Source organism: Tetrao urogallus (genome assembly GCF_951394365.1).
Source record: "Tetrao urogallus genome assembly, chromosome: 4".
Taxonomy (NCBI): domain Eukaryota; kingdom Metazoa; phylum Chordata; class Aves; order Galliformes; family Phasianidae; genus Tetrao; species Tetrao urogallus.
Window position 1 is genome coordinate 34888297 of NC_136817.1, and position 68543 is coordinate 34956839.

Consider the following 68543-nt stretch of genomic DNA (forward strand, 5'->3'; position numbering starts at 1 on the left):
ATGTTTTAAAGTTCCTTAAATGTAACGAATCAGCAGCTTCTTGGAGAGAAAGTCAAATTCACCTGAAAATTAGGAAACTCTCTTGAAATGCTCAAATAAAGTGTAATTTTCCACTTGTTAAGAGTTCATACTGTCGTGAAACAATTGGAATATGGAAGATGTTGCCACTATTCAAGTGAAGTATTTTCAAAGTATCTATCAGTAAATAATAAATAAATATCCAACCTTCCCATATAAAAATACTGTACATTATGTATGCGCATGAATGATATATCCATATTCTTCTACATATATTTGAACTGCTGCATGGCATGGCCCCATGTTTCTACTGGATTCAAGTCAGCTTTTCAAGTGAAGAAGTGGCTCAAAAGTGACAGTGCACCACTGACAGAAAGAACACTTCTGCAAAGGCTATTAAAAAAAAGAGAATATTTTTAACAGTGTGATCACCTAACACCATACTTTTGTTTACATCCATATATTACATAAGTGATATAGATAGATAATGATAATTACAAAGGTCAAGAGACAACGCAATGCAATATAGGAGATAATCTGACTAAGAAACAGACATTCTTTTTGCTTTTTTTCTGAGCTTCCTCAACAGTGGGATGGGTATCCACGATGAGCACAGCACTGGGCATGGGCTATGACACTTCTGAGGCACCAATTTTGTGCCCAGCTCCATAGTAGTACAAACACACATCTTCTGCCTTGAAAATAGCCGATTTTTATCCAGTTCCAACTACAGGGCTGGCAGGTATACATCTCCCTAAGGCAAATGTCATGCCCATACCTGGCAATGCTACAGCTCACAGTGAGATATAATAAATTTCTCCTTGATATAAAACAGTAATTCTGGAATTACAATACTTTCGTAGGGGCAAAATTTTATTTTCTATGAAAATTATGCCTACTTCTTTGCAAATTTTATATTAGAACTTTGCTGTAAGTCAGTGCGATTTAAATAAGAGAAAGAAATAAACCTGAATATGCGGGAAGAACCTTCATTTAAAAACTGTAATAATGAGATGTAAGTGCTGTTGTTACATTATGAGGTAATCCCTTACATTTTCAACTGCAAATACACAGTCCACAAGCCTTTGATACGCCATCGTATCGAAGACGGGATTGTAAGGAAAGAACAGCTGGCCAGTACAGCTAGAGTGGCAGACCGTGCTTTTCCCTACACTCAGACCAAAAAAAAGGCATTACTAAGGTGAAAGGCTGCATCTTCAAGGAAGGGGAACTGCAGCAGCTGGTACAGAGGAAGATGAGAGGACAAACTGCAGCTTGAAGAGGGTATGTCCACAACCCCAATCCTTGCCACTTCTGGGTGAAACTTCCCATGCAGAAAAGGCTGTGGGTTCTTGTTCCCTCACACAGTTTATGCAAAACCCCCAGGTTCAAAACATCTGCTGTAAGAGGAGATGGCACACTTCAAATGAAGCGGATTATGAAATAGACATAAAAAGAGCTCTGATGGCAGATCAGAGAGAACCTCTGCTGGGATAAACTTCTTAAAGTGGAATAGATATAGGCAGAACAGGAGGTGTTCTCACCTGAACAGACCAGTTTGTACCACATCCAAACTTCTGGGAGACCAAAGGGTCTGAAAAACAAATTAATTTTGGTGCACAGTCAGTAGCAGACTGTTTTGGGTGCAACTACAGCAACTTTGTTTGCAACAATAAGAATCTGAGTTGTTTTCTTTTCCTCTTTCCTTAACTTCTGTACAGTAAAGGTGAGGAGTAGCTATTGAGTTACTTCTTCCTATATGCTGTTAGCCAGATTAGCATTGATTTCAAAACAAACCTGAGTGGAATGGAAAGCCACACCATTTTGGTATCACTAGCAAAGTTCTAAATTTATAGTTACACTTCAATAAAACCTTTTGCTGCGGTCTAGAAGAAAAAGAAAATTATCGTAACACCAGACTAGTAAAATTCATTAGTTAGAGCACAACCCCATTACCTGTGTGATGAGCAAAATTCATTTCAGCATTCAGGATTTACATTTTAAAGCTAACAGACAGCAGATCTAGTGCCATCCATAGGAACAGACTAACTATAATACTGAATTTGGTACAAAGATTTGATATCAGCAAACTTGGTCAGTTTCAAGTAGAGCTACCTTGTGGGGAAGAAAGAGCTAAGTCAGAGTGTGCTCATTTTCTGCACTATCCTTCAACATTTAAACCTGGGATCTACAGAAATCAACCACATTGGGTAAAAATCACTTAGCAGCACATCATCTATTGTAGAAATGGACAGAAGCAGAGCATCCACTGAATGGGCTACAATATAGAGAATGTGTAGAAAGTGCCCTGAATTTAAACTATTTATTAAAGAGTGGGGACATGAATAGAGAATATCACCGCAATTTCCACAGCTCGGCCCTGGACTAGAAGGTAGCAAATTGTTTCTGAAACTGAAGTGAGTTTCCAAAACTACCTGTGGACATTCAGTGGATCCTTCATCTCACGTTTATTATGTGAAGTACAATAGATTCTCACCAGATTAGAACAGACAAAGCAGAGATTTGCGTATGGCTTGTTAGGTAAATGCATTTTCTCCACTTGTAGAAAGACTCTTCCACCAACCTAAAGTCCTATGCAACAAAGAAAATGTCAGTACATTTGCTTAGTCTAATTATTACTTTCACTAGATAGCCAATTTTTTACTACAATTCAAATAAGATGAACACAATGGGTGGCTATTTATAAAGAAGAGTAATAAAGATCATCATTTGGGGCAATAAAAGAGAGAGAGATTCAGCAAACAGTTGCTTACAAGTGGAAAACTTAGTGAAACTACAGTGACCCCCTCCTTGACAGGATCAATGCCACAGTTGAGCTTTAGCCAGCCACATCATCATGTAAATTGCTTTCCTGATAAGCCAGCTCATAAATTCTGTTTGCAAAGCTCTGCTATTTACCAGAAGTCTGCCTATAGACAGAAAGATGGCATTTAATGGTACTTGGAAAGTAGAGAAAAATGAAAACTATGAAAAATTCATGGAAGCGATGGGTAAGCCTTACTTTTTGAAAGCCGGAATACAAACTTCAGCTGTTCATGAACTACCATCGGGCTGACCTGGCCTTTGCTGTCTGCTACTTTGCCCTTGCATGTTGCCCTGCATTTATTTTCAAAAGATTCTATAGAGGGGAATACAGGGTAAAAAAACACTGATTTGCATTGTGATAATCTTATGCATTTAGCTAATTCCAGTAGAGGCATTTCAGAAGAATCTCCACGTCCACATTTGTGGAAAAGGCTCAGAGAATTTGCGTGGTAAACTTTAAACAGAATTATATGTAAGGAATATTATTTTGATCAGACTGTTTGAAAAATTACACAAGAAGGAAATTGTTGGTCTCCAGTTTTGCAGAACATGTGATTTGAGTAATTTTAACATGTTAGTGCTTATTTTAAGCTTGTACAAACTGTGTGTAATATGGATATAAAATCATCCTAGTTGGATGGTGGTTTGTATTACATGTGTACTGCTGAACACTGCCTCAATGAAAGGTGGAGAAGAGTAACACTGAGTTAGAATTCTGGGCTAAGCTCCCTCAACTAAAGAAAAAGTCATGAAAAAAATGCAAAAATGATGTTCTAATTTGTTTTTCTCTGATTGATGTTAACTGATTTTTTTTTTAGGCGTTAACGTGATGAAAAGAAAGTTAGGAGCCCATGATAATCTGAAGATCACAATTCAGCAAAATGGAAATAAATTTCTTGTCAAAGAATCAAGCAACTTCCGTACCATCGACATTGAGTTCACTCTGGGAGTCAGCTTTGAATACAGTCTGGCTGATGGGACTGAACTTTCAGTAAGAGACTTTTGATATCATTATATATTCATTGAATAGCAATAACTTTACAAAGTACAGTTTCAAGATTAATGACCTGTCTTCCTAAGTTCCAGTTTAAATTTGGCTTTAAGGTCTGACAGTCCAGGAACTCTTGCACCATATATACAAAATCACAAATTAGCCTTAACTGTTAATGGTTCAGCATTGCGACAGGAAGCTCAGGGATCCATACAGTGCCCCAAAAAGCAGAGCATCCAGCAATTTTCACATGCTGAAATCCAGGCAATTGCAAACTTTACTTCTTACAATACCCAAGTACACCATCTAGAGCACAGTGTGGGTATCTGTAAAAAATGAACCATACCAACAGAGAAAGAGATCACCTGAGCCTGACAAAAGAGCAGTTAAATAAGCTTTTTTCTAATATTTAATTTTTTATAGCCTTTCCAATTGTGTCCTAAAAAACATTATTACACTGTTTTAATCTCATCTTAAAGCACTTCTGCAGCTGTTGAATCAAATCAGTGCCATGTTTATTGCAAAACATTTGTGGGTTGTTTTTTTTTTTCCATTGTAGGGTTCTTGGAACTTGGAAGGAAATAAACTCGTAGGAACATTTACTAGAAAAGATAATGGAAAAGTACTCACAACATACAGAGAAATTGTAGGCGGTGAACTCGTTCAGGTGAGTTGAGCAGTCGCTTAGACACAATGTGGGAATACAATAACTGAAAACATTCTCAGAGATATCCTGAAAGACCAGAATGTTTTTCTCAACCAAAATAACCTTGCTTATCTTCAGATAAAATTCTCAAATCTACTAAAAGTATTAAAAGCTAGAGCTTTGGAAATCAGAACATAAAACTGGCAACTTGTGATTTCCTACCTGGGTGAGCTGTATCTTATCAACAAGTCTAAAGTCTGTGAATACAAGCTGTATGTAGAAGCCATATACATACTCCCTGAAGGCCCTTTTTTGCCTTCTAAAGTCATGCTATAGGAGTTTTCCCAGGGATAACATTCTCAGCAGCTGACACAGAGCAAGAAGCTAAAGACAAAGAGAAACCTTCCATAGCTCTCTGACCAGCTGGTCACAAACTTCTTAAATAAATAGCCCTCCAATGGACAGGTGTGAGCTCTGAGCTATCAGAACATAACAGGCCAACTCTTTCTCACATTTCTAATAAAAGCAAGCACATATGTGACACCTGGGAATATTTCAACACTTTAGGAGTTTTTGTTTGTTTGTTTGGTTTGTTTTTGAAAGAACTGTCCAGTGGTGGTTCAAATGTTTCCATAGAGAATTTATGCCTACTAGACAACAGGCTGCTTTCCTTCTGTTCCTTTCCTCAGAGCCCTTCCAAAGGCTTTTAGGCCCCCACATGGCCACCTGCCATAATTAATTAAACCACCTCTGACCACAACACCTGTGAAATGAAATTTTATAATAGCAGTCACTGATTTTTCTTCTTAATTTCTGAACAGACCTATGTGTATGAAGGAGTTGAAGCCAAGAGAATCTTCAAAAAGGAGTAAATACTTTACCCAGAACAGCACTGGAATCAAAATCCTATTTAAAAAAAAAAGACAATTTTTCTACATATACTTTTTTTTTTTTTTAATCTCCTCACAGCACCTCCTATATTGTGATTATTCAGCCCTAATGAAAACACAAGTTTACATTTAGTATTTTACCTTGAATTAAAAAAAAAAAAAAAAATCCAGTTAAAATTTGAAACAAAGACTAAAAAGTTACTTGTAGGAAGTCTCACCTGAGTAACATACTGTGAAAGGCTGCCAAAACTATTTTCTATGATCAAAACTTCAATATTTTTGCACTGGTTCTTGAATAGCAACTTAACTTCCTTACCATGACATTTGTAGTGACAAATAGTTTCTTTGTGTATGGAGTATCGTGTAATAAGAATGGTAAAGCTTAAGAGCCCCCTGACAACAAGCAAGTCTCAAAAACTGTTATATGAAAATAGAAATATACAGTAAATAAAAAAATATGCTCTGATTATACAGCGCACTTTTTGTTTTAAATCGCATCTCTGATACCTTGCTGAAGTCAACAGGAGCAGTATCAAGCACTTACTGACAAGAGACAGATATCTCACATTGCAATTTTATAAGTTGGGTTTAAAAACTACGGCAATGCTTTGAAAGCATACAGGCTTGAGTTGTCCCCATTTATTGAGGGTCAAAGTCATTCTGTCAAGAAAAGTACTGGCAGCTCTGAGTGATTTTCTTTCAGGACATGAATGAAAATATTCAAGGAGTCTTAACTAGACAAAAAATGAGTTCAGATTAAGCTGACTTCACATGCAGTGCCTCTGATGGGTAACAAACAGGCACCACATTCTGCTCATGCTGTTTATTCTGCAGCTGCTAAATTCAACCCAGCCTCAACCCCCTGCAACAGTTCTATTTCCTAACGCCCTCTGAGGGCCAGCACTCTGCCCCGTGCTTACTTCTGTTTCTTAATGGGCACAGTTACACTTTGATTTTAACGGCTTTTTTTGCTTTTTTTTTTTTTTTTTTTTCCTAAGTACTTCGTTAAGTTTGCCCCACTCTCCTTGACTTTTCGCTGGGAACAAAAGTACTAAACAAAACCTTTCACCCTTCACTTACTTCTTTAGCCTTTCTGGCCTACGCTCAGGGCTCCCCCTGCTGGCACCACGCCCTCATGGCGCGAACAGGATTCCACTCGAGACGATGACGAAACTCATTTCCTTATAAATTGGGATTTCCCCCGCCTGCCAGATATTGATCGTAATAGATAGTCTGCTCACCGTTCTATACAGCGAAGCTGCCTGCAGCCCTTGCAATGTTGATGGAGCTGTCGGGTCTCAGCGCAGTGCAGCTCTGTGAGCTCCCCTCACAGCATAAGCCACCCACACGGCTTTCTGCGCTCTTAGGGAGCACGGCTAGCTATCGACGGTAAGCGCGTGTCTCAGAACAGCTTCCTGTTTTCCGGCCTATCTTCACAGCAGCATTTCCGAGCTCATCCTTTAGCTTTCTCCAGGAAGCCACAACAAGAATTTGTGTACGCTCCCACTCGAGTCCTGCCGTGGTTTAAGACGCAAGGCCAACGTGACGGGCGGGGGCTGATGTCTGTTTTCCACACACCTGACAGAGCGCGCCGAGTGCCGGCAGGGAGCCGCGACCAGCAGAGCCTACGGAGCAGTGCAGGAACGGCACCGGCTCCAAGCCGGCCTCCCAAGGCATGACTCCTCTCGGCAGCAGTGGAGGCGGGACTTCCCTCTTAGCCTATCTTTACCACACCAGCCCGGGGCCCCGCCAGCTCCTCAGCGGCAGGGCTACCCGGCGGATAGGGGGCAGAGGAGCCGTGGACAACTGCGGTATCCCGACCGCTGCGCGGCGCAGAGCTGTATAGCGCGGCCGCAGATAACGCCACAGCGAACAGCGCAGGCGGCTCCGAGCTCGCGCCGGGCAGCAGCAAACCGCCAGCAGCGGGGCGGACCGCGCGTCACGCGGCAAGGGCGGTGCCCGCGCGGGGGCGTGGCGGCGGTACGTGCGCTCCGCTCCCATTGGCTGCCCACCCGGAAGCGTAGCGAGCGTCTGCGCGCCGCGTACCGCGCCGAGCCTCTCGCGGCGGCCGCTCCGTGCCGAGGAGATGGAGGCGGCCGTGCGGCGGTGCCCGCAGCCCGAGGAGCAAAGCGTGGCGAATGGAGAGCGGCCGCCGGCCCTGTCGGGGCAGTCCTACTGGCTGGACCTGTGGCTCTTCGTCCTCTTCGACGTGGCGCTCTTCGTATTTATCTACCTGCTGCCCTGATGGGCCGGGCCCAGGTCAGTCGGGGCGAGGCCGGAGCGGGGCGGGTCCCCTCCTGGCGGCAACGGGGGGGCAACCGAGTGCCGTGTTGTCCCGCTCGCCGTGAAACGAACGTCTCGCAGTCGAGTCCGTCACCTCCCGCCTGAGCGCCCTCTCGCACAGGCTACTGCTGCCACGCGGGACAATCTGCTGCGACACGGAGGTTTCGGGTTAATGAGCCGTGAAGCAGAGGCCGAGATTCACGGACAAAGAGCGGTAAATGCAGATGTAATTCAGAACAACTAGCAGCTTGGCTTCTTTCGACAAAAGCGCTTCACTTTGTAGGTTGGGCAGTACACCGGATGCTTCTTTCATGCTAGCTGCATCTCCCAAAGGCTGTACAGCTCTGAAAGTAACCAGAGCTTTCTTTTTTCCTCAGAGCCACGTGGATCAGGAATCACTGGATGCACCTTCGGAACACAAGCAGGACCATTTGGAGGAGAAGCATTTGCACAGCACAGACAGCAATGGAGAACGAGACTTCCATTGATGGAAAGGCAGGAAGCTCCTGAGCTGGAGAGACAGGTGCATGCTGTATTGCTGTACAGCCCACGATATATTGCAAGTATGGTCTTTAGGATCGTGCCTGTATCTTGCCTTTCCATGTTCTAAATTGTGCCTTTCAGGACAGGAGACAGCTTGACTGTGCTTTTGTAATTTGCTTGAAGAGTATAAATGAAAATATGCACTGTTTGAATAAAATCCAGCAGAGACTGAAGTTGTTACTGACTTATTTGTTCAAAAGATGAAACTTAGCCCATTTGTCTTGCTTTTGAAAAATTTACCTCTCTCTGTACAGGAGCGCATGCAAGATTCTTGCTTCAGCAGTTACTGTGCCAGTGCACAGTAGCTGCTGCCCTCACCTGCTGATCTACATAATACAAGTTCTGATTTCCTTGCTACAAGCAGTGAAGGAAGAAGCTTACAAGAGCACTCTTAGGCAATTGCCAGGTTTCACATACCCACTCCCCTCAAAAATTTCTAAGACTCTGCCTATAATGAGGCTTTCAAAAACAGTGTTGCATCAGTGAACATCTTGAATGCTCAACTTGCTTGCTAGACCAATCAGGTTTTTAGGAAGACTGTGGCTGAAGGCAGTTCAGTATCTCTATTCTTTATTTTCACCTTATTAATAATTTGAGAGGTATAATTTGATTTTTCAGAAATATAAAATGTAACTGGATTTCTGAGTTCGGTTGATCCAGTATTTTCTGACACCACCTGACAGGAGCTTATTTTCATTTAATACAATATTCAGGACACAGAAGTAGGTATGCATGCTCTATTTTTTTTTTATTTTTTTTTTTCATTCTTAAGCAGTTCTTCATTGATGCTGATTTTCATTACATATTCAACTTGTGTATTCAGAAATAAGACTGATGCTTTAAGAACTCAGTTACCATCAACTGCTAGTGTTTATGACCTATGAAAATGTCAGTAGCTTAAAATCACAGGAAAAAAAAGTGAACAGGGCTTGGATTCTCACAAATAGGAAAATGGTTTCCTTTTTATTTTTCTACAGCTGAACTGAACTTATTATAGAGGTAAGTATACTTTTGTTTCCCCTCCTCCCCCCAGAGATTTCACTGTAAAATCGCAAAGGAACAAGCTATTAGAGAAACACTAAAGCTGCTTCATTTCTCCTTTGTAAGGAAGACTGTTGAGAATAAATCCTGACAATTTTGACAGAAGAGCCATTAGGTTAAGAGAACGTAATGTAGTGATTTAGTTTTTTCTTTCAATTGAGTCTGAAACAGAAGGTTTTACATATCTCAGAAAACTTAAAAGCTATCAAAGCACAGGCATGTGCTGCTTTGAGCTCAAGCTATTTCATAGCTTGAATAACGGCATCAGGACAACCTTCATTTGTAACTAGGTACAGCAAAACTGTACTATATTATATACTATATAGTACAGTATATTATATAGACTACACTAGAAAGCCAACTATAAACCAGTACTTCAGGTGATGAATTTTACTGTTTAAATATGGTCACAGAACCACCGTCTCTTTAAAGCTTTCAAGCATTACTATTAACTATCATTTTTTAAAAGTGTGGTTCTGGAAAGCCAGGGTGTGGTTTCATTGTTGCAGGTTTACTTCTCATTTTTGAGGAAAGCGCAGCATACAAAAAGAATACAGACAAAGATATTTTATATTTTTATCTGATAATCTGAACAAGCAGAACTTCGCAAGAAAATAATTCTACAGACTGAAAAATATATTAATTACAAGACTTATTAATGTATTTACTGTTAAAAATATGTCTAGGCTCTTATACAAATCTATAGCCAGGAGGGGATATTTATAAAAAAATAAATAGGCACCCTACGTAAGTCAAGACAAGTTATCACTTATTTGTTAGCAAATATTACATACATACATACATGGAGTGCAGAGTCAAATATAAAAACAAAGGTGTCTTAATTAACTGTTCTACTATTATAATTAAACACCTGGTAAACATGGGTCATGTAAAAAGTTGTCTGGTAAGATTGTTTCAAGCAAAGCAAGGAGACAGAAGTACATCTAAACTACTGCATCTACTTTAAAAATAAGTTTTACCAGTTTGGAAACCAAATTCATTGGCATCAGTAACAGGCATTCATATTGCTTATTGTACACAAGTATGAACATTGCTATGCATGTTTAAAAATAACTGTTATAACATCATTCACAGTTGTTGCTGTGCTATTTATACATAAAAATACTGTCATTTCAAATACAATTTCTGCAAACATTTTACAAATTATACATTATTTACAAATTCCATACTCCTCTGTTTGTTTCTTTTACACAAGTATTAGAAGACAGCTTAAATGTTATGTATAGCATATAACATTGTTGTAGGAACATTAGAAAAAAAATTAGTTTACAAGTCTTGAAATCTCTTTCAAAAATAAGACAACTAGGAATCTTCCAAGGTTTTTCACACTCAAGGCTTTTTCTCTGGTTTGTTTACAAAAAGATACTGAAGTTTACCACCAACCATTCCTAAACATGCATAATTGTTTGCTACAAACTCCAGAATTCATTTCTCAAGTGCTATAAATTCTCATCAATAAGGTAAAAAGGTTCATCTAAGATACCTGGTTTGTTGCATATGTTGTGTTCCAGTTTCTACAAGTTACAAGTAGTTTAAAACACTGACCATGAAGAATAACCAAATGTGTAACTTTGTTCATTGTTAGAGTTCAACCAAATGTCAATATTTGGTTGAAGCACTAAAGCTCACACATAAGGTGTATGAACATAAAAAAGCCTTTCTGACTAGCAGTGCAAGCATAAGCAAGAGTGCTTTCCATGAATATTTAACCTGCTTGCAATATTTTCCTAACTAAAAGGCATTTATGTTTAGATATAGTCAGCAGCACCCCATTTTTAAGATAAAACTAACAGAAATAATTTAAAAAATTCAGCCTTTCCAGATTATACATTACTTAGAATAGACTGAAACAGAACTCTAAGCCTACGCTTCTGACTCAGCAACACAGAGTGGTTTATTTCAAACACTCAGGGCTGCCATGAGGGTAAAATCCTGCTCACCCACCTCCCACCCGTGCACAAATTTAACATGTAACCAAATAAAAGATAAGTTAAACTTCTCTTCTGCTTTTTTACTGAATTAAGTTGGATTAGCGAAAGACACAGTAAATGCCAAACCTGCCCAAACAGCAGGGCAGAGTGCTAGAACAGAGGAAGAAGCTTTTTCTTCATGCTACTCCAGTCTGAACAGCTGCAGGATCAGTCACACTTAATTGCTATGACAGTACTTCACTATTTGTAGAATTGTTTCAAAGAGGTAAAGTTTGTCAGTAAAATCATGTATAATCCCCACTAAATGTTGCCAAAACATCAAGCTGAAAAGGTAAGTTCAATAAATAACAACAACCTCCATAGGGACACTTATCTAGCATGCTGTCTAGCATCTCATCTTGAAAGAGTCCAATAATAGGTTTTCAAGATGTGGCTGAACAGAGCACTAGATTATCTCAAAGCTCCCTTTTCTCAAAAAAATAAAAAATTGGACATGATTATCTTCTGAGATCCATTCCAACCTGGGCTTGGACTGTTCTTTGATTCCATGATTCTGAAACCTTGTAAAAACATGCATTTGAAAGTTGTACAGTAACTCTGTATTTTAAAATTAGCATCGCTACTGCTCTGTCTGTAGTTTATGTAACTGAATTTCAGTAAGGATACAGCTTACAGGATAAACAAATCTGATAAGCAAGTTTAAGAATTTGTACAGAGCAGGTATATTAAAAGAATAGCATTACTACAGTTTATTTACTTGTCACTATTGCTGCACGGTATTGAGCAGGGGAGGCAGGAACAAAGCAGGACAGCCCAGGGAGCCCTGCTCTTTGCTGCCTTGCAGCACTGGCAGCTTTAGGGCTTTGCTGGGCTCCTTGTGCTCTGTTGGTGCCTCAGGAAAAGAAGATATAAGCTGGTTAGCAGCAGGAAGCAGGATAGTTCCCCAGGTTAGGAGGACAAGAAGGACAAAGAGGCAGACGATGGCTCCAATGAGAAAAGCAACGTGGGCAGAGTTTGGGCCAAGAGCACATCGTGGCCAGTACTGTACATGGCTGACAAGTGCTAAGTAGTGGAACAGCTGGTGTACAATCATCTTTGGACCTGCCAAGGATGCTTCTTGCCACAGCTTCACACTCTGGCTTCAGCAAGACATTAGGGTGACCTGTGTCTGAAGGACAGAGTGCCCATGAAGAAAATGTGTCTGCCCACAGCTCTGAGGCCTCCCCCAAGGTACGTCTTCAACCACAGAGGATATACCATCAAGGAAGTCCTGCCTCCATCTGGAGTGCACCTTCACAAGGAAGCGTCTGCTAAGGGATGTGCTGTGTTTTCTCCACCACACTCAGCAAGCTGAGAGTGAAGCAGGAGCCCAGACACTTAGACACCTTCTGCAAGGGCTCCTACCTGCATGTGGAGAAAACCACCCACTAGTTCCAGAACCAAGTAACAGCAGCTTGGAGGCCTGTTGCACAATTGCTGCCAGACAGTGCCGCCCTCTCACAGCTCCTTCAAGACTGAGCTCACCACTACCTCCATTGAAATGATGTTTAGGGTACAGCTCCACAACATGGACCTGTTCCTGAGCATTAAGCAGGCTGATGCCAGCTTCAGCAGCAGCACAGCATAAGCCAGCAGTCTATGCTGGGGCAGCAATTCAGTCTGTTTGGCACACAGCCAGGTGTGTCCAGCACCACAGCTTCCACCTCCAACTATCTGCAGTCTTGCACTTGTCTGCTCATGGGCACAAGTTTCCCGCCCCTTCCCTCCCCAAGCCCTGAAGACAGTTCACAGAATCACAGAAACACCAAGGTCAGATAAGACCTTCAAGATCATCCAGTCCAACCATCCACCTGTCACCAATAGTTCTCACTAAATCACATCCCTCAACACAAAATTCAAACGTTCCTTGAACACCTCTAGGGTTGGTGACTTAGCCCCACCCCCCTCCCAACCCCCAGGCAGCCCATTCCACTGCCTGACCACTCTATCAGAAAAGTAGTATTTCCTAACATCCAGCCTAAATCTCCCCTGGCACAGCTTGAAGCCATAGTTCACAGTTGTGATTTGCCACCTGACAACCACAGCTCCCATCAAGCCTGACTCATAAGGGATTGACAATGCGGCACAATGATCTACTGCAGCACCTTTGCTGCTTCCTAAAGAAATGCCTCAACTGCTTCCTTAGGCCACCACAGGGTGCCTGAGGATATGGGTCTTATCCTGGCCTTCTGAACAGCTGGTCTGCTCAACATCTTCCAGCAAGCAACCCACAACCAGGTGTTGCTTAAATTCAAGGAGCCGTGAGATGACCTTACAAGAAGGCTGACCCCAAAAGAGGTCTCCACTGACACAGAAAGTGGTCTTCTCACACAAAACTGCACTGATGGGACTTGTAGCAGATCATCATCTGCCACCAGCTGCAAGAAGGAAGAAGAGGGCAGGCAGGATGCAGGGACAGAAAGGAGAGGGAAGGCCCTGTGCTGCAACTTTCTGCAAAGAGAAGCAATATCTTCATTGGGACAGCCCCCGCAGCACAGAAGACAGTGATGTAGCCATAAATTTTCACCCTGCCTTCCCATCCCATAAACTGGCACATTCTGCACAGGACCTGACATTACCCCTCTCAGCTGTGGTTATGCAGGGACCCAGCAAGAGACACCACTAATGTGCCTTGATGTGCTTGCTAAAGGCAGGGTGGAGAACCTGCCTGTCTCAGGATGGAGCGTTCTAGACAAGCAGCAAACACTACTCAACAGACAGTGGGTATTGCTCCTGCACATTTTCTCTGCTGACAAACCTCATTTTTGGGAACATGACTCCATACGACTTAAGATGACACTGAGTGGAGGCTTGCAACAAAGCACTGTTAACATGCAGGCAGCGATCTCTCACAAGCATGGAGAGACTTCATCACTTCTGCAAGCCCCTGTATACAGATGTCAATGAACTGATTCTATGAACAAATGCTCCATCCGTGAGTGTCTATGCAGAACTCCATGGAAGAACATGGGCACAGGATGCTGAGTGCACAACTAACGCGCAACCAGGGAGCACGGGCAGAAAGCACAGAATCCACAGATCTCAGACTGACTGAGATGGAAAGGGCACTCTGGAAGCAATACGGGGGGGCTTATAAGACAGAATGGAACAGACTGTTTAGCGTGGTCTGTGTGACGGAACAAGGGAAAATGGTTTCAAAAACCAGAAAGAAGGGAAATTTAGATTGAATATAAGCATTTGTTTTTGGTGTTGTTTTTTTCTTTACCATAAGGTTAGTGAAGTACTGGAATGTTGCCAAGAGATGCGGTAGATGCCCCATTCTTGGGGCATTCTAAAGGTCTGGCTGGACTGGGCTCTGAGCAACCTGATGTAGCTGTAGGTTTCCCTAGTTAGAGTTGAATCATGACCTTTAAGGTCCTTTCCAACTCTAACGATTGCATGAATTTATGATTCTACTTGAATTCCCTTTAAAAAAAAAAATCTTACCTATCACAAACAAAACAGTTTTAAAGAATTATTATTAAGGCTTTTAAATAGCAAGCTAGAAAAATCTCTGGATAAACCTGTATTAAAGACACTTAAAGGTTTGTGAAAGCACAGACTCTCAGCAACATCAGTCAAAACAATCTCCTGCTGCCTGTCAGGGAAAAATACTGCTCTGCTATTCCCACTGTGTAATATTTACTGGTAATATATTTATTCCTTTTGTTAGCGTAAGTATGTAGTGACTGAAGTCTGAAGGAACACTTCTTATACTGCAGCTATTTAAGTGTTTAAAAAAAATTTTCAATTAGTAACATCTAGTTGATCCCACTGCTGTAAAATGCATACACTTAAAGGGACCCTTTTTAACATAAATTATAGAAGACAAGCCAAGTAACAGAGGTAGGCATTAAGGCAACTAGGAGTAATAAATCAAAGACCTAGAAGTTTAGCACCTCTTTTCCTCTGTTCACCTATGTTTGCATATTCATTTAAACTCCCGAGCAAAATACAGCCGACTGGGTACCAACCTACCACACACAGATTCAAGTCCTGTGCCCATCCACAGACTACATGAAATGCAACAGTCAGATCCAGATGTATTTTTCATTTATCTACTGCAGTGTAAGCCTTCTACATTTGCTTTATACCTTTGCTCAGATGTGGGATGCCTGGGCTCAAGAGTAGTATGGTACGTAGCATTCAGTTCTACTCCAGTTGGTGTTAGATGCTTTTCTTTGTGAAAGCTTCCACTATCTGTAAAACAAAGCTTGGGTCTCTGATGATATTTCATCCTGTATGTGTCAGTCATACAACTGTCTACTGAAAAATAAGTTGTAAGCGATACACTATCATTTCCATCCACATAGCCAGCACTTGGTCCTGTATGATGAGATCCTTTCTTTAAGAAGTTCTCAGACATCAACCAAAAGTCATTAACTGGTAAGCTAGGTGGAGAATCTGGTTTATGAACAAACAACTCATTCCCTTGAAATGGCTCTTTAAGCCTTTGTTCACTCGCAAATACATTTGTTTCTGATGCAGACTTAAAAGGTGTACCTGTTTGTCTTAACAAATTATTCTGCAACGCTTCTGTTGATTTTACATCAGCTACTGAATTAGTTTCTGATCCTGGCAAAATATTCAGAGCATATTTCTTTGGAGGTAAAGGGGGAGGAAGATTCTGGTAAACTGCTTCTGGCACCCAAAGAGCATCCACCCGTCGGAGCTGGTGTCCAGCACGCTCACAGGGAGGAGACAACACAGCAGGCCTCTCTGAGGGATTCTGTGGCACAAAAGGTGAAAACCCCACTTTGGGACCAAATGTTCTTGCATGATGAGGCTGTGGTTGGGAAGAAGGGTGAAAGTCATTGTTGATGGGCTTCCTTCCACAGTTGTTTTCTGTATAAGGGTGAGAAACACCATCAGCGCAATATGCTGACACATTCATGGTCTCAAATCTGTCTGGATTAAGCCACTCTGAAGAACTCTGTTCATTTGCCTTGTTCCTACTGTCTGACTTCACAATCTCTTTAATGACTGGCTGTAGAGTTGATGATGGGAAAAATTTCCTGTTAACCTCAGGCATTTCAGCTCTAAAAACAACAACAAAAAAAGAGGATGTAAGTATCTGTACAAACATTAATGGCCAAATGACCAAGCACCTTTAACAACAACAGCCCTGGTAACGCTGCCTGGATATCCTTGAACTGACTAGAGATCTGGTGTCTGGTTAATACACAGCTGTTTAACTGCAACTTCTATTAAATCGCTACAAGCTTCTTTCATCTGAAATGTACTGCGTCCCAAAAAAACCTCTGCAGACAATTAAACAGCCATAATAAGAAAACTCCTTAGAAATTCTGGACTATATTAAATACAAATTGTTTTTTTAAACGTCTTTGTGACTCAGTCTGATGCATCAGCTTTTAAAAAGCGTCAAACATTTGAGTGCCAAACATGCATCTAGATTCTTGATTTCTAGGAGGTTCTGAGCATTTGCAGTTCCAATCAGAAACAACAGGTCTACAGCTGCAGCTTTTAAATAGATATAACATTTCCCTCCATTTCTTGCCAAGCTTTTCAAACCTTTATTGGGTTATTGCGTTAAATCTCTACTTGTTCTATAATACCAATTAAAACCAAAAGTATTAAAAGTTGTTGCACTACTAAGATGGTTTAAAACTACCTAAGTTATCTGGGGTTCCATCTACTGAATACCAAAATTAAAACTATTTTTTTCCCCAGGAGTAGAGCTTTCAACTCTGTAAGTTAGGTAAATGCCAAGGGCATCATCTGTCAAAAGATTTAATATCTGTCCTTTTTCACACAGTTAACAGTGATTTCTATCACATTACAGAATTCAGAATTTTTTAGTAGCATTACACAGTAAATTAATACTAGTATTTAGTTACCTCTTTACTTGAGGACTGGGCACCTGCAAATGCAACTCTGTTGGGATATTAACATGAGGTCTGTAGTTAACTTCTGTATTGATAGGGTCTTTCCTAGACTCTGGAACTGGAAAAAAATATTTCAAAGTAAATAGAAATACACTCCAATTTCCTTGCGATTTCTCAGAGGTTAACAGGCAAACAAAACACAGCAAGAAACAACTCTTGACAGGATCTGACATAAGTCAAAGTAACATTTTTGAAAAAAAAAAAATCTTCAGGGAATCAGAACATATATTAGTCCAAAATTATATAGAGCATTTTTTTTTGTTTCGTTTTTGTCAGGAAAGGTTAATTATCACAGTTTTGGAGTCCTATGGACATGCTTTCACATGTTAACACATCACAATTAAAAGCATATTTTGAGAACAGGTTTTCATACAAGTTTTCATACAAGCATTTATGCAGGCAGCCAAAATAAATTTAAGTTAAATATTTCATGACTTATTAACAAAATAGAATAACATTAGATGGGGTTGTTTTGTTTTTTTTTTAAGATGGGTTGCTTTCTTTTTTTTAAGATGAGGAATACATTATGCATTCTTGAAACATTTATAAAATGCCAGATAACTGTTACTTCTCTTACAACAATTGTATAGTTTGCGGAGACACTGAGTAGTTAAAGAGCACTCTCACCCACACACCCTAAGCACACAACATTAAGAGTGTGTGGGCCAGCATTACTACACACACTCCTATTCACTGACCACAGAAAAAATTCTTTGCTTTTAAAAATACACTATTTCTGAACAAAGCAGCTCCTATTGAACAGTGAATAAAAGAAGCACTGAAGAATCCATGTTGACACCACATAGAAAAGACTCTCTTGACAAGTGACAAGCAACAGCCTGTTTAAAGACAGCTACTGTAAGTGTTCCTAACACAGCAACTGGCCCACTGTAATCAGTCACCTGCTTCATAGCCTTTCAAAATAAGCTGAATTTTGTTAAGTGTATGGTCTACATCATGCAACTACGTTACTTATCACAAAAGAACTGGAAATGTACTTTACAAAAACCAGCATACACTGCCTCAAATAATCTAGCAGATTGATCTCTTGAGTTCAGGGATCTAACTTACCCTCCAGGAAACAAGTAACAGACTGTCCCTTTACATCAGAGAAGATTACAAAAGTTTTGTATCTTCTCTTTCCTGATGTAATCTTACTAAGGTACTTTACTGTTCATTTTTTTTATTTGAACATGTTAATTTCCCCAGTTTTAAATAAAGCCTTAGAAGCATTACTTTGCTATGTGAACTTAGTTTTTTGTTTGTTTGTTTGTTTGTTTGTTTTTTTTTTTTTTTTTTACTTAAGTCAAAAGAATGACAGAAGTCAAAAAACAAACCAACCAAAAAAACCCAAACAACTAAACTTCGGGCAATGCTGGAGACTTGCTTCAAGGGTCTGTATCCATCCTATCTTCAAGAGAGGAAAGATTAAAGATGCTAAATTTTTGACAAAGGACATAGGCCATAGAGGCCTAAAAGGTGTATACCTGAAGAAACAAAGTCTTCAATATCCCTTTTCTTCCAGCCTCCAAATTAAAAAAAGTTTCTGCTATTCCATCATGGTAAACAGTACCATAACCCTAGAAAAAATGCTTATGTGAAAATATGGTTATTTGAATGAGCCCTTACAGCTGCAAGGGTCAAGGACCTAAACTGGGAGGAAGTCCAAAACTGCTCCAGCAGGCTGTGCCTTCAGAGATAACTAACACTGAGGTAATCAAATAGCAAATATTTCATTCTACTGTAGATTTTGCTAAGCTGTAAATCCCTTGTTGGAAAAAAGCATAGGCTATACAACTGCTCCGTAATTCCACAAAACAGTTGATGTGAAAAGCATCCCAAGCCAAACTAAAGGAATGCAGCACATTAGGTCCTTCCAAGAGGCAGTATCATAAATCTGTCAGCAGGAGGCAGCAAAGGTTAGTAAGCTGTTCTTCGGAGTGACCGTGGCACACGTTCAACCAAAATTGCCCAGTGATACCAGGCAATTCATGCCTCCAGAATTCCAGCCAACTTAAAAATAGATGTGTTATTTTTTCTTCTGCTGACACGAGATCCATGCAAGGTTAAAACCCGGTTTAGAGTCTATTGGGAATTTTGGCTCCAGGTTCTTTGCAAAACTAGATATGGGACACATGAGCACTGTGCTCAGCTAGAGACTGCCAGCCTTATCAACAGGTCATAAGCATCTAAGTAAAGGTAATTCCGGTCTCTCAAATACAGACTGGTCCTCTTCTAAGATTTATGAACATCTACTTTTACACCTGAATGGGCAATCTAGATTTTAAGATCATGAACACCCATTCTATAGCCAACAAGTCAAAAAAGAGTTTTTTTCTAATTTCTTAATATACACATACATGTGCAAAATTCTGCAATGCCTGATTTCTACACATTAAAAAATCCATTTCTTCCTATTGTTTCAGCTGCATATTTCCTGTAGTTTTGATTTTTTCCTAGGATTTTCTTTTTCAGAATTATGCCCAAATTTTAATTTGTATGGTTTTCGAGTGTGACAAAGAAGTAAAGGTAATCTGGACTCTTGCTGACATATTCATCAGAGCTTCAAAATGATTTTAAATGGAACTGGAGATGTCTCATGCTAGTGAACTCAACAACCATCTCCCCTGCCAACAAGAATACTTTCTACTGAAATTGTCAGAGTGGCAATTTCACAGGTGTGTGCCTTCAGAGTCAAGGGATCATTTTCACAAAGACAACTAACAGCACTTTATTATTATGAAAATAATTATCAGTAGCTAGCATAGTTACTACTATGAAAAGCCATAAGAAGATATTTTATACCCCAATCCTGTATATCTAAGAGTTATAGCCACCTTTCTCCAGTGTGAAAAAACATAAGGTTGCAAATTCTGCCGCCACACTTTTCATATTATTTGTTCTGCATACACAATAAATACCACCCAAGTTCACTGAACTCGAACATCAAACATCAATGCATAAATAAAAATTAAGAACATTGTATCTGCTTCATATTTTCGTCCCGAAATTTAATCACACAAATTAGAGATTGGTTACGTGGGTCACTCACTTTAGTACTACAGTTATCTACTGCTTACTCCTACAGAAAGCAGCAGCAATTTTATTCGAGTTACCACCATGTGATCCAATGTTACTATCTTTATAATGCTCTAACAATAACTTTATTTTTGTAGGTCAAAGACAAAATTCCTCAACTACTGGACATAATCCTCATTCAGCTCCTGTTAAAATCAGGAACCAGCAAAAATGGTAGGCGTAATTCAAAGTTATGTGTTATTTTCCTGCAAAGGGACAAGATATTTTTACAAGTTGCTATGCACAGCTACAGAAGACTTCTTACATTTCATTGTACTCTCAGAAACAACTGGGTATTTACTTGAAGTACTATTTTCTAGAAGTCCGTATGGTATTTACCTACCAGTTCTAGTCTTGCCCATAATATTCTGAAACATTCTCATATTCTGTAATAGGAGGAGGTATAATAGGTGCCTATAAATGATTCCTCCTCCTCCTCCAGGCGTACAGACACACAGACACACACTTTTTAGACAACCAAGATCAGACTAATTAAATCTTTATCTCACTTGATAATCAAATTCTTCATTTTTTTTCCTCAGCCTATTAATCACATTAAAAGTAGTTTTGCAAAATACAAACATGTGAGATCTTCACTTTTAATTTAGAATTACATCCTTTTTTGTTAAGGAACTATTAAAAAGTTAGTTACTGAAATAGAAGTACTGAATAGACTGAATAGACAGGACTTTAACATCAATATTCTTTGACAGTTATTATGATAATGTTTTATGATAACTGTAAGGGTCACTTGGAATAGAAAACAGTACTGAAGAAATATGATGCAAGGTGAATTATAGCTACATTTAATATATTAGTTTACTGTGTAAGCTAATTAAGAGCCCTATTTCTCATTCTGACAGAGTCTTTCATATATTTTAACTAGTGCTTTCTGTGGGTTCGTTGTTTGGTTTTGTTGGTTTCTTGTTTGTTTTTACTACCTAATTATTTTTCACCCTACTGGAAAGTACAGTTATAGTACAGAACTACAGCAGAAAAAAAACAGAAAAACAGATCTTTGTGTTGCATGCAAAATTTGTCTTTTGCCATCAAGATAAAACACCAAATTGGTTTTCTTTCTACAACCAAAAAGTAACTGGAATAGCAACAAAGCAGCGGTACAGCAAATCCACCCCCTATGTTAAATTTCAATCTTATAAGAAACTAGACTGCACATTCTTCAAATGAAAGTATGATATCTATGAAAATCAAACATTTCCTGGGGAAGTGTCTTAATACTTATTGCGCCGCTTTGTACAAGCACCATTCCATTGTTCCAGCAACAGCAGATAATGATTTTGGCTGGCCTCATGGTGACCTGTAACATTTATACTGCCAAGGCATTTATAAAAATCCAGTAGACATGTTATTATGTAAAAGGAAGCAGGTTTCCTTATTACAAGTGTTTCTTCCTGATTTTGCCTCATATCTTGTAGGAAAAGAAATCGTAGCACAGCCTACCCAGACCTTTTTTTAAAAAACAAAGCAAAACCCTCCTTAGCATCCACCAAAAACACATACAGAACTATTGTGGGGGAAAACACAGGGGGGAAAAAAAGGACTTTTTTTTGGAGGGGGAAGGGGGTGGGAAGCAGGGGATTGTTTACTTTTGCAGGGACAGGGAAGGGGAATGGATACACTTGCTGAAAAAGCATTAAAATGAGCAATGTTCTCAAAGTGGTTATCAAAGACCACAACAAAAATTGAGTCGCTTTTAACCTTCTGCATTGAATTAAAATCAGAAAGACTCCAATTAACATCAATGAAAAGGATTAAAACTAAATGCTTTATGCCAGCACAACGTCATTCAAAATTCATGAGTACTGGTAAAAAGAAGTGTTCTTAGTGGGGAAAAATAAATGAAATTATGGCAAACTTGCTGCAACATTATAAAGTAAAGGAGATGATCAGAAACCTCTCCATCTTCTGCGAGATATTAGTATGTTAGCATTAAGATTTTGGTATACCTCAATTATTTCTAGAAAGCTCCTTGTTTGTTTGTTTTAAACACAAGTTCTTACCATAGAAGTTTCTGTTCTGCTGAGGTACAGAATGTAACACACTTTCAGCTTTTTTTGTTGACAAATTCTGCTCACTGTAAAATAAGCACAGGTGATTTGAAGGGTTAAACTACTGATGCACCATCACAAACCTTACCCCCTTGAGTGCATTAAGCGTAACAACCTTGATTGTTTGATACTTTGTCTCCCTTTACCACTCATGTTTTTTAATAAAACACTACAGAACATACATAAGATGGAGAGGTAACCCTTGAATACTTTTAGCACAGCTTCTCTTGCATGACAAGCTGTAATGATGCAGAGGAATTTAGGATGAACTGCAGTCTTCAATACAGATACTTGACAAACATACAGTCCATGAGGATGGTGTATCCAAGTTTGTTCTGGGGATTACACACCCACTCATCCCAGCCCTGCTCTAGAGTACAACAGCAGAACGCTCATTATGCAACACAGAAAATAAAAGTGCCCTGCATTATCACAGCAGCCTGCTCAGTAAAGACAGCTGGTTCCCAAAGTTATAAACAATACTAGAGTGATGTGCCATCTGTGAGAAAATACCACCAATTGCACAGAAAACATTTCATACAACTTTCAAAAAGTATGTACTAATAGACAACTGAGAAAGTACAACTATGAATATTTATTTTCTACAGTGATTTTAAGGGGTGGGGAAAAACAGACAACACTGGTCACTTAACTCCAGTTATCTTAAGTGTTCCCAATAATCACTGCTTCAGTGCGGCAAATAATACTTGAAGTATCCTTAGAAGATCATCTATTCCAAAACCCTGCTCAAAATATGATCAGCTAGAGCAAATGCTGCTCAGAATCACGTTCAGTTAGGTTAGGAGCATCTCCATGGACAGAAGCTCCAAAAACCCCTAGAGCAGCATACTTGTTAATGTAATTCATAGTGAGATAAATAAAATTTGGCTACTAACCACTTATTTATTTACTGCCATTTCCATCTTTTTGTCAGGAGCCTGTCCATACAACTGCTACAGGTATGATTTATGAAGACAGTTATATTCCATTACAAATAGCAAGTTACCCAGTAACTAAAAAAGTTTGTAACTAAATAAGTGTAGCAATTACTTCAAATTAACACACCCTGACCAAAGCAAGGCTTAGAGATCCTGGCTCAGCACCATAATGATGAGGCTCAGTACTTTCCCACCAGAAATAGTGCTGCAGCTTCAGAGTTAAGGTAAGATCAACTCCTAAACTGTCTGCATTCATATGATTCATATAGATGTGTTGCTAGTTTTATACATCCTCAAGAGTATTAAAGTTCTAAAAGTATGCTTACTCGACTGAAACAGCAAATGAATATTACAACTTATTTTCCTGCATAGACAACCTATGTAAATTCTTAAGGGAACTAGCATTACCTGCCAGAAGCACCTTCTTTAATATTTTTGACATCTGCTGGATTGATTCCTTCAATGACAGGCGAGTCCGGATTTGCTGATCCATTGCTGATATGATCACTGCTCTCATAACCAGATTCTGTCCTCTGAATTTGCCAGTTATCACCATGGATTTTTCTCTCTGCAAATCCTTTGCTTTTTTCAGCATTCCCTTTCCCCTCTGAATCCAAAGAGCTTCTACTTCCTGTATCTTGTTTTGTCTCATCTTCATATATAGTCATTAAACCTTTTTGGATTTGATTCTCTTTTGGCCAGTGGTTAAAGCTTCGCTCTTTTTCATGCTTAGATTTACTGTTCAGATTTGCCTTGTGCTTTGGGCTATGTTGCTTCTTCTCAGCCTCGCTGAAAATGCTGTCCACATTTAGTGTCTCTCGCATGGGTTTCCAGCCTTTACTTCTGCTTCTGCTACTGATGATACTTCCTTTATCCCTAGAGTCTTGACTGCTATCCGTGTCATAGCCAGTGACTCCATCAGCTCGGGTCCTAAGCACAGGTTTCTCACCAGCAGGAAGAGTTTCTGTTTTATTTGATCCAAGCACCTGTACAGGAAGTTTTGTTTGGGGAGGTACACTGTCATGTTTATAAGGCCCTCTTCCCTGGCTGCTGTATATGCGCTGATCCATACATTGCCTAAGTCCATTTCCAACTGGAGGAGATCCTGACTTAAAATTGGAACGATCTTCCCCAATTAAATCTAATAAGAAGGGAGAGAAAAAAAAGCTGCATTTAAGTTCCCACAAATAGTTATTCTTGATTTTATTACAGTACATACTTTTCCTACGTTCTCTGAACACATTCAGTAACAAATTCAGTATATATTTCAGAAAATTAGAAACAGATCTTACAATCTGCTCTTTAGAAAGAAGAATGAAATCCTTCACGGCTAACACAGACGTGCAAATCTGTTTGATTCACTGATCCTCTGCTCAGATCTTTAGAACATTACCTCTTTGTTTCCCAGATTCCCTTCTTGGTCCTCTGTCTGCATCTTTTCGTAAAGATGAAAAGTTTTTCATATCAGTAGCCTTCTGAGCACACTCTCTGGATATGTCCTTCAGCCTGTCCTTTTGATCACCATAAGCTAACTTAGCTGCAAAATAAAAAAAAAAAAGAAAAGATTAATTTGTCAAAAATCACTAATAAAAAGCAATTCATGATCAAAATATACAGTAGTATTTATGTACCATAACATTTATATTTTAATATTAGCACTACGTAAAGACTAACAAGTTACATAGCACAGGTTCTTAAGAAAACAAAAGATAGACATTATAGGTACAAGTATATAAACAACTCCAATAAGTGCAACTCTTTTGAATTATAGTAAAAAACTGAAGCCAAGTTTATACTTGCCTAAATGTGAAGTTGTATTTTTAAGGAAGCAGCAGAGTCACTGCTTAAAAAACAAAAAAATCCCCAATTTCTCAGAAGGTAAATACTATTTTGGACTCATCACCTCATCAAAAAAGAGGCATTCTCAAGTTTGAAAAAGCTTGACAATCCAACACTAAAAGACAACAGAAATGTCTCTGAAGAGAAGCTAGCATCTCCTCCTGACATGCATTCAGATTTTGGAGAAAAGGCACAGACATGTTATATAAAAGTCAATCCCCAGTATCAGTACTTATAGTTTTCTTTGTGTTGTTATTGTTGTTTGTTCTCCTGAAAGCCTGGGTTACTGACAGAATGTAAATGTACCTTTAGAAATACATAATAAAGCCTTTTTTCTTTTTTTGCCTTTTTTCCCCCCAAACATACATATTAACATACAAGACTTAAAATAATACTGCATACATGCCTTTGATCAGACAATATGATTACAAGGCAGAATGAAGAAAAGGCTAAAGGCCTCAAGAGCCACTTCAGTATTTCAGACATTACTTAAACATCAGTTGCTATTCAAAGATCCATTAAAGACAATGATAGAATTGCTGTTCTGGAAATAGTTTTAGCATGGAGGCTAACACATACCTGAAATACTATTAACTATTTCTTAAGCTGCGTACTGCAATTAGGGGTGAAGGTACATACCTGGACCTTTACCACCACTAGCTTGAACGTGGCTTCTACTGAATGCTGAACTATCTGGCTGAAGTTTTTTATTACCCCTTTGAATAGTAGAATCCCCAATTCCATTCTCTTTTGAATAGTCCAATTTAGGAGTAGAATGCTTCTCACATCCTGAAAGAAAAAACATATCTATCTTTAGAATGAAAGGCTCCCTAATTTGAAATTCCCAGTATGAGAATTCAAAATGTAATTCTTAGTTAACAATTTGAAAACAAAAACCAGCCAATTGAGGGGAACGTGCACAGGGATATGCAAACACCTCCAAACGTACCTCTGTATTTGTATTTATATTAAGCTTTGCTTAAAGTATCTTATAACATACTTTGTTATAAGATCTTTGTAAAAGAGCACTTCTATATTCAAATTTACTGATATCTGTAATGAAAACATATTCCTATCTATAATAAAAACACATTCCCCCCCAGCCCCTTAATCCATGTGTGGGATTTGAGGTGGGAATACCAATTGAGACAAGACACACAGTTTCAGTATTAAATAAGCACACTAGTCTTTCCTTTTGAGACCTCTTTAGATACTTACCGATTGTATAATCAATGAATATTAAGATGTTATAATTACAAAATAAACAAGAGAGTTTGGCAAAGCAGATTATGGTAACAAAAAGAGAACAGATAGAAAGCTTACCCATACCCTGGGCTCACTTACAAAACTCCAGAGGAGGATCTCCAGAAGAGATCCTTCCCCACTGGTAGCCAGCTCTTAAATGGGTCCAGGAGAGGTGCAGCCAGGCTCCACCCCTTCCGGCAACACAGGTGAATTGTCTTCACCTGTGCTCCCATGGCTGACTCATTGCTTGCCTCAGGTGATCAATCAGAGGTTCAGGCCATGATTCAGCAGTTCCCACACACCAATAAAAATATTTAAGAACACATCAGCAAATCTGCTATTCCCATCTTTAAAGTATTCATTTCATAAATATGGTTATTATTAACATAAATCTGATTACCTGCATTTCCTCCTGTTGCTTTGCTTTGAGACCAGTGAATAATCTGCTTTGGAGCATCTTCTGGAGATACAGCTGTGCCATCTGGGTTAGCATAAAATAGCAACAACGGCTGAAAGTGACATCGAATGCACCGGGAGACTACATCTTTCCATTTTGTTCCAATCTAAGAAAACAAGTCATTTCTGTATCAAAACCAGTTCAACAGAATTATGGGAAGAATAATTTAATAAGCATCAGTACTAAATTCCGAATTCTAAAGGTACGTTAAGAATCAGTATTTTAGCACAAGTTTATGTGAGCTCTGGCAAGAAGCTTGAACCAGCAGCACATCAGAACGGTAACATTGCAAATATAGCCATCAGTCATTGATTCTTCTTTTCATAAGAAGGAAAAACTCAACAGCTGACAGGAAGAGCATTAAGAGTCTTAAGTATCTGCTATCTGAAGGAGTGAAGTTGATTCTAAAATTCATTTGTGAAAACTAAGCTATATAAGTTAAAGTTCACTAAAATTAAGACTCTAACTTGCTTTAATCTTAATGTCAGAAAAAATGTGTTCAAGAAAACTACAAGATCACTGAATTACATAGCAGTAAAGAAGCATTTACCTCTTTCACATTAGCATCATCAAACAGCACCCATTTGCAACTCTTGGTATGAAAAGCAAAGGCACAGTAATGTCGGCTTGTGTAGCAAATCATTCCCACAAGGAAAAGTTCACTGTTTTTGGCATTTTCATCTGTAACCCTATAGAAGAGCTGTGGAAACATTTAGTATTTTTACATGTCCGCAGTACATTTAACCTTGATTGAAGACCTACTCCAGCACTTCTAAAATTGGTACTAAATAGCCACTTGCATTATTCAGATTTTCGTGAATATAAGTTTCTTGCACTTATTATGTCTATTATATTGTTACATCTCATTATATTACTATATCTATATCATTATGTCACTACATTTTTTTTATCACATCTATTTTGACATTTATTTTTAACACAGTTGATAGAGCAAAACAACAATGCTCTGGAATAATTCTACAAATATCAAATCAAATATGATATACTTAGATTTTCAATTAGGAATTCATCTACATTCATCCTCATTGTTTGGTGTAAGACCAACACATCTGACAAGATTTTTTCCTCTCACAAAAGCTGTATCAAGTAGCACATCACACAACATTAGCCATAATACTTGAAGCTGATTTTTTTTAAATTTATGTACTTACATACATGTGCATTTATATGCATATATTAATATTCACATTGATATGTCCGATTAAATTATAAAATAAAGAATCAGTTAATTTAGGTCAGATACCCCAGGAAGATAAAGTTGTGTTGCCAGATTCCGCATAACATCTTCTGTCAGATCAGAGTGTTCTGAGTCCCAAACTAAACCAATTGTAACAATCTCAGGGCAATTCATAAGAACACGACGAATTTTTATTTTTTGACCACAGTTATTCTAGAGAAAGGGAAAAACAAAATGGTGGCAGGTAAACGTTAAATTTATAATATTATAATAGATTATAATAAATAATGTTAAAAAAAATGACCCCCCAAAAACAGCCCTGGTGTTCTCAAGTTGAGTTACTAGACAAATAAAAAACCAAAAAAATCTCTGAAACTTATTTTAATTTTTATATTTATTTATATATTATGATGTCAGCTTCTAATAATTTACAGATACAATTCTCCATCTTTTTTTGTTTAAAATAAATAAACACCAATAATAAGTACATGAACACCAATGAAGGCTGTAACTAAACTTCTACATCAAACCAACAGCCTGGTCAAATATAAAGCTCTGAAAACATTCAATTCACCATCAAGATTTTGTTACCCTCCCCCATTTCATCATTTCAGGTTATTTCTATACTTCATGCACTTTTTGATGATTCCTAAATTAACAGTACTGATAACTATTGATAGTATTATTTAATGAAAGAGAATAAGTTGAAAATATGACTATTTTTATCATTAGAAGCACCACATCATTTCAATGTAAGACAGTTTTTCAAGCTGTCAGCATATGCGAACTATGAACTGAAGGTGCTTCCTTCAAACAATACACTTCTACAGTCCAATCAGAAATAACTAGCAGTACATTTAACATGGAGTGAAGTATAAAGCACAGAATTAGTAAGTTTCCAACCAGGCCACCTGAAAATGAAGTTGATCTATAAATGGAACAACAGAAAAGAATTACAGGCTTTCTTACCCTAAGCTAGACTGTACTGAAGTGGCCACAAGGAATCTTTCAGATGAATACTTCACTCTGATCTAATACCTGAAAGAGCTCTGCATTGAATCTTAACCAAAGTCACAGAATCTCTGCTTACTTACAGGACACTTTCTGTAATCATCAGCAGTATTTGCTGCCTGAAGCAGTTCTGCAAACATTTCTGGCTTGAGACGCTCATGCCTTTCCATCATTCTTTCTACCTCATTACTGTAAAAAATAAATGGACAAATAAAGATGTATTGTCTTCCTACGAGTAAATATTTTGCAGCCAAATCTTAACTATCTTTTGTCTAAAAATAAAAAAAAAAAAATCACAGCTAAAACAGCAGCAGCCTGTTGTGGTTTTTTTTTTTTTTTTTTTTTTTTTTTAAGTGTAAAATCTCTCTACATCTTGCTTTTGAAATCCACGTTCCTTTGATACAATCTCAAAAGCACTTATTTCTCTGCCATGTTTTTTTTATTCCTAGGAGGTTGTGTAGAAAACTGAGATATATACAAGAACAAAAGCTCTTACCACAAAGCTGTGGTAGAAATATAACGCACAAATTCCGTAAAAGGCAACGGGTCTGATGATGCTCCACAACTACGGCATACACACTACAAAAATAAAAATCCTGTTGTTTTTATTTATTCATGACAGTGGAACCTAATTATTTGTTAAAGCATTAGTGTCTGACCTGTTCATACAGTGTCATTGCAAACTTTTGATGAGAAATACAGGATTTTGAAGTGCACATATCTGTGTCGCTGTTTGGCACTAGGTGAAAATGAATCCTCTCAAGGATATTTTCCTAAATAGAAACAACAATGTAAATACAAACTGAATTGATGAAGTCAGAATACATAAGCAGTGTTACAGTTCAATATTCCAGCAGTTATTCCCCTTTACAGTCTACAGGTTTAATACGTACATAGCTCTGTCCCTATTCACAAGCAAGTAGATGGAAAATCTCTTCACCTCAAGGCTTTCAAACATAACAAAAGAGCATTAAAGTTATTCAGCTCCAACTTCCTACCATATTATCCTTCAAAATAAGGGAATCTTAAAAAAAAAAAATAATGAAGACAATATTAATTTAATTGCATACAATGCCTGAAATTTGTTCTGGATCAGGCCTCCACCTCAGTTCTTCATACCTGAGCATTTTCTCCATTTATCAATCTGATAATCCAATCATGTTTAGTATAGCTTATGCAATGAATGACTACTGCTGACAGAGGCCTGGAAAACGCTCATAAATTGCACGTCTTAACTCATACATGGTTTCAGTTTTTAGCAGAAGGAAAAAAAAATTGCCCTGATTGTCATTAATTTGGCCCTGAATCAGCACGGCCATTTTCTTCCCTCTGCTGTAACATAAAAGAGTTAACAGGAAGAAGCAGGTCTAGACAGGTAATTTAGCTGATTTCTTCAGGGGTCCAAACACGTTCTGCTTAGACGCAACACTGACGAGATTCCCTTTCCTGACTGCAATTTAGTAATCTGCCTGCAAATAATCAAAACAGCCACAGGAGTTCTTCATTTGATTTTCCTACATATTTGTAAATGCATCTGGCAGGTAGCTATTCATTTGTAGGTATTTCCAGATGACATTCAAATCTTAAAGTAATCAAAACAAAAAGCATTTTCAGTTTCTAAAACAGATTTATTTACTTATTTATTAAGTTGAATAATTTCCATTGTCTAACAAAAGACCTCTGAGAAAAGCTTCTTTGACAGCATCCATGTGATCTTGAGTCGACTTTTGTGACTCGTAACAGTCAATAAAGGCTCAAACTTCTCAGACATTTCATAAAAGCAGACAGCAACTGCAGCAAGAGTCAAGCTCTTCACTTATTCATTCACCCTTGGATAAAAAAGTGGAAATGTCTTCTGCAGAAGACTTCAGTGAAGATAATCTCCCTCTCCACCCAAAAACTTTCAGAAGCTATTTGTCACCCAGCTCATACAGTGCTTCACATATCCCTTTGTCTGAGCTACAGAACCAGAGAAGAAACAACAGAGCACATCTAAGACACTCCATCCCGTATTATCAGAAACTTACTCCGTGCATTTTGTCTCCATAAATTGATGAAAACAAAATCAACAGAATTATGCCACTTGTACCCCACCTGCAAATCTAAAGCTATTAAAACAACAGACCGGCTTGGTATCCTTCCCAGAAACCTAACGTAATCCTACTTGACAATTATGAAGTACTCACAAAGCATTCTGCTGCATCATCCATGAATCCAAGCTGGAAACGCTGTTCATCTTTAAAACTTTCTGCCAGGGCATGTCTCATGTTATCTGATGGGAGTGCTTTTTCTCGACTGTGTTGAAATTGTGAAAATATTGCCTAGGAACAAACATGATTACGTAGCTTAATTAGCCTTGACTACAACTGTAGTTCTGTTCAAATACATCAGCTATCATGCAGCAGGTATATAAAAAAAGCTTATAAATATATCCACATTTAGAAATGACTCCTTTCTCTTCAGTTTCATGTTCTCAGTTAGTCATTCAATTATATAGTGTTGAGCCACCAAACTGTACTTTGATCCAATAGAAAAAACAAACAACAAAAATGCATATAAAAATGCAAGTGATTGAGCTTAACTCCCAGAAGCAACATAAACCTTGATCTATAATTAAGGAGTTTGTTTAATCCAGTCACTGGAACAGTGGCTCATGCTCAAGCATTTCATCTTTACAGGTGGAATGCAACTCTTAGAGCAGAACACAGTACTTCTCATTTTAGTTTTACGTATGTTATTCAGTAAAGAATACATTTACATTACTACTTGAGACACTTCTGCATTCATTAAAATGATGCATCTGCAGAATTATACGGAATGTTGGTAATCCATGTTATTAAATCAGCTATCTACTCACACAGTGCATACAGCAAGGCAAGAAAACAGGTCAATATTTGCAATTCCAGAACCGGAAAAGAAATTGCACTTGATTTTTTCTTCATTTCCCAGAAAAGACAGCTGGCTATTACTTCTCTTTTTTGGCAGAGATACACCTAACTGACCTCATTATTTAGAAACTAAGGGAGTTCGGGTTTAAAAACTGAACATCAAAAGCCATTAAATGGATGAAAAAACATTTGCAGATATTGAAGGGTTTATTCTACTCTCAAAAATTCTCTGAAGTCAAACTTCACAGAAAAAAAATGAAGAGAAATAAAGACAAAGCAAAGACTAGCCACATAAAACAGAAATAAGGATTTTCATTCTTCACATTGGCTCCTCTGGTAAAAAGTAAACAAAATCTTTATTTTGCTGCTGGTCAGACAGCAAAGATGCAACAGATATGCAAAGCTTCAGTGTTTATAGAAAGCAGTTTTAACCATAATGCATTCCACTATCTGTCAAATGTTTAGGCTTCCCTCTCATGCCAAAAATCATGATTACTGATAAAAATTACAGTCAAAACTTCTGAATGCTCACACTGATATAAGTTGTTAACAGAGCCAACACTACAAGAGAACTCTGCTTTGAAAATACTTATTTCTCATTGTGGCTGCTAGGTCATTTCTGGTATGCAAGAGAACCTTACATGTCCAGTCTAAAGAAAAAAGTACAGATGAGCAGAATTATGCAGACATATATGCTCATTGTTAGCAGTCTCCACATTTCAAATCCCATTCCAGTGGTGTCTAGAGAAAAAAAAGAGTGCATTTAACTCCCACACCACCACCACACAACAACACCCACAACACAACCAAAAAAAAGTTGAAGATAAGCGAAACAGAATTCATTGGCACAGCTTTCAGTTTACAGAACAGGCTCAGAAAAATCCATCTACCCTAGAGTAACACTTGCCTAGAGCAAAAAAGTCAAATTCCCTCAGGAAAGTTTAAAAAAATACAGATTGTTTTTTTCAGATTAAATATTGATTTTCATTGGTGAAGTAGTAAGTAAGGTTAAAACAGTCCAAAACCATTTAAAAAAAAAAAAAAAAAACTTAATAACTTACTGAAATGCATCCACATCCAGAACATACACCACACAAATGTAAAAATGCCCTAGGTGCTGAACACAGAACAAACAGAATCACTCAACCAGTATCTCTAATAAGCCAAGAATGCAAAACCAGTAGTGTACATAATGACTGCGGACAGATACTTCCATATGAGTTAACTACAGCATTTCTGGTTCAATACCTAGGCTACTGGCCATGCAGTTGTAAAGATCACAACTATACTGTTAAAACAATGATCAAGACAATTCCAAACAACTCCAGATCAAGCAGTAAATCTGCTTCTCAGTGTTGTGGGGCACTTCTCAAAACAGAAAGACAAGACAACGCAAAATGTTCAGGTCTGTAAGCCATTTTGAAAAGCGGCACAAGACGACGCATTGTAGAAAGCAATCAAACATCCAAGACACTTGGAAGAATAAAGAAAATTGCGACTTATAAATTGCAGTAGCCTCAGGAAGGAGCTAGAGGTGCTTTGGTGGTAACTTGAAATAACGCAAAACCTATCAAGCATCTCCGTATTGCAGTTAAAATGATTATAGAGACAGAGTATAAAGGAACATTAAGTGGCATATTCAGCTTAGGAATAAAACCAAAAACTTGTCTTCAGAACTGGAGCATTGCTGGAACAGAACAACTTACTACTTACAGGTTCAACTGTGCTGTGACATAGGTGACATCTTCACATTTCTGAGCACCTTAAAGCTGCTACAGCATTTTTACAATGATTTTAGCAATATGATTGCTCACTATTACAATTCAATACATATTTTCCAACAGTTAACACCATTCAATCCCTCTACATTTCTGAAAGGCAGTTCCAAGGCATCTTTGAACAAGGGAACAGGCCACAGAGCTTACCCTGCATTACAACATCAAATACAAACCTAAGTCCGTACACACAACGTGCTCCAGGAAACTAGAAGCTATCACAGAATCACCCGGGTTGGAAGGGACCTCAAGGATCATGTAGTTCCAACCCCCTGCCTAGCAGGGCCACCAAACATACACATTTAGATCAGGTTGCCCAGGACCCCGTCCAACCTGGCCTTGAACACGTCCAAGGACGGGGCATCCACAACCTCCCTGGGCAGCCCGTTCCAGGGCCTAACCACTCTCCTCGTAAAGAACTTCCCCCTATTATCCAACCTAAATCTTCCCTCCTGCAACTTGGATCCATTTCCCTTAGTCCTGCTATTGTCAGCCCTTTTGAAGAGTTTACTCCCCTCCTGGGTGTAGGTTCCCTTCAGGTACTGATAGGCTGCAATGAGGTCACCCCGCAGCCTTCTCTTCTCCAGGCTGAACAAGCCCAACTCCCTCAGCCTGTCCCCATAGGGGAGGTGCTCCAGCCCCCTGATCATCTTAGTCGCCCTCCTCTGGACCCTTTCCAAAATCTCCATGTCTTTCTTGTACTGAGGGCTCCACACCTGGACACAGTACTCCAGATGGGGCCTCACAAGAGCCGAGTAGAGAGGAACAATCACCTCCCTGTCCCTGCTGACCACCCCTCTCCTGATGGAGCCCAGGATCCCATTTGCCTTTCGAGCTGCCAGAGCGCACTGCTGGCTCATGTTAAGTCTCTCGTCCATCAGGACCCCCAGGTCCTTCTCTGCCGAGCTGCTCTCAAGGACCACTCCTCCCAGCCTGTACGGGTGCCTGGGGTTCTTCCGGCCCAAATGCAAAACCTTGCACTTTGCCGTGTTGAACCTCATTAGGTTCACCCAAGCCCAGCTTTCCAGCCTGTCGAGGTCCCTCTGAATGGCATCCCTTCCTTCCACCGTATCAACCGCACCACTCAGCTTGGTGTCATCAGCAAACTTGCTGAGGGTGCACTCAATTCCCTCATCGATGTCATTGGTAAAGATGTTAAAGAGCACCGGTCCCAAGACAGACCCTTGGGGGACACCACTTGTTACCGGCCTCCACCTGGACATGGAGCCATTGACCACCACCCTCTGTCTGCGGCCTTTCAACCAATTGCTTATCCATCGGGTCGTCCACCCATCAAATCCACTTCCCTCCAATTTGGAGATGAGGATGTGGTGGGGGACCATGTCAAAGGCCTTGCTCAGGTCCAGGAAAATGACATCGGTCGCCTTCCCTTCGTCCACCAATGCCGTCACTCCATCATAGAAGGCCACAAGATTAGTTAGGCATGACCTTCCTTTGGTGAAGCCGTGCTGGCTGTCTCGGATCACAAGCTTATTCTTTATGTGATCGAGCATGTTGTCCAGGAGGATCTGTTCCATGATCTTCCCAGGCACGGAGGTGAGACTCACCGGCCTGTAGTTCCCCGGGTCCTCCCTGCTCCCCTTCTTGTATATGGGAGTGATGTGACCCTCCCTCCAGTCGTCCGGGACCTCACCTGACAGCCACGACTTCTCAAATATGATGGAGAGCGGCTCGGCAACCACCTCAGCCAGCTCCTTCAGGACCCTGGGATGCACGCCATCCGGCCCCATAGACTTGTATTCATTCAGTCTAAGGAGGCACTGTCGGACTTGCTCTGCCCTTACAGTGGGAAGGGATTTACCTCCTTGGTCCCCACATAGAGGTTTGGGGATGCAGGGCTCAGGGACGTGAAAAAGACTAGAATCCTGGCCACCAGTGAAGACCGAGGTGAAGAACTCATTCAGTACCTCAGCTTTCTCTTCATCTGTTGAAGCCAGTTCTCCTTTTAAATTTACCAAAGTAGGAGGTACACCCGTTTTGGCCCCAAGACAGACATAAGATTATACGTGAAAAGACAGGTACAACTTGAGTTATTGACTGGACTTCCTGTAGTAACAAGACCAAGTGTCAGCAGAAAGATTTTGACATGTCTTCTATTCCACTGGAGTTTTTATGCAAGTTCTCTGGAGTAAAAAGTTTTTTAAATGTTGGAAAAAAAGCCTCAGGAAGTTGGTTTGAACATGCATAGTTGTACCAAAATCTACTTCAACTTGTTGGCATTTTAAAATTAACTATTTTAATCAAATAATTAAAATGGCACCTTTTAAGAAAGCTTCGTTTGGAAAAAGAGACAGATGGACAATTAGCTGTGTTTTACTGCAATCAAGACAAACTCTACAAATAGCAAAAACAAACAAACAAAACCAGAATACATAGACTATATAAATCTCCTGGCAGACTAAGTATCGCTGCAAACAGTCTTTGCCTCCAAAGGCTTATTCAGTAACAAGGTTTGGTCTGTAAAACTCCCTGTGAGTGAACTCTAACCAGAAACACCCGAGAAGCAACTCAGCATCTCCTTGCCTACAATTTACTATACTCAAAAACCACTTCCTCAAAGAACTTCAATTTCAGCGTAGCTCCTTTCTGTGCTCTCCATGAGTTATTCTCAGGTCTGTACACAACACACGATCTATGTTCTTGTATCAGAAACCCAGAAGTGCCTTTATTGCCAGTGAAAGTAGAAGCTGTATATTACTTAAAAAAAAAAAAAAAATATATATATATATATATATATATATATATACAAGCCCTATTGCCTTTTTCCAGTGAGACTTTTACCCAGTGAAACATGAGATATGACATTTACCACTATTCCCTAGTAACCGCAGGCAGCCAAATACCAGCACAGTAGAAACAGTAAGAGCCTAACAGAACACAATGCTTGTTTCCAGATTTCAGATTAGTTACAAAACCAAAATGCAACTTTTATACGCTAGTTAAGATATGCAGCTCTTACATAATTTCAAACAGTAAAACATCAGACTTCTTTAATTTTCTAGTACCTCAGCATACCTTTCAGTACTTACAAGTACAGCAGTTAATTTCTGTACAGTTACTATCAACTACTGAGTAAAAAAGAATCTTGATAACTTTACACTCAGTAATGCTGTTACTCTATTTAAACACTGCATTAAAGAAAAGTGTATGCATGTCAATATGAAAAACCTCCATGAGGCTGTTATTTTTAAAACAAGTTATACTTATTAACTCTACATACAAGTTTTATGCTTAAGCACTTAGGCTGTATAGTTTGTGTACTGTCAAAGAAAATATTTCTTACAAACATCTGTTACAAATGGCATTGACACCAAAGTGCTTCTACATACAAGAACGATCTAGTCAGACTCGTGAATTATAGGGATATAAAAATTACCAGATCTCAGTAAATTTTTTTTTTTTTTTTTTTTTTTTTTTTTTTTTTTTTTTTTAAGGCATAAATGGACAAATGCATGATGATTTCTTAGAAAAGCCTTATTTACCTTCAAAGCACAAAATATGCACGCATCTCCCTGGCAAACGTGTCCAGTTAAACCTCTTAAACTTCGTCGAAATATGTCAAGTTGCCATAAAACCTACAAAAATAAAATTGCAAAGAAATTAAACAACATAATCTGAAGGTTCTCCATTTAATGAAGTGACATACAGTAGATAATTTTTTTTCACTTTACATACAACATGAGAACCAAGATTGCTACATGAATCAACACCCTTTTTTGTTATCTGAGCAAACTGTAGAAGGTTTGCATTCACTCTTATAAAATGCTTCAGAAGTTTGACGGTGAGATCTATAATGGTACTGCATTTCTATTGGGAAAACAACTGCAACGCTCTTTAGCGAACAAGCAGTAAGCTAAATATTATACAAAGATTGCAGTTGTCTTATGGCTTTACAGAAGAGAGAGAGAACTATTCAATCTACCTTATTTTTCATCTCTCCTTCCTCCATGCTTTCTTTCAAATAAAATTAAGGAAGATAAAGAAACTGAATTGCTAGGTAAACTGTGAAGAATTTCATTTTGTTCTCTTCCTAAAACAACTACTGAAATAATTTGCTTTTCTACAAACCATAATAATCCACTGGTGCTTTATCAGCTTTAAGCTGCAGCATTTTATTTGTATAACTGTTGTACATAAAGGCAACATCAGTTTGGTTGCACTAACTGCACTGCTTCTAGCATTTAATGTCTTAGTCCCACAATGGGTGCAGTAGTTCACAAAACAGCCCACAAAAATAAATGCATCAAAAATGAGTTCTCAAAAGGCACAGCTACACGAGTTACAAACCAGAAAAAAAAATATTATGTCTATAAATATAAGTGCTAAAATTAATTAGTACTAGTTTGGAAGGTAATATTAGAACCTCAGTTCTGAAGGTTGAACAACAGAGAGAAAAGAAAGGAACACATTCCTCCTTTCAGAAGTGCAGTCACCATCATCACCCACTGTTTGATAAACAGCAGCAAGTTGTAAAGTGGTAGGATTGTCTGAAACCATAACTAAAAATGACTTAGGTTTAATTTTAGGCCACCCTAGGGGAAAATACCAAAACTGAAAAAGAATATAGGTCAGGCTGTTCTCACTAAAAACAAAGCAACAAACTCATTCTGCTGAATCTATCATATGTTTTTGTTTTAAACATACACAGATATCGTATTTACACGATGTGCATCTCTTATCTGCTATGTTCAAATCTATACAATTGTTAAGACTTTATGCTACGGCTGGTTTTTTTTTTGTTTGCTTGGTTATTTTTTAGGGTTGTTTATCTCAGTTTTTTCTTTTTTTTTTGTTAGTACATTTTGAAGTATGAATTCTGAGCCCCCATTAAAACCTCTGCCACTTAAGCAATTAATTTATTTTATTTAAAAGTAAATAAATAGTTTATGAACTATTCCGACTTGCAGGCAACCCAGAAAGACCAGCACTGCTCTGTCACAGAGTTAATTAGATTCCCATATTCCCTGTTGTAAACAGGCTTGTGAAAGACCAATATTTATTGTGCTAATGTTACTGTGCTATTAAACTATACTTTGGAGATCCAAACAGGCGACATTTTTCCAATTACAGTTCATATAAATACAGAACAGTACGTAGGCAAATACTTGCAAGAAGTTGGTCTGCATCATACAAAACCAGCAAAATGCTGTTTATTTCTTTGATATATCTCTTAATTCCATACGACATTCCTAAGATTAGAAGCAAAGCTTGAAAGGAAAGCACTCCTGACAATGTACATAAACATAACGTGCTGCCATTTTTGGCAAATTATTTAATAATCACAATCCCTCAAAATCAAATACTAAATAAAATTACTTCCACAGTTTTCTTTTCTCTAACAGTAGCCACCCTTTTTTCAGAAAAGTGAGTTCCCAAAAGACACAGTATTCTGACTCATTAAGCATCATTGAAAAGTTTAGTAATTTGAGAACGGAATTTAACACCATTGAAAAATGTGCTGTATTTTTTCTGCAGAGCACACATACTGTGACAAAAACAGTCAAAGCAGCATTTCTGAGAAAACTCTTTCCCTGCTATGACCACCCAAAGCTGCAACAAAATGAGAAACGCACAGTAAATAAAAAAATTGTCTTACCTGAACAGCACTATTAAGAAAGCAGCTGTTCTGTCCTGGTTCATTTAATAAGCCTTTCGTAGGGGCCAGGGACAATATACTTCCAGGCTGATAAACTTTTCCAAGGTTACCCCCAGGTTTTCTTAGAAATTTCACCCATGCCATTATTTTCTAGACTTTATATTGCACTGTTCACACTTGAATATTTAAGGATATGATGGATCCAAGGCAAAGAAGGTCCTAAGACAATTGCTCTGAAGTCATGGTGTTCCAGTAACCATTCAGGGGTTTAAGCCCTTATCCCAGGTGTCAGTCATCTACAAGGATCAGTCCATCAGCTAAAAATTTTCATGTGGCTATACTTCAACTGACTTTACAAAAATAAAAAGGAAAAAATATGCTATTAAAAATATGCTGTCCAGTTAAGGTTAAAATATGTTACTAGAGTAAAAGTTCTTGTTAAGGATGTTGCACAGTAACTGACTTCTTCTTTCGGGAATAGCAGAGTATTACTACAAATCATGAGTTGTATTAGATCAAGAATTTATACAGGCATTATACATCTATTCTCTGACTTCCTTCCATCTTTCTACTTTTAACTGCGATCCATGAAATATAATGCAGTTTAGAAGATTCCATGTTTATCTCATTCTTTTTCCAGTGAATCTGAAATAGGAAAAAAAGCAAAATATAAGAACGGAACTTTTTTAAAATGTTAGAAACTATCTAAATAAAAAATTGAAATAATGGCTGAAACAATCCCTTAATCTAAAGGGGCATGCACCAATCAGGGAGCAAGAGAAAAAGCTTCCACTCAACAGTCCTAATAGTGTTTGAGACATAAAAATTACAATATTGTATCTGTCATTATCAGTTACACCCTAACTTATTCTGCAGCTTTTTTAAAGATCACATAATGCATTATTCTAACTTGAAATCTCAAAGTCCAATAAAAATATTATCAAGAAATAAATATTTTTATTTTACATCTGAAAATGTAAGAAGATGCTTTTTATTTCAATATCAAAGCAAATCACATAAATTTGCGTCTACATTATGACAATATCATGAGTGGATTCTCAGTTAGTACAAAATATGGAAAGCTGAGTACTGTCCAGGAAACAATTACCTACCCACATTCTTAAAGCACCAGGAGAGCCACAGCTAGTAGCAGACCACAAACATTCTGATAGCTGTCCTACAGCTGGCTGCCCAGTAACAATTCCAAGACTTTCAAATTGCAGCAGCAAGTTTCTCTTGCTGTTGAAAATATATATTTGCAGGTAAATGACTTCTATGTAAAACATCACCATAGGCGTGCTTATAGCATGTGTAACAGTCTCCACAGAGCAACGAATTGGCCAGCTAGTGTGATGTTATTACAATATTCACATAATTACTTAAAGGACAGAACTGAATAAACTTAAATAAAACAAAGCAATTATAGCTACATATTTGAAAAAAGTGCAACACAACCTCTTACAGACAAGCTAGTCATTCTAGATTTTACAAGCATGTGAGATATTATCAATTTATCATTATATAGCAGAACTTGCAGGGTTCCCACTATACTTTCTTCCACCACATAAAGCTTTTAAGATCAGCATTCCAAACCCAGCTAAATACAGCAGTCCAACAACAAAAGCTAAGTCAACTAAGATGACTTCACTGGTTCAGAGCTACCAACAGCACACTCGTGTCTAGCAGTTCTACAGCTCTCAAATACTGTACAACTACAACACCACAGAAATGTATCATGTGAGCTTCAAAAGTAATGCAGGAAGACTTGCACCTCTAAAACTTTTTGTATGAAAGAAACATTTACACTTGGTTGTATTATTAAAAAGAAAATCAATAACTGGAACATAACCAAAAGTCCCTTTTGCCCAGCACACAATCAGATGCTTTCTGTTTGTTTACTGATGTTACTCTATCTCACCCGTAAGTAATTTGATTTAATAATACTGGAAGTAGTAAGTCTGATCTGTGGCAGCACTGAGCAAAGAATCCAAAATCTAACTGGAAACTGACCTTGACAGAATATCATGGGATAATTGCACTTTCTTCGTGTTCACTGCAATAAACCCAGAAGGAGGGGCAAAAAACACCCATACTAGATAACTGTAAACATAAATCAGTTTAAAATCTTACTAGAACCCTAAATTAAAGGGCATGTCTACTTCAAATTCTATTTCCACATGGAAATCACAGTGCTACACAACATAACAGCTAATATTCTACAAAGAAGCAAGCACAGGTGAAGGTACAAGTAAAGCAAGGATGACAACAGAAAATGATTAAAGAGCGCACAAAGCGAGGCACATAGAGGTCGTAACAGATCTGCACAGAGCAAGTAAGTGAAGAAAATATTTCCAACAAATACTTTCATTGAAAAGCTTCACTACAGTATAAAATATAGTAATAAAAAGCAATGGCTCACTAAAATAAAGTTAAATAAAGAGAAGGCAAGGAAAAAATCCAGGATGTACAACTGGTTCTAACCACTCACCCAAACACACATTTATATACACGTGTATCGCTGTACAGGCGCACACACATTGGGAGCCAGTAACTCGCACTGAAAATGCCTGGCGCTGTGAATCAGCACGCGGATCAAAGTCTCCTGCTGCTCATTTAGAACAGTAACTTTTAACTCCTAAACAAATAATAAATTATCTGTTTAACCATGAATTTCAAAAAAGCACAGACATTTTACATTCCACTTTCAATTGCTAAAATATTTTCTTCTAATTTCAGATTTAGAACTTCCGTATCCATGCTAAAAAAAAAAAAAAAAAAAAAAAAAAAAAAATCGACCTACTACATTTCTGTCATAAAGAAAGCTTGCTCCCAAAAGTACTAGGGAAACTTCTTGAGCGCCTGCTTGCCTGTCAGTACGGACTTCTTCATTCCACTGTACATAATTTCCCATATAGAGAAATGTTGGGGAAAGTTTTCTCCAGCTTCCTACTGTTGTATCAGAAAACAAAACTGAACACCAAATGGGCGATTTTTGGTAACTGAAAGTATCAATCCAGGGACATTGAAGAGGAAACAAAAGGTGTGAAAGACTGGATAGGGAACAGTCCGAATGGTCTGTGGAGAATTAAAGCAGTGGAGTATTCATGCTCCAAAGCATACTCAAAATATCTCCCGCTGCATTGCCACCTTTGAAAACACAGTCAGGGTTTGTCTGACCCACAAACATTAGGCTTGCTATTCTCCCAACCAAAACTACATTACTTCTTAATACATAACACATCTCCAGAACCTCTCCAACAGAGGGAATCCTCAGCACAGGTGATTCAGCTTTCCTGTTCCCTGTTGACTGCAGTTCAAGGTCAGTACTGCTCAGCCTACAGCAATGGAGCAATAGTAGAGAGAGATGGAAAGTAAAATAGGCTGTACATCAACATTAGGATTGAAGTCGCAGGCAAATTATGTGTTTCTAATACTTAAATTTCGCTTGAAAACAGACCTTACAATATTCAACTACAAATGCACTGGAGGAGTTTGTGAAGTTGGACTACAGTTGGTTACGTAAAGAAACACAAAGATAGGGAAGAATTCCAAGATTCATCTGCAGAAGAAAAGAAAAAGCTTGTTCCATGAGTTTTTCTTTATCATTTCAAGAGAAGTGAAACTTAACATGACTTGGGCATGTCATTAAAGATGCATCTGTTTCACAGAATCACAGAATTTTAGGGGTCAGAAGAGGTCTCCACAGATCATCAAGCCCATCTGCTTTGCTAAAGCAGGTTCCCTACAGCAGGTTGCACAGGTTCACATCCAGACAGGTCTTGAATATATCCACAGAAAAAAACTTTAGAAGATGTTCTTCTTTTTAAATGCAGAACAAAGATAAGGATCTTCTACACAGTAACTTACAGATAAAAATAATGAAGTAATTAGGGAAATATTACCTCTAAGATTGCATTCTCAGCCTTGGGACTTACATCGGTGATAAGGGTTGAAAAGATCCCATTCATTTTTACGTTGCTTTCTTACCATACTTTCAAGTATCACTTCCCCATATTTTAGAGCAGAAGACTTACACGTGGATACAGGGCCGAGGGAATGGAACAGGATAACTCAGAATCCACCTAGCCTGTATATTTTAACTGCTAGTACATTTTATTTGTGAATGAAACTCTATCAAAGCAAGACAAGAACTGTTTATTCGCTAACAGCTTCTGTAAAGTCACTTTGTTTCCCACTTCACTGGTACAATAACATGTAAGTTCCATGCACACAGCATTGGGCTGTTGGGGTGGGTTTCAAAAAAGTTATGGCTCACTGTGAGAATTTCAGGGAAATGGTTCTTTCTTAGCTCAACATCAGCATCACATTACATGAAGGTGCATGCTGTTTAATTTCAAATCCACAAAGCAGTGAATACAGTTTTTCAGTTATCCACCAGGTAGACACCCAAATAGCTTATAAGTAAAACAATATATTGCAGAACGCATTTATTGCACCATTTTCCACTCATTTTCCAGAATACCGTTGTATTACAGCCATAAAACCTCTTTCAACAACCCCACAACATCAGTACACCTTTCCAGAAAAATTTAAATGCAATGCTGGGAAAATCAGGAGTGATTACTTTAAGGTTATCCTTATACAACCTTCTAAAATTACTCTCTGTTACTGCATTCTTTAAACCACATATGTCAAACTAAATAACCTACTCAAATAACTCAAATATGCAACAATTCTTTTTAAAAACTAAACTGAAAAGGACATAGCAGATAGCTTCTCCATTTAAAAGCTGTTTGCAACTATACTAAGCTAGGAATTATACAAAGCCGGTACTGCAGTCCCTTTGTTTTATTAACTACCATCTTTCTCCTCCAGAAGGGTCAGACTTAAATCCAGGAACAGAAAATAGCTGAGTAATAATTCTACTCAGCACACTTCTCCAGACATCAGATTGTTTAGTCCTACCTTGGGGTGGGAAATCCCACTGATCTTCCTTTTGTCACTAATAACCCATATCAAACATTATGTTGCATCACTCCTCATTCACTAGCAAGAGGGGCACTGTAGAAGAGCCGTCTAACAGTGCTATGAGCAATATGATTAACATTTGTCACACATTTACTTTTGCAGCCTCTGCCTCTCCCTAAGGAGAGGAAAGTTTATAGTTGAGAAATTTAGATCACGCATTCAAGGGCTTTTTTGATTTGTTTTTCTGAGGAAAAAAAAAAAGCCAAGATCAAAGACAGCTATTGTGGAAGATGCTGGCACAGATATATGCTTTTTAGTCACAGCAAACTTTGCCTGATTTGAACCATCCACGAAGCACATTATTCCCTACACTCAATGGAGGCCATTCCAAACATCTGAGAAGCAATGCTGCTGATCAACTCAAGACCACTGACTCACTTGACCTAAATTCAGTCTTCTCCAGGGCTGTAATTAGGAGCTGAATACTCTTCCTTCATATCCAAGTAAGCCATTATTGCACTGCAGCGTTTATAAAGGACCTTTAAATTTCAGTGGCTAATAAGTTGTTGGCTTGACAAAGGTGTGGGTGGCTGAGGATTGATTGTAATTCATACAAACTGTACAGTCTTCTAGAAGTCCAGCCTTTCAGCAAAGCACGTTTCATATGATATTAATTAACATGCTATGGAAGATTTTTATCATATGGGAATCAAAGAAATATTCTTGCCTTTCGGCCTAAAGGGACAAATTTTGGATGGCAACTCGCAACCAAAGGAAAAAAAAAAACATGAACTTTTAAAGCAACAGCTATTTATCAGCCTAAGTTCTTCCACTTTGCTCAGTTTTAGCAACTGTTCCTCAGTCATCACTGTTCCCCATCAAGCATCAGGCTACCATTAGCTGTGCAGACATACTGGACAAAATACATTTCTGCCACTTTTCTTTACGGCTCCCAGAACAAGAAATGCACTATCTACAGAAACACACACTTTCACCAGTTTCATATGAATACCCTCGGAGTTAATCAACTGTTGCTTGCACAGTATTTTCAGTATAAAACACTGCTAAAGTAACGTAGAAAATGGCATAGTTACTACTTCACATCACCTGCTTTCTATAAGCACTTTTGAGTTTAGACACCTTTGGAGTGCACTCAGTTAAAACTGGGAAGATAAACAGTTGGTTCTATGAGCGCTGCAACTATGAGTGCTCTTTACACGCTTATGTCTCATGGGTTACCTCAATGGGTATGTCCCATAATGGAGTCCTCCAAGTCCTAGCTGGCGTACATACCAACTCTGCTCCCTGCATCTGCTTACAAGCTCTCTCTTTTCCAGCCAGCTACCCATTTTCATGTACTCTGTAAATACATAATCATTGTTAGGATTTCTATAACTTCCATTAAATTGGGTAGAAACCTGCCAATGGGCTCAGAAATTGTTGACTGTGTCTGAAATTTGGCTGAAGAATCATCACTTACATCTCAGTCTCATTTTGCAATGCATTCCAGTGTGTTGCATAGATGAATAGTGACAAACAACTTCAGTGTCCAACAACGAGGTTACTTTTAAGCAATACAGTTCTTTGCTTCTGCTGGTAGCTCACACCTCTGCGCTGAGCCTGGCAACCTACTCAGTGATTTGATGACTCTGGTAAATCAGTTTCTTAACTGATAATTTGTTACAACTTAGGAATTTACATATATTTAGAAAGAATAGAGACTAAGTGTATTTGGAAGAAGAAAACATACTATGGAAAACTGCTAGACTTCAACACTGAGCTAACACTATTAGGACTGATGACACTTCCACCCCCCCCCACCCCCCCAAAGGACAAAATTCATCAAAAATCTAAAACCTTATGATCATGAAAATTTTTATGTTTTTGTCAGTTTAAAGCTTGACATTTAAAATGACCAAATTTCATCAACAGATCAAAAAATCTTTATATTGTGAAAAGGCCACTATAATCAACTCAATGTTTTGGTCACTGTAGTAATCTGTCCCCATCTTTATTACTGCACTGAACTGTATGTGACAACAGATCTCACTTGCTGTAATATACATCTAATGCTCCTAGTAGTCCTTAGTTTCTGTTTGTCTACAAAAGCCCTCAAATTACACGCTTATAAAAATTTATGTTTTCAGTCTTTGAAACATCAGAGCAAAAAACCTTTCATTGATAACAGTGCATACTTGCAAGACATGATTTGCAACAAGAACATTACTGAAACCAATTAACGTACATCTCCAGCTGTGACAATTAGCCCTCATTTCATGGGGTAACGGCAAGTACACCAGCCAGTACTATTGGTCTGACACATTCTTTTTACCTTCCAAAACTGACTCAAAGTCTCAGGAGACAAAAGTGTTATTTCAATCTTCTCTATCAAAATACTTCCACCCAATGCCTGAAGACCTTAAAACCAAACTTTTCTTTTATTTTAAATATCTCTATTGTCTCTTCTCTTGCACACATCCATTTAGCAGTCCCTCAAAAGCTAAGTCACTGCTCTGTGATGTCATATTTATTCATATCCTTTCAGGATGGGAGAATCGAAAGTGTAGATGCTATCACAGATGGCTCCTGTAAAAGCATACAATTTTTTCTTTAAACTGTTCCAACGAAAACTTTCCTGTTTGCATCCAAAAGAAAACAACAGGTTCATAGCAGCGTCTCTCAACCGTTGTAACTAGAAACCAACTTTAGAAATAGCCACAATGGCAACTCTGAGTAAAGATCTTAAAGACAAATTCCCAAGACGTGACACGAGCCAGTATTTACAGTGAATCATCATGCAGAGAAACTCACACTAATGAATTCACATGGAGAAGTAGGACAGAAGAGGCAGAGAAGGAAGCAGTGTGTCTCAGCTATAAAAAATTTGGAGCCCAAATGCCCTAAAGCAGCAAGTTAACTTTGAGTTTTCTCATAACAGCATTTCTCCCTGCTGAATTCAAGTATCAGCATACATTAAATATCAGACCTATCAAGAACTCAAACCAATCTGAATGTGATGAAATCTCAGGAGTGCTATTCCCAACCATCCTCACTCTCAGCCACAGAGACATATTATTTAAAACAACAACCTACAGAGATTTTTGTTTCTGCATCTTCTCAGTCATTTATGAAGTGTTTTGTTCTCTGGAATGTTTGATAATTAACAGATGTGAAAAACACCAAGTTTTTATTTCTTCCCCCAAAGCTTTCTTTCCATAACCTTTTTTCCCCTCAGTCCACACAACTCAAACTCCAACCAAGTCCATAACCTTGGTACAGCTTCAGCACATCAGCGTTTCACCGTGCCCTGCCAAAATCCAGCTTGTTTCCATTTAAGCCAAAAAAAGCATTCTGAAGAAGTTTTTGAACAGGTTTTGCTTCTGTTGCCATACCCTCAAATGACAGAGCTGTTTTTACTGCATCCAGCACCAACAGCTGAGGAAAAACTACAGAAGTGTTGCAATAAAGACCTTGGAAAGCAATGTAACTGAAACGTAACAGCACTAGCATTGGCCCTGGAGCCCCATGGATCCCACAACCAAATAATTCTGCTGCCATATACCACACATCCCATATGACTGGAAAAAGATTCTGCACTATCAGGTAGATAGAAAAATCAAGTACATTTTTGGTGTTTTTACTGTCAACACCCCACTGGTCCAAAGTAAGAACTTTTTACAGAAATAACAATATTAAAAATCCTGACAAACAGTAACTATATCTTACATTGCAGCACTGGTAAGGCAGGAGAACATCATTTGTTCTTTATTCAGATTAACATGCATTCAGATTACAACAAACGCTTGCTGTTTCGATAGCAAAAGTCATCACTTCATGACAAGACAAGACAGGGACAACAGGAGAAGGGGCTGCACATCACCAGTTAGGCACAACACCATTCACACGACCGAATTTTAGCTCTTAAAATAACCCCAAAACTTCAAGGCAAAACACGTGCAGTACAAAAGATTAAAAGGAGGTACGTAAAAACCACACTTACTTTGGGAAGAGGAAAAAACGCGCTGAGAAAACGAGACGTATTACCCTTGGAAAGCGTCTTTTAACGTATTTGCATGGAAAATCAAAGCAGGGGACAGCCGCAGCGCCGGGTGCCGAGCAGTTTGCAGCAGCCGCCCGCCCACCTGCACCCGGAGCGCTACCCGAGCGACTGCAAACGCTGGGAACTGATTAAATTTCACCGAGTTCCACGCTACCTGCACTGGCATTTCCTGTTCCAAACACTCCGAAAACACCTCAGCCGAGCTCGCTGACGGGCATGTGACTACCACGTTAAACATTAACTTCTGGCCCCCAGCGACACAACCCCCGAGCTCGCCCCGTCCCGCACGCAGTCCGCGCGCTCTTCGGAGCTGAGTATCGCCGTGCCGGCCTACCGCCGCTTACACAACCCGAGGAGCGGGGACAACGCCAGCCGCTCCGTGCGGCACCACGACGGCCCCGGGAGGCGTTCAGCCGCGGTACCGCGCCGCGCCCCCAGGAGACGGCGGGGACCCTCTCCCCAAAGACTCCGCGCGGGACGGGACCCGCGGTCGCCCGCCGCCCTCAGGCGAAGCGGCCCCCGCACGTCCCGCCCCATCCCGGCTGGGGGGGGTCCTCGTACCCCATTCCCGGCGCAGATCCGCCGGGGCACCCCGCCTCACCTCTCGTCTCCGGCGCCGCCAGCTCGTGGCTGCTCTCTCGCCCCCTCCCGGCAGAGCCTCCAGCCACGGTCCCGCCCTCACAGCAACTTTTGCTCCCCCCTCGCCGCACCCGTCTCCTCCTTCCTCTCCCCGCGTCTCGCCTTCTGGGGCGGCGCGTGCGCGTGCGCCCACCCCGCCTCGGGAGCCGCCTACGCCCGGCTCGGCAGCGCGCACGCGCGGCGGAACGGCGCCGTGGCCGGGGCGGACAGGATCTCGCCGCGCGTGCCCGGCGCCAGGAAGAGGGAGGATGGGGGAGGAGGAGAGGGGGGAGGAGGAGAGCGGGCGGCGCCCGGCTGTGATCGGAAGAAAGGCCGGGCGGTGACGGGCCCGGCGAGACGCCTCAGTCGGCGTGCCGCGCGCAGGCAGCGTGCCTAGTAGGCGCGGTGCCGCCCGCATCCTTCGCGTCGGCGGGGTCCTCGTGGGGTCGCGCCTCGCGCTTCCCGCTTCTCGCTTCCCGCCCGCTGGCACGAGGTGGGCGCGCGGCCGGCCCTGAGCGCTACTGCGCGCTGAGGAGAGCGGAGATGGGGCTGAGGCTGCAGGGCGGCCCGCCGTGCCGGGAGGCCGGGGCAGTGTCAAGCTGAGGGGCTGCAGCACCCCTTCTTTACCCCCTTTCTTAATGTCGTTCTCGGCGCATCGCCTGCGTGCGAAGGGCGCGGTTATCCGGTGTGTGCAAGCAGCGCGGCCGTGCCCCAGGTAACTGAGGGAGCGGCTGTCGGGTTGCAGGCCAGGAAGCCGGCGTTGGGGCTGTTCCAAACCACCGGTTTTTCGTGTTAATAACCTGTTAAAAAGAACGGGGCAGCGGTTGCTTTTCCAGCAATTGTTCCTCAGCGCTCCTTGCAGGATGTCTGCCCGCGCACGTGGGCTCTGCTGAAGGTGCCCGTGAGGTAACGAGGGCGCAGGGCTGCTCCCGGGCTGAGGGCGGCTGTACATCCCAACGCTGCACTGAGTCTTGGTGCCGCGTTGCTCTCGGACGCTGTGCCTATCACCTGAAGGGCTGCCCTCGGTCGTTGCCCCAAAGTCGCGTGCCTATTATTTTACCTGCTGTATTATTTGGGGGAGGGAGGGGTGCTTCCTTTTGTTGTTTTCAGAAGGAATTACTTGTTTGCGAATACTTGCATTTATAGTTCCTTGAGTGCTTTTAGTGGTTTGCTTTTATAGTCATCGTCTTGGATAAGCGCGTGGATTTCATTAACGCGTTTCACTTCTCCACTCATAACGATACTTCACCTATCGCCGTGCCCAGGATCAGTCTTTAGCACACAACTTCTTACATTCCCACTTTTCCAGTTGCCTGTCTTTATGATTTTTCAGGGCTTGAAGAGTGCTAATGTGACAAAATGTGTGGTCACTTTCACTATGAACTCTTCTGCCACATAATCCTTGTCTTGTAAAGTTTACTGCCCTCACTGCTAGATCTCCAGATTGCAATATTTCACTCTTAAAATACTGTGTGGGACTCAAGGTCCTGTGTCAGATACCTCACTGGCTTACGAGGACACCATACTTGAGTTAAACTGTTATCCACATTCATAAAATTCATTTTTAATACCTTTTGATCAGCCTGATCTTTCTAATGTCTCTTCCATTCTGCTGCTTGTGTAAAAGGCATGCTGGCAAAGGCAATTTCCTCAAGGTCACTCTCCAACCTTTATGATCAAGCAGCCAACTTTTTACTTCAAAAAAAAAAACCAACAAAAAAACAACAATCAAACAACCATGATGCACTGAGAAGAATTTCAGTTAAACTGTCAGACTTCATATTTTTATACCTATCTCCACCCTTTTCTATGATTTGAATAGTCATATTCTCAAGCGGAAGAGTTTTAATACAAGATTAATGTGAACTTCTTCCTTGTGACTTTCAGATGGTAATTTGCATGTAAAAAATACCTGTTTAAGAATGTATACATTTTCGACAGAAAATAATACAGTACATTTCCTGAATTTTGTGGTTTTTGAAGGGAATAGCTTCTGTGATTCTCCCATTGTCCTCAGGTTCATCCAGTATCTTGGCACAGGCCCCGTGTTCTTATGTAGTTTATGTAGTACTGTACGGGCTGCTTACTGATAGGTATTTGAACTCCTAGTTTTTGCTAGAAATTTTGAAGTGAAGACGTGTTAAAGTCAGCACGTTAATTTTGCCACCAAAAAGTCCAATTTCATGTCAGAATATTTTGTTCTGGTATCCTTATAAACAACCTTCTGCATATCATTTTGCTTAGTGTCAATTTAGTCTTTGATCCCTGCATTACTTCTTCACAAAGGCAGTCATGCAGAAGCATCTGTGAATCCCAAAGAAGGATTATGACTTCATTGTGATTATGACCTCATTTTGATATTTTTGTTTCTCCTGTATGCTACTTTCTTGTTTGCCTTTGCCCTTTCCTCAGCACAGATTTGTTTTTCCTTGCTGATCTATTTAGAAGTCTCTTTGGACATATGCTGGTTTCTTCTGTTCTTTTTTTTTTTTTCCAGAGGAAATGTAGTCTGTGAGCTCTAATTATGGTATATTTTAAGGTTTTCTACCAGGGAATCTTAAGAGAGTCTCCCATGCAGTTCAGATGGATAATGACACAGGTGTGGCACAGGAAGCCCTAAATGAACTAAAAGAAGAATTTTAAAATTAGAGTAAGTGATGCAAATGCAAAACAATGCTGCAAGGGCAAATTATTTCCTCTTGTAGTACAGGATATGTGCTATGCATGATGCAGGGGTGCAGAAGAATGTTTACATATTTTTACTTCAGATGTTTATGTGAAGTTTGATGGTATTAACAACATAGGTTGCAAAACCAGAGAATTGACTGGGGAATTAAACAAGTGTTACGCTTAGAGAAAAGGGATCCAGAATAAAGTAAAAAAGGTATTCATATCCTCACTAAGGATTCTACTTAGAAATCCAGCCATTCAATTTAGCTCCAGGCTGACTGACGAACGCTAAGATTTTCAAAAGGAAGGAAGAATGATGTGGAGAAGTGGATGGTTATGGGGATGCAGTTGAGAGTGACAGATGGACTCTGTCCAGATCCTTCAGTACATCCAAGGGCTTGGCTATGTGCATTTTGAATCCAGGACAAAATATACGTAGGGGAAGTTTGAAAGAAAAATCTTAGTATAGTTAGAAGGCATCCAAAGGTTTTAAAGTAGTTGCATTAATTAACTTTTATTCAAAACTGCAGGCACTGTACTTCTTTTTCAGTGATGAATGAGGTGGAAATCTGTGTTTCACAGCTGCATGTGACAAGGTTTATTCATGTGTTATGTTTTTACATTGTGATTCATGGTGCTGTTGCCACTGGCCGGTCTGTAAATAAATTCAGATTTCTTCATCTGAAATAACTTTTTTGAGTCATGTATTTTGAATATGCAATGTTTCTATGAACATTTTCAGATCTGTGGCTGTCCCAGAACACTTGTTCTCAATTTGCTTTTGTATTTCTTCTTCAACACTTGGAACGTCTTTACAACAGTCTTTTCAAACTGTTACTATCCTCTTCAGATGATTTGTAAAGAAATGAGATCTGCTTTAACTTTCCCTTGAAGGAGTAGAAGACTGAATCTGTTGTTTTGAAAAGTGAGTTAAGTATATTTTATTGAGTAGCTCATATATTTGTTATTGTTACTATTGCTCTTCTGGACTGACATAACTCACCATTACACGTTATATTGCCTAGTATGGTCCAGTCTGTTTAATCAGACTGGTTGTTCTGCACAGGCAGTAGTGAGGTAATGTTTGATTAAGATAAAGGTATCTTAAAATGGCTGTATTGCTAGACTACTTACGAATGCCTAATTTTCTATTTTCTCTAAGCCTTTGGGGTATCATCAGATCAAGTCTATGCTTTTTGCCAAGGGATGAGAAAACAACGTAAATATTCCAAGACTTTATAATACTGCAAGAGTTCACTGCAGTAAGAAAAACAGATTGGTAGGAAGAAGAGCTATAAGGGAGTAAAGTAACCAGAGGGAAAAAAAATACTGTTTTTGTTACTTAGAACGTCATAACCATATATGCGTGTGACTTCTAGGGGTGCTGAAAGGACATCTTGACACTTGAGTCCAAGAGCTGTTCTCCTGTTTGTTTTGCTTAGCTGTGTTATGACAAAAAGATCAAACACAGAAGTAGAGCAAGTAAAAAATCTCTCTTAAGCTTTCAGGAAGTTAAGTAAGCACACGTTCTTTTGTGGGTCACTTTACCTAGGTGTATTCCTTGTGTTTCCCGTACCATGAGCACATGTACCCACAACCTTTTCTTTTAAAGGCACTCTAGCAAAGTTTTAAGAAGCTTGTAGCAAGCAGTCACATGGAATGTAGTCATCTGAGTGCTCTCTTCTTGTTCCCACAGCCTGTACAGAGGCTAAAATTTATACACACATCCACATCCATTTTCTTCTTCCAGACAGGCTAGTGGAGCATTTCTTTAAAGACTCTCTCCGGCAGACAGGTGATGCTCAGTCAGCTTGTTTCCCACTCCTTTTTTTGGCCTCTCTGGAATGCTATTTTTAAAAAGCATTTTACTAGCCTTTCTGACTGTATTTCTGCTTATGGACGTGCCGCAGCCCTGCTTCACGCATACAGGAGAAAGCACTACATAAGGGCAAAACCTACAGAGGTAAGGACACAGTGAGCAGAAGTATAATTGAAGAGAAAGACTAACAGAGGAAAGTATGAAATAGTGACGACAAAAGTAGAAGTGCAAAAGAATAATGAGACAGGGGTTAATATCAGCAGTAACAAGAAGGGTAGAAAATACTAGCACATTAGAAGACATGAATGAAAGGAAATACTTGACCACTTCTTGAACTAGCATTAGACACACCTTCATAGGGCATAAACACACTAACTTTTAAGTTCTCTTCCTTTAGGTGCAGAGCAAACAGAATGTATTTTGCTCTTACACACTGTATGTTATCCTGACCATTCCCAGTAGTTTTTCTAGTGCCAAAATGTTCAATAAGCTGATGGAAGCAATTTCACTCTGAAGTCATGCAGAGTTTCATGCTGAGAGTGAAAAAACATTGGTTTCCATTCTCCTCCAGACCTATTGATGGTGATAGGCTTGAAACAAGACCTGTGTGTGCACAATTATGTTCATTCTTTAGGATTGAGAGAAAGAGTGGAGATTGCATTGATCTTGCAAATGAGTAATTTTTTGCTTCGATAATCCAGTTTCCAGTCCAATAATCTACCTTTTTGGAATGACAATGCAATGAAAATCCTCTCCTATTTTAAGCTGTTTTGTTTAAAATCCTTGAACAGGAACAGTATGAGAACCTTCTATGCATGCTGTACTTATCAGGCCCTTTTTATGAAACTGTGTCCTCATCTGACTGCTATAGCAAACAAAGTTTTAATGACAGTCTTTGTCTCACATGACTCTTGCACAATCCTTTTAAGTTTGCATGTCTGGTTCATTGTTTTCTTCTGGGGTATAAGCCAACAAGAATGGATGTGTCTGTAACAGGAAAAGGAAAGAATGAGAGAGATGTTCCCTTGAATATCTCATTCCTTGGATTTCACATGGGCCATCTCTCTGGCAAACTTGAGCTTTCTGGGTGAAAACCAACATAAATTAAGTAAAAAAAAAAAAACCCAATATTTAATACATATAAAATTGAGTAATATGGTGGTTGTGGTTAGCATTACAAAGCATATTTTCTCACTAGAGTTTAAAATAAGTGCAGTACCTCAGAGAACAGAATGCAAAAATGTGGGTAAGAATTTCAAAGTGATTTTTTTCTCTGTGAAAAAGTGAACACAATTTACAGCCTGGTATTTGGAAATGATGTGTTTGCAAATGTTACAGTGCTGAGACATCCATATTTAGTTCTGATCCCAGAGCTAGCATGTTACTGCTCTGTTCTGGAGAAGCAAAGGAAAAGTAGGAAGTTGCAGGTCCTGGGGCCAAAAGGAATGATTTCCTTGGTGAGGCCTGGTGCTGAAATGATCATCTTAACTCTGAATAGTTATCTGTAACATGGACACTGCATGGACAGGACGTGGACTGTAAGTCAGATTGGTTCTTTATAGAGGACAGACACTTCGAGTTTCAGCTAATACCAATTTTTACTTTGATTTTTTTTTTTTAAGCAAATCTTTAAGGAGTGAGGAAAAAGAAAAGGAGAGAATGGAAGTAAACAGATTGAAACATCTTTTCTGTTTAGGTGGATCACACTAGATTTGCCTGCTTTCTTTCTGTAATACTATAATGCAGCTTTTCTAGGTGAATGAAATTGTTAAGCTGAAGAAGAGAGAGTTAGTAAATGAACTGTCAAATGGGCAACAAAATGCCTGAGAACTAAGGGTGTTAGATGGAATGGCATTGGGGAGTTGTTAGAGCTCTGTCTGAAGACTGATACTGAAGCTGGTGGTGTTTCATATTTTCATTAGTGGTTTTGGCAAAAAAAATAGAAGTTGCTAATGTAATTATTGAGATCACAAACTTGGGAAACGTTCCCTGAAGGGTGGTGTGCTACTGGAATAACTGGATGACCTTGAGATGTAGAGAAACAAAATAGGATAAAATAATACCGAGTACACAGTCATGTGCTTAGGAACTAATAGCAAAGGCACTCTAATATAAGCTTAGAGCTTGTCAGATGGAAAGTGAGGGAATTTGAAAGCACTGACTGTGCAAACCGATGAGAGGGTGGCTGTGAGGTGCCAGTTTGGTGTTGCTGTGGAAAAGGTGCACTCAGTCATGAGTAAATTCAGCTGTGTATTTCTTGTACAGATAAGGAAGTATTGATGCCACTCACTGTGCATGTGACCAGTGAAACGTTGGAGTTAGGAGAGTTGCAAGGAAATAAAAAGCCCTATTAAAAGAGGGAGTGGATGATAGACCAAAAGCACTATTATTGCTTTGTTCAGTCATGTGAAGCCTAAAAGACCTTACTGTCTTTGGACAGTTGAAGTAAATGTGGAAAGAAAGGAGGCTTGTGTGGTTGGAAATTAACATGAATTGGCTATGAATAAGTTTTGATTGGAAAACAGAATTTTTTTCAACTGTTCAAGCCTCTAAAAACTGCTGAGAGAAAATACTGTATGGTGTGATGATCTGTAATGTGCAAGGCACATATTACAGCATGAGGTTTGTTTCATTAAGTTGTAGTTAGAGCACACTCAGGTTTGAAGCGTTTTTTGTACATTAGCTGGAAGCAGGCTAAATCAGTCTAATATCTGTGGTGCAGAGAACTGTTAGGCTTCTTTTCTATAGTAAAAGTGATAGATGTGAGCACTGTGTTGAACAGTGCTCACATCACTAGTGATGTGATGAAAAGCCACTGTTGCTAGTGGCTTTTCTTGCTGCTTAGAAGGGCAAGACAGCAGGGTTGGGGCAAATACTAATGCTCACGTATTTGTCTCAAGAGAACTGTAGTGTTGCAGGTTTTGCTGTCCTTGCCTTGCTTCTGATTTCCTCAATGTCAGTTCTGAGCCTTTTTCGTAAGCTGAATATGTCTGACTGAATGATTGTGTCATGAAACACATGGAGACTTACTTTTTTATTTTGAAGTCTATATAGTATCACTTTCTCTTCAGCAACTGTGCATCAATGAAATGTATTTATACTGCAGCAAGACCCTGCCAGAAAATAAGTGAATTCCATTTCAGTTCAGTAGTGCTTCTGTAACTGGTCAGCCTGCTCTTCTTCCTATGTGAACAGCATGTTCTTATTTTTTTTCCTTGCCAGCAAATAGGCAAAATGTTCTCATTAAGAACTTGAGGAATGACATATCTCTAGGATTTAACTGCCAAAATTAAGCCTTACTTGGGCTCTTGACGTGTGGTAGGTCAGCCTAGGAAGAGCCAGTCATCTCAAATGTTTGTTCATAATTATTTGTAGTTATCTTGCATAGTCATCCTTCAGTAATCTTGACTGTAATGACTGTAGAAGCTACTGTTTAAAGTTAATGTTTTGCCTAGCTTGAGTAATTTGTCACTACAGAAGAACTATGCAATGGAAAAGGAAACAGAGCGATACCCACTGAACTACTGAGTGGCTGAATGCCTCCTTCCGATGGGAATTCTTAGCCTGCTTCTCTGTATGCCTTATGAGATCTCATTCCCTACACTGTCCCTTTAAACCCTTCTCCATTTCCTTCTTCTTCCTGTCTCGGAGAAATAGGATTTGTTTTCTTGCAGAAGAGTGCTGTCCTTATGAGAGCAGGAGAGAGATTGGATGTTTTTGTGCTTTTTCTCTTACTTTTTTTTTCTTCTTTTCACTGTGTGTGTCGAGGACAGGGGAGTGACTTTCCGCTTGTCCATCAGAACTCCGGAGAAATCCAGTTCTGAGTTATACCTTCCACACAAAGCAGCCTGAAGGCATTCCTGCATTAATGAGTACAGCCCGCTCTGAGCTGGCAAAGTTCAGGCTGTTCCTTGCACAAACTCCATCGAATATTTTAATCTCCATTTGCTTTTGAAAGAATAGTTGGCTCACAATGTTCAGGAGTAATTTTACTCTTACAGTCATTTAAAAATCCCATGCCTCTTATAAGTATTGCTGAGCTGTGTCTCGCAATGTCCCTGTGCAGTCGGGCAGCACTTGCTGCACCTGGTGTTTTGGATGAATATTCTGTTTGCAGGAAATACAGTTTCCTCCTGAAAACAAAATATTGGTTAATTCATCCTGGTTCATATAGTTCATATGTTTAGCCAAACATAGCTGAAGAAAGAAGCTATTTGGACTTTTTAAGAACTACATCGTTCTGCTTAAAAACATTTCCAAATACTACTTTGTTGGTAGTTTTTTCAGTCAAAATATGTTCAGAGTAGAATTGAGTCTTTTACTACAAGTAAAACAAAGTCAGAATGTCACTCTACCTGTAACGGTTGTGGTATTCCTAATGCAGCTGGAGGGCTGTGTATGTATCTGTGTAAACCCTGAGTTGTGCTTTTTCTCTTTTCTTTTTACCATGACATTTCCTGTTTTAAATGCAAACAGCTTATATCACCTGCATTAATATTTCTATTTTATTAATTGCAAAGCGGAGGAACAAATGACATATTCAGTTCCAAACCAGTGTGCAATGGATGTGATACAAAGTTTGGATTTTACAGTTTTTTTTCCCTGAGAGTCGTGTTTTAATCAGTAAAGGCAATCCTTCCTTTCACTTTTATCATTTTCCTTAAACTTTGAATCCTAATGACCACTTAGCAGCAATGCCTTCTGTAGGCTGTGGGTTGAGGTGTTCCTGCCATGAGGGACGCCGTGAGCTGGGACATCAGGGTGAGGTCTGGCTGCATGGGGTTGGGAGCGCTGCCAAAGGCGGAGTGAGGTCAGGCTCCTGTGTTCCCTGTGCTGCTCAGACACCACGTGGGAGGTTCTGACATTTGGAGTGCTCTCGTTCAAATATGGAACTTGACTTTGCTCTTAATTCTCCCATAATGGATGCTTTACCGTAAACTAATAAACCTCTGTGCTAACAGTGCTTGCTAGAATTGTCATAGTGCTTTAATGCCTGATTCTTATGGGACTACCAGAACCTATTACTGATCTTTGAGAGTGCCCAGCAGGAGGTACTTTATACTTATATATGTACTTGTAAGTAAATTGGCTAGGCATGGGGTGATCTTTCTCACATCGGCAATAAACCCAAATTCTGATCACATTGGTACCACTGCCTGTAATGGACATTTGTTTAATCTTGGTTTGAAGTTATTAATAGCTCTTGACCCAGAACATCTTACAGCATGACGTTCCACAGCTGGGCATTTCTTGAAGAAGTATATATCTGGTTGATTTTAAAGTTGGTTCCATATCATTTTATTGACAGTCAGTTTGTTCTTTATTGTCCCCTCCTCATCTTCCCCATATCCTTTGTAGAGACCTTTGTCAGGACTTCCTTGGTTTGTTTTTAGACAGTGTAGTTGCTGTTTCCTTGCAGATAACTTTTCTTTGTCTTTTTGTTTTCTGAGGCTGCTCTGTTCTGCCATGCTGACTTTCTTGGAGGGGAGGTTTAGAACTCTGTATTAGTTTATGCTTAGTCTGAACAATTAGCTTGTGGGTTGTTTAAAATAAAGTATTTCCTTGAAATGATTTTATTTTTTCAGTTACTTTTTATATTCCTTTAATAAGAGTATTTTATGTTCAGTATTTTTTTTATTGAAATGCATCAGTGTGCCAATTTATTTTGGTGAACTATTTATTACTGTCTATCTTCTCACACTCAGTTACATAACAGCTCTGTGGCAAACATATTATTTGTAAATAATTTAGAGTACTTTGTTTGTTTTTGAAAAATCTGTAGCCTCTGGGAATCGTAAACGGAGCGAACGCTGCATGACTGTCTGCTGAATAGAGGTTTGCTGGTATTTCTGTCTAGACTGCTAATGATTTATCCGTTACAGATTATAAAATTCTAATCCAACATATGTAGGATTTTATGCTCCACTTTCTTACTGTATTTCCTACAGTCTTAGCTACAGTCTAAAATACTTTGCATTCGTTAGGCCATCTGACAACTGTAGTAGAGGGCTTTAGCTTGCAGGCTATTCATCTTCGTTCTGAAAATAAATAAAATCAAGTGTGAAAATAAAATCTGTGTGTACCCAGAGGCTCATTTTTTTTCCCCATGGTTTCATGAAGTTTCCCCAAGTATTTCTGAGGCATGACTGGAGTTGTTTGTGTTCTGTCATATGTGCCATGCAAAAGCAACCACACGTGGTCAGCCTCAGCTCTATAATCTAAAACATCCATTCTGTTGCTGGACACATAATGGCTTAAGACAGTGACATAAATTTCAATTACGAATACAGATTTGAAATTCAGTAAGTGCAATGAATGGTGAAATTCTGCCTTCACAGAAGTCAAAGCCAAAGCCCTTGTTTGATTCTACTGAGGTCAGAATTCTGTCGCCAGCATTGTTTTCCTGGCTATGGTCAAAGCAAAGCCCATTAAACTGACTAAAACACTGCAATACTTTGTGACAACAGATTACTTCTTTATTTCCACAATTATCATTTGTGTAGATTTATATGGGAGGTTATGCTGACATATTTATAACTGCTAAGAATGTTTGTGCCTGTAAGAAATTTTGCATCTGAAGTACAAGATTAGGCATAAACAACATGTTTTTGGAGGAAGGCTAATAATATAACTTAGCAGGAATTGTTTGTTTCTTGGTATTGACTTCAATCATTACATGAGAAACGTGGAAGAAATCAGCTACAGGATTTGGTAGAAAACAGGAGAGAGACTTGATTGGTTTTTTGTTACCACAGTCATGCAGACATGCCTGATACCCCGTAGACTAGTGGCACATCAGCAGCAATCCACAGCAGAGGGCCTATGGCCTGCTGGATTCAGGAGCGAATCTCAGATCACCTATTGCATGCAGTACTTCCAAAATATTTAGCTGCTGCCAGTGTATGATTTACATGTTAGGGTAATTTAGCTACATAAAATGAAATATGGATTTATAATTTTCTAAGTCAGAAATAGGAATGCCATTATATCAGTGAGTATACTTTCATACCATTACTGTTGAGGATTAAAATACGGACTCCCTCTGACAATGGTTATTGCTGATACCAATTAGTCACCAACACTGCTGACAGCACAGGCCATGAACTTGCCATGCTTTTCATATCAGAGAGAGTTTTAAAGTGTGTATGTTTTTTAAAAGGCTTATATTCACTGGTCAGAAGTACGCATCTTTTACTTCATTTTTACACGGTGTAATCAGACAGTATTTTGTATAGGTTCAGAAATAGCAGATCTCTTTCCTCTCTTCACCACATTGTTTAAAACGTTGAAATGAATATGTAAGTCCCTCTTAAACTGCTATGATGAGCAGCTTAATGTAAAGACAAATGAGGCCACTTTGGGCACAAAGATCTTTTAAAGTATATATTTGCCCCCTACTACATTTCTACTCTTTCATCACACCATTCCGTTCCCTTCTCATTTGGAAGCAAGTATGAGTGTCATTTGTTACAGTGTGTGTGCTGCTTTAAGCATAGTTTTAAAAATATTTGCATGCTGTGATTGTTTATATTTGTGTAAAGCTGTTGCCCGTGTGCTTTCTTTTTATCCTTTCTGCTGAATTCCATTGCTGCAGGAATTTTTAGAAGGACCACTGAAATTTATAAAATATGTTCGTTATTTTGTATATATCTTTCCAGACCTTTAAGAAACCATTTATATCTCATTTGGGAGCCATCTCTTTGTCTACAAAAATTAATAAAATCTTGATCTCTGAAATTCATCGTTTTCACCCAAAGCTAGTTTCCTGCTTCTCATACGTTTGAAGTGCCATATAAGCACCCCCCAAAACAACACACTGAAGTCAATAGAAGATCCCTGAATTTCCAACCTTTACAAAATATCTTTAGTGGCAAAGGAGTTGTTTTTTTTGGCAGAGAGATTTGTTTATTGCAGTGAGACTTGTATGATAAGACTACATACATCTAGAGTGATGCTGCCAGGGAACATTCCTGGACACTGGCAGTTGATCCTCTGTGCTGCTGAACGCTTAGTGCATTGATGAGCCCTGATTTCTGCCAATTAACATTCTCCCAAACAGTTCCCAAGCATGGCTTTAGGGTTTATTATGCTCCAAGGCCTAATCCCAAAAGACAGTTTGGCAAGAGCCAGTCAGTGTTGGAAGATTAAATACCAAAAAGTTGCACACTTCTCTGACACAATTGGCTCTCTTCAAATATCTGAAAAGCGCTTACAGTAAGAGCGGGGTTGGTCTCTTCTCACTGGTGACAGATGACAGGACGAGGGGAAATGGCCTCAAGTTGCACCAGGGTAAGGTGAGGTTGGATATCAGGAAAAACTGCTTTACAGAAAGGGTTGTTAAGCACTGGAATAGGCTCCTCAGGGAGGAGGCTGAGTCACCATCCCTGGATGTGTTTAAAAAGTGTTTGGATGTGGTGCTCAGGGACATGATTTAGCAGAGGGTTGTTAGAGTTAGGGTAGGATGGTCAGGTCATGGTTGGACTTGATGATTTTGAGGGTCTTTTCCAACCTGAGCAATTCTATGTTTCCATCTGCATGTATAAGTTGTCTTTACAGAGTATGCAATAAATACATTGTGTTCCTTATTCACAGTGTATATGTTGTTCATGTGTGTATGTTGTATTTCTATAGCATTTTATGAAAGCTTATTACAGCTTACAAAAAACAACTTCCTTCCTCTACGTGTTTGCATTGGTCCTTGCCATAGTTTTCTTTCTTTAGCTTTTGCATTTTTAGGCTTGAAGAATTCATATATATATATTTTTTATCATTGTCCATAGAATTGTTGTACATTGTATGCAGCTAAGATCCCCAAACTAATCTATGCTAGGAAACTGTTGTCAGCCAATGAAGTTGATTTTGCTTGCCTCCTATGAAGTTATGGATGTAATAGAAGTCTAATAATTGTGTTTCCAAAATGTCAGAACTTGTCAGCATATCAAGAACAAGAAAACTCATGTGCTTTTAAGTCCCCAAATATATTATGACTGTGGGGGGAATGATATATGAATTTTCTTTGTATTAACAAAAGCTCTTATGGAAACATAGCTCACACGATACTGTTGTGGTATGTTTGACACAACCTGTTTTTTAGTTGCAATCAGCACTAACATTCTAAACTCATCCAGGAAATGCCTTTGTACTTTTTCATACCAGTACTTAGTTTTGTCATAGACAAATACACTGCATTTTCCGTAAACAAATCCATATGACAAAGACATTGATGTCCTTAATTAAAGTTGAAGTAGAGAAGGAAAGAAGAAAATGGCTTAACTTGCTGTCACCAAAGTAATGATGAAACTCTTAACTTTGGATCAAGCAGGTTTGAGAAAAGTGGTTGGTTTCTCCATGCTCATCTTGAGCAGGTGATAGTAGGAGTTCATGGAGTGCAGTGTCACGGTATTACTCAGTTCTACCATAATCAAATCAAATTCCTTGTTAGCAACTTTTCTTAATGCACCTATTCTGAGATGACAAGCAAAGATTTTAGAACAATTTTAGTTTTCACTGAAGTAAAAGAATAAATAAATACAAACACAAAATATCTCAGCCAACACTTGCCAAATTCCTTTATTTATGTTGTGTCAACAGATGAAAAATAGATTCCAGAAAAGAGATGACACATCAGACATTATGTGCCAGCTGCCAAGGAAAGGTTTTCTCAGTAGCCTTTAGTAACATTTGGACCAATAATTCATGAATGTGCAGCTTTCCAAACTTTGTACAATATAGAGTGCAGCTTCTCTCACAGGTCCTCTGTTTCTGGAACATCATTGGAATCTGAAGGTTGAATGAACACTACTGGAATATTCTCAGATGTCCATCCTTTAGGAGTCCTATTGAAGGATCTTCTGGTAGCAAGAGGATTTGCAAGAATCATGAATCTTGGATCATTTAACATCAGTAGATTATAATCTGGCACCTTGAATTTAACCAGCTTTGATGCTCTCTCAAAACCACCAAAGGGAGTGGCAACTCTGTAGATTTTAGAGAAATAAAATTAAAGTTTATTTAAAAATTGCCTGTTTTATTTGTCTCCCAGAGATTGAAAAGGGTAGAAGTTATTTTAATGACCAAAATTACATTCTAAAGACTTTGGAAAAAGAATGCTATTTCTTTTCTGGCAAGTTATCTCTAACCTGGTGTACTTTTCCATAGGTAAAGCCTTTTTCAGTCATCAGTACAAAAGTGGACAGAAAAAATGTTGCAAGAAAACTTCTTCTCTGGTGAGTCAGAGTTACTAAACTTACTTCGTTGGTGACAAATCAATCTGTCTGATAAACATAGTTCAACATATTCTCACTAGTGAGTAACTAGTTTAGGAAGTTCTCACCCCATTTACTCATATTCCCAGCTGCTTGTTCTTCTCACTACGCTGTATTTTGGCACCATGTTGTACCAGTGTTTGTGTGGGGTATGCTATGAATGTGGGTCACCTATGTGATCTGCATTTCAAAAATAATAATAACAAAAAATACTGCAAAACAAACGAACAAAGAAACAAACCAAAGCCAATGCTTCAAAAGGAGGATTTTAAAATCCAAATTATTTTTGCAATCTGCTTTTTAATCATTATGGTGTAACGATTGTAACAATACAAGTGAGGAGGCAGTGAAGTGTAACATCAAGCAGAAAGGAGCAGCCAAAGACAACAGCCTTTGGAAAGGAGAAGAGTGGGTGAGGGCTTCTTATCTCAGCTTTGTTGCTGAAGAAAATGTTTATGTAACTAAGCCTTGAAACAGTGGCTGAAATTGGCCCCTAATCTGCAGCCAGTATTTTTTCATGTTATTTGAATGTAAATGTTCCCTCAGATGATAAGCCTGAGAAACTAAAAGATAAGAAATTCTAAGCAGGAACTGATTGTTACATGCATTTAAAAATATTTTAAAATAGAAGTATTTTCAAATACTTCCCATGATTCTTTTATATTTGCCAGTTTCTAGGATGAAAAAAACATAGGAGAGTGAGGAGAAGGGGTGGAGAGGGAGGGGTGTTTCTCTGTATCCAGAATCCTTTGTGTAAGCAAACATGACCAAACAGACATGCCTGTTTTTATCAGCCACATAACTTTGCCACGATATAGTCTGGCCAATGATTTTTAAGTTGCATATTAACACTCGATTTCTGTAAAAATACATACGTAGTAATATGTGACACTTCTTACTTTTTTTTTTTGTATAGTGGAATTTCTCTAGCCCTGGTAAGTTTTGTGTATTTGGTACCAAGCAGATCTGCTGGCATATATTTCCAGTGGCTCCAGGTGATAGCATAAGCCAAGAGCAACAGAAACTAAAAAAGATAAATTGAAGATCTGACTATGGTTTTGGAGTGGATAAAACAAAACAAAAAAAAGGGTGCAAATTTTGTGCAATTAAGTGCACAAAAATAAAGAGATTGATACATTAAAAAAATATGAGTAAATCTGTGACCTGAAAGAAATATTACTCCCAGGCACTGCACAGATGATTCACTAAATTACGATACAAGCAGGCTTTGGCAAAAGGGATAGTGTTAAATCCTGAAGTCAGTCGGGAAAGATATAAAAATGTCATGAAAGTTCTGGGCACGCATTCTTAGGAAGGGAAGAAGGCTGCTTTGGATTAAACTCTAAAACTCATTCCCAAATGAAGATAAGATTTTGCAGCAGCAACCACTCCAGGCATTAAACTCTCTTGAGGTCAAAGGGAATTCTTTTCACAGAATGCTTGTGGTATCAATCTTTTCCTGTCTTCCAGGTTACAGTGCCAAAGTGGATACTGCATGATACTGATTAAAAATAATTGCTTGATAATTGGCCCAGAGTGAATGTGGTGATCTACATCTTACAGGATAATAAAGATTGTTTTAATTGCTGCTCTAATTAAGATACCCATTCTCACATTGTTGTAATATTTAATCCTCATCAATATATAAATAAAAGGAACAGTCAGGATGGATAGAACAGTAGTAGCTGTATAAAATCCAAAACTAATCTACAGTGTAATACTTCGTATTTTTAGTATTTTTATTCTTTTAAGTACAACATATTTCTTTAGGCAACAGAAACAGGAGAGTGTTCTATAGTAATTCAAGTGGCTTTTCTGGGGAAAAAAAATATTATTTACTATGTGAAGTCTGGCCACAGAGGATTATGCATTCTTGCGTGCTTGGCAGAAGCACATGAAGCACAATCAGCATAAAGGGTAGTATAGTAATTGGCTAATAGATGGAAATTTTCCTTTACAGCAGCGGTATATTTCTTATGAGCCACAACTTGTCTGACTACGTGATGTTATAATGAGCTGTGTTGTAAGCTCTGATTCATTGTATAGAAACCTAGAACTCATATGTAAAAATTCCAGGAGTCATTGCTCATAGCAGGGGCAGAAATCCTGGTTCAAAGCCATAGGAAGTAGAACCAGGAAGCCTAAGAGACTGTTTAATGACCACTTTACGTATTCCTGAAAAGTTGATGCGTGATTTAATGTCATCAGACACAAACAGGTTTTCAGCTGTTTTGCTAAGGGTTCTTGTTTTGGTCTCGGTATTATTGTATATTTTATTGTCTCAAAATAGAAGATTACTTGTAGTTGATTATTTGGGAAAGTTTGAGGTAACTGTATTAGCAGATTCAGTTACATCATTTTGAAAAATGTGAGTTCGCAAATAAAAATGGGACTATTATTTACAGAATATTTTGCTTATTCTGTTAGTTCTATCTGAAAAGGAGATGTAAGAGCAGACATCTTGATCCTACAAAATGCTCAGACCTTCATGGTTAATTTACTGCAAGAGCTAATACCAGTTTGGCAAAGGTATTTAGGTGCTAAGGTACTGGCTAAACATTTAGTCTTCACTAATCTCTTACATTAGTTGAAGTTAGGCAGCCAAAATTCCTTTGAGGATCTGGTTCTTGGCATTTTCACAATATAGTTCAGAATTCATTAATCAATAAAAGCAGAGCCCAGTCCAGATGGATTGGATTCCTTTAGTGTTTTTGGAACACTCTTTGGGAATTAAGAAGGCTGAGCAATAATTTGTCTGGTAGGACAGACAGAACCAGTCAGACCTGCTTGTCTTATATGAGCGAGATGTAGTGCTTTGTGTGTCACATGTAAGCTAAACTTTGATATTTTACTCAGTTTCAGGAAGGCATATGCAATAAAGGTACTAAATTAACTGATATTACAAACTCATCAACATATGTTAATTTGCCTGAAGGAACCTCCAAGGGAAGTCACATGGCATGGCTCTGTTCTGAAGCATTTCTCTGTGAGCACAGATTCTTTTTCATCCAGGGGAGAAAGGGTAGCCGTGTCTGAAGAGTCTTCTTCCAGTATTCTATGAACCCAGTTTCTCTCATTATACGCTCTGACTAGTGCTAGCTGCAGTTCAGCCATTATTGGCTGCCTCACAGAAAGCCCTGCATCAGAAAGCAGATGTGCCTCTTGTTTGTTGTCACTGCCTCTCCCTTCATTGACCTGCCAGCATTACAAGATGCCTGCAGTGTAAAATGCCTGCTAGATTCCAATATTACTGTGAATTCCTTAGTTCTGATTCTGCTATGGTTAAAGTCAGTGATAAAAAATTACATTGCTATATGGTCCAGAGCTGCCATTTCATTGCTGGCGGTGAAAAACAAACAAACCAAAAAGCCTGAATGCTGATGAACACTGAATGTACTTCAAAGCTGTGTCTGTGTGGAGCTGTTCCATCTCATCAGATGTCCCTCACTGCTAAAGTCATGTTGCTGGTTTGTCCTGGAATGTGCAAAGCTGAAAGGAACCTGAATATGGCCAGTGAAATCCAAGAGCCATGTTGACAGATACCACTGAGCAAACTTGGATAGAATCTCAGGCCTGTTTCTTTGGGAATTCTATGCATCACATATTATGTTAACCACACCCTGTTCTGACTAATGATGACTGTACTAGTGTTTTGCTGGAGAACAGACATAATGGTACTTTGTTGAATGATGAATCATGATAGAAAGCTTTCATTGATGCCCCCACTGATAATAAAAGGGTGTCATTATACCACACTTTGAATGTTTAAAACACTGTCATTTGCTTTCTCTCCTACACTGCAATTAAAGACATCAAGGATTCTGTGACCTAGATTAGATAACTTAAAAGTATCTAGAAACAAAAGACTGATGAAGTTTTCCTTCTGCAAATGTTCCGATCTTTTAACTACACTGGCAGCTGCATCTGTCTTAATTCAAGCTCATCTGTGATTCCTTAATTAATACAATTTTGCCCAAACTTTCATATCTGAGAACAAACGTGATGTACTATTACCGCAGCAAGGTTAGAGTACATTACGGCACTTTCACTCAAAACCAATTACTAGTACTGTTGAATTGCTGTGTCAAATGGCAGTATATGTGTGAACAAAGCTTTTTTTTTGCAATACATCTCTTTAAGAATGAACCTAACAGCTCATATATAGTGTTCCAGAGGTGATGAAGTCCTCTATACTGAATCACAAATGCTGTCCAGAAATATAAAATTAACTGGGTTAGAAAGACTGTGGTTCTTTGTCTAGATGTCAGGCCACACAGTTAATAGTAAAGAGGTTTAAATCACAGAATGGCCTGGGTTGGAAGGGACCTCAAGGACCATGAATCTTCAACCCCCCTGCCACATGCAGGGCCACCAACCTCCCCATTTAATACCAGACCAGGCTGCCCAGGGCCCCATCCAACCTGGCCTTGAACACCTCCAGGGACGGAGCATCCACAGCCTCTCTGGGCAGCCTGTTCCAGCACCTCACCACTCTCATAGTAAAAAATCTTCCTCCTGACATCCAACCTAAATCTTCCCTCCCTCAACTTCAAACCATTTCCCCTTGTCCTGCAGTTATCCACCCTTTCAAAGAGTTGATTCCCCTCCTGTTTGTAGGCTCCCTTTAGGTACTGAAAGGCTGCAGTGAGGTCACCTTGCAGCCTTTTCTTCTCCAGGCTGAACAAGCCCAGCTCCCTCAGCCTGTCTTCATAGGGGAGGTGCTCCAATTTAGGATCTTTTTGCTGCTCCTAAATCTGTTTCTTCCCCTTACTAAAAGCAATAACTACAGAGAGTACTTTAAAAGATCTGGGCATTCAGGTTCGGACCATAGTTTCTCATCTTCCACATGAGCTCCTTTATTGTTCAGCTAGAGAAAAAAAGAGTGTTTATTCCCTCTGGCCCAACTCTGATTTATTTTCAGTATTCTGGCAG

At 39.1% G+C, this 68543-nt stretch overlaps 3 protein-coding genes across 3 annotated transcripts in view; 1 reads left to right on the forward strand and 2 right to left on the reverse strand.

Annotated features, from left to right (window-relative positions):
* Window positions 1-2962: 2962 nt before the first annotated feature.
* FABP2 (fatty acid binding protein 2) lies at window positions 2963-5353 on the forward strand (the record flags this gene model as incomplete). The annotated part of the gene is made up of 4 exons (XM_079534527.1): window positions 2963-3029; window positions 3663-3835; window positions 4395-4502; window positions 5303-5353. 4 exons carry the CDS (start codon window positions 2963-2965, stop codon window positions 5351-5353), a joined length of 399 nt encoding a protein of 132 aa, XP_079390653.1.
* A 9930-nt stretch (window positions 5354-15283) lies between these two features.
* Window positions 15284-39394, reverse strand: USP53 (ubiquitin specific peptidase 53; the record flags this gene model as incomplete). Its single annotated transcript, XM_079534282.1, has 15 exons — window positions 15284-16268; window positions 17088-17187; window positions 22235-22308; window positions 23629-24361; window positions 24614-24757; window positions 25699-25866; window positions 26705-26867; window positions 27312-27461; window positions 28026-28172; window positions 29054-29159; window positions 29467-29549; window positions 29630-29743; window positions 31157-31291; window positions 37137-37229; window positions 39251-39394. 15 exons carry the CDS (start codon window positions 39392-39394, stop codon window positions 15284-15286), a joined length of 3339 nt encoding a protein of 1112 aa, XP_079390408.1.
* Window positions 39395-63091: 23697 nt separating this feature from the next.
* Window positions 63092-68543, reverse strand: part of MYOZ2 (myozenin 2) — a gene marked incomplete at both ends in the record, with an annotated part of 17200 nt that continues 11748 nt past the window's right edge. Inside the window, 1 exon segment of the mRNA XM_079534218.1 lies at window positions 63092-63323. Coding sequence (XP_079390344.1) covers window positions 63092-63323 — 232 coding nt within the window.